This window comes from Cryptomeria japonica, chromosome 1 (genome assembly GCF_030272615.1).
Source record: "Cryptomeria japonica chromosome 1, Sugi_1.0, whole genome shotgun sequence".
In the NCBI taxonomy this organism is placed as follows: Eukaryota; Viridiplantae; Streptophyta; class Pinopsida; order Cupressales; family Cupressaceae; genus Cryptomeria; species Cryptomeria japonica.
Genome location: NC_081405.1, coordinates 155882097 through 155954185, shown reverse-complemented (window position 1 = coordinate 155954185; position 72089 = coordinate 155882097). Strand labels below are relative to the sequence as shown.

General features: G+C 36.7%; 2 protein-coding genes across 6 annotated transcripts in view; both read right to left on the bottom strand.

Moving 5' to 3' along the window:
- LOC131048259 (allene oxide synthase 1, chloroplastic) overlaps positions 1 to 1528 on the bottom strand; it is a 1810-nt gene extending 282 nt beyond the window's left edge. The window contains exon 1 of the mRNA XM_057982150.2: positions 1 to 1528. This exon is cut by the window's left edge and continues 282 nt beyond it. Coding sequence (XP_057838133.2) covers positions 1 to 1376 — 1376 coding nt within the window. The 5' untranslated portion in view covers positions 1377 to 1528.
- Positions 1529 to 15142: 13614 nt separating this feature from the next.
- LOC131051802 (NAD-dependent protein deacylase SRT2) lies at positions 15143 to 68910 on the bottom strand. Of its 5 annotated transcripts, none has more exons than XM_059216467.1 (11): positions 68762 to 68910; positions 65541 to 65601; positions 65016 to 65274; positions 64707 to 64772; positions 46515 to 46560; positions 35378 to 35538; positions 35117 to 35246; positions 28784 to 28948; positions 18287 to 18414; positions 15470 to 15569; positions 15143 to 15339 (listed from the first exon to the last, which is right to left on the bottom strand). In XM_059216467.1, exons 2-11 carry the CDS (start codon positions 65572 to 65574, stop codon positions 15286 to 15288), a joined length of 1143 nt encoding a protein of 380 aa, XP_059072450.1. In that variant the 5' UTR covers positions 65575 to 65601; positions 68762 to 68910; the 3' UTR covers positions 15143 to 15285. The 5 variants fall into 5 exon arrangements, with proteins under 5 accessions (XP_059072450.1, XP_057842393.1, XP_057842394.1 ...); XM_057986410.2 differs by having other exon boundaries at positions 68473 to 68881; XM_057986411.2 differs by lacking the exon at positions 68762 to 68910 and adding an exon at positions 68517 to 68735.
- Between the last annotated feature and the right edge of the window lie 3179 nt (positions 68911 to 72089).

Below are 72089 nucleotides of genomic sequence, written 5' to 3'. Positions count from 1 at the left end.
GACGTGTCGATCTCAAAGGAGTCGTAATGAGCGAACAGATGCGCCACCAGTAGCCGTGATATCATCACCACGAAGTTCTTCCCCGCACACTGCTTGTTATGCACCGTCGTCTCCTCAGTCTCCGGCCCATTCGACCACAGCACATATCTTAACAATTTCTCCCCTTCTTCTCCCATGAAACGTCGAGGAACAAAATCCTCAGGATTGTCAAACACCTTGGGATCTCTGGTGGCAAAGGGCTGATACCCACCAAGCATCTCTCCCTTCTTCACCGCATATCTCCCATCGTGCGACTCCACCACCATGTCCTCTTTCGCATGTCCGTACTGGAACGGCACGGGCGGCTCGATCCTCAGCGCTTCATACACCGTCGACCGGACCAACGCCATGCTCTCCAGCGCTCTCATGTTCAATCCTCCATTCTCTTTAATGGCAGCTCTTACTTCTTCTGCCAGATCTGCGTGCAGCTGCTTGCCCGCAGCCGCAATGTGTTGTACGAGGCTGGGAAAGAAAATGAACATTCCTCCGAAGGTATTGAAGCATATGTTGAACACCAAATTATGACACGCCTCCTCTCGTTTTAGACCGAACTGCTCCTCCGCAGCATCAAGCGCCTGCTTGCCATACGTCCAGAAGAAATCATACACTTTATCGTAATCTCCACGCACAAGGAGGAACGGCAGAGGGACCGCGTGGATGGTGAACTCCTCCAAGATCTTGGGTAGTATGCCAGTGCTTGCAATGGGAGCGAGCTGAAGCCCAATCCACGTTTGAACGTAAGTAGGCCCATGCGTTCCCAGACTGGCAGGCCCTGAATCTGCAGGATCTCTGTTCAGCACCGACCTGCACAGAAAATTAAAACACATTTGCAAATTCTCACTGGTAAATTCGGCCTTGCCGGACTCGGCAAATTGTTTGTCAAGCTTAGCCCACATCTCTCCCGTGGCCCGCTCGAACTCTGGGAACCATCTGTTTGCATTGATCTTGAGTACATGGAAGCAGAAATTCTTGAGCTTGGTATGATTTTCTTCGGAAGGGTCCAAATACGAGAGCACACGGTAGCCCCCGGTAAAGTCTGTGCTGGGCATGTAGACGCCCGTGAAGACGTTCTTCTTTTCCACTTTACTCACATCGAAGAGTATGGGAAAGCTCTTGGCGTCCAGCAGGATTATGACGCGAGGATCAGGAAACAAAGGCGGCCCAGGTGGCATGTTCACTCTGAATACGGTGCTCTTATATTTTTCTATGCGCGTTTTGAAGAAAGCATCTACCCCTTCCTTTACGAAATAGTCGAAGCGATCCGCAATGGCTCCGATGACGGGCAAGCCATAGCTTCCAGGGACCTCTTCTACTCCTTCATCGCTCGAATAAGCCATGCCCCTCGACCTCCTCTCAACTCGAAAATCAAACAATAACTTCGCAGCAATCTGAATGCGAGAATTCAAAACTGGCTCGAGTGGATTGTAACTTCCACGCAGCTATTTTTATAGCTTTACTGTCACTTCACGCTCTTTGAAAAAGTTGTTTCAGTTGAAAAACATTCTCAAGGTGTAAATGACCATTTCTTGTCCTACATTCATTGTTTTAATTTCCCATCAGTACCTTGCTAACCTTCCCGGTATTCCTGTATATCCTGCGGCCCAGCTGTTCTGAAATAGACTGCCGCCATTTGAAACACGAGTTGGAAAATTGAATAGTACATAATAATATTATTCTATATTGTATGGTGAGTGCGAGGAGAATTTAGTCATCGCAATTAACGGACGACTAGGACAGCATTGACAAGGTAGAGATGAGGAGAAAGCACATGTTAGAGCATTGAGAATAGAGGGAGTGAATCCATAAAAAACGTTTCTTGTAAGCAATCCCGTCGAAGCACGCCGTCTATGTTTTAAAAGACATGCGGAGCAAGAAAGATCTGTCAATCTCAACTAGGGGAAAGCACCCATTACATAAATGTGTTCTAATAGCTATTCGTTGTAAACGGTAGTAAAACATTAATATATTATTTGTAAAATAAAGTATTAGTAATGGTTGTGTTTGTGTCTAATAAATGGGTAACAAAACAAGTTATATCAAATAAAGAATCAAATATATATTGATAAATAAAATAATTGGCAATAGACGTTTTGAAGTATATGTTTCAATATCAATTTTTAAAATATTGGAAAGTTGATTTAATCCTCAATTTATATATTAATCTTTAGTAAGAAAGAATTTGAAGTAAGACATTTTATTGAATAACATCTTTATTTAAGTGTTTCCACTCCATTTAAAATGGGGATGTGAAGGAGTTTAAAATCAAAGAAGTATCATAGAAAGCATATTTTATAGATGTTATCAATTACTCTACCACAATGGTAGGCATGGTCTCTATTTTGCTTGGGTGGAACATGTTTTTTTATATAAGTGATCATAGGACTTATAAAGATAATATTATTGGTTACCAATAGGATCTTTAAGTGGCTATATTAAATTTTCTTGCCTCATAATTAATTGTTAAATCAATAAACTAAAGCCTAATTAGATGGTCTCATTGTTAGTGACTCACAATTCTTCATCACCTTCACGTGGAAGTCTAAACTAGGAGTGCTTGGTATATTTTTTTAGTGAAGATTTCACACCCAAGGGAATTCTTGAAGAAGTACAAAATTGTAACACAAATAAATTGTTCTATTGATTCAAGAGATAAGAGCTTCTTGATCAAATGATCAAAGATCATATTAATTGATGATGAATGAAGTACAATTGCCTAATTATATAAAGGTCTTAAATACATCCAAATCTTGCATTATTAGACATAAAGCAAAAAACTAAAATATATTTTTTTGCATAGCCATGTTAAATAAAGCTAACAACTAAAAGCATTAAATTATGCAAGTGGGAGGAATAACTACATATTTTAACAATCTCCTAGTTAATTTCAACCACTAATAGCTTTAACACAAAAAATAATTATATATCTGATCTTGAGATCTTCTCTCAATGACAATGCCTTATCTTCAACTAATTTCACTTCTTCTTTCAATTCATTAGGTTTCTCTCCCACCACAATGCATTATGCAACGATCTCTACTGGGATTTGGCGTCAAAATCCTTAAGTCTTTTTGAAGACATGGATTTGGCTTCCTCGCACAACTTATATCAGTGACTTTGACTAATTTTGTGACTTTTACAAGATTCGTGATCTTCTTCATACAAATCAAGTTTTTTTTCGATTTGTGATAGCTTTGCCTTTTCTCCTTCAACAACCTTATAGATGAAGGGTTTCACCTTTTTCAAAGGTGGATTGAAACTCAGTAATTTATGCCAAATTTATTTGAATTTGGTCTCTTCTTTTGAGTGTTGCCTTCACCTTCTTGAGGAGGTGGTTTTTGCATTGAAAGCAGGCTTGACATTTTTGGCTTTGAAAATACTTCGCCCTTTCGAGAAAAATATCATGGATTGCTTCTTCTTTGAGTAGTGAATTAATTTTGGCTTCAGCTTACTTAAAGGGGCTACAAACCTTCTTTTTGTGGCTTGCTTTCTATCATCATGACTTGTTAGAGCTTTAGCTTGCAAATTATTTTTCAACAATCTCTTTGTCTTTAGCTACGATTAGATTTTCAATAATCCCTTGATTGTCCCGATCTTGTAGCAAATGAAAGAAATACAAATAATTTTTTATTGATTCAAGAGATTACAAAAGCTTCTTGATTAAATGATTAAGGATCAAATTAACTGATGATGAATGAACTACAATTGCCTCACTATATAGAGGTCTTAAATACATCCAAATCTTGCATTATTACAAATAAAGAAAGAAACTAAATAGTTTTTATTGCATAGTCAATCTAAATAAAGCTAAAAAATTAAAAGCATAAAACTATGCAAGTGGGAGGAATTACTAAATATTCCAATGGTTCTCATTGAAATCACTCCCCATTTCTAATGTACCAAAAAAATCCTAGCACTTCATTTTTTGCAACTCCTAGTATATATTCCATGCCCAAGGGAGTCCTCATTTAAATCACTTGCCCTTTCTAATGTAAGAAAAACACTTCTATCATTTCATTTTTGCAACTACTAAATCTACCCTATGCTACTATTTCAACAAATCTCTTTCTTTGTTGATGATTCCTCTCACTCTCTAAGATAAGAGAAATAATGTCACTCAACCTTTAAATGTTTAAACATAATTTTTTTGTTCTCTAGCTCTAACACATAAGGGTAAAAGACTAAATGTTATCATTAATCCTTCTTACCTAAGCCTTCCTACCTTGATTATTTTGGCTAAAAATGGATTCTATAGAAGAAATTCAAGGATTGAGGCTTATAGAAGGTTTCCTATAACATAAGATATACAATTCTTATAAATATGTAAATATATTTAATAAAATAAACATATATAAGCATTAAATTATTATGTGTGAGAAAAAACTTATTTCTAGCTTTTATAATTTCTGCCCAAATCTCTAATATTGTATATGTTGGTTTTTTTTTCTTGCAACCCCCAATCATAAGAAAAAATACAATGCCTAAGTATCAAAAGGTTTAGACAAGGATCTTGCACTATAACCAAACAAGGGACAAGAAAGGCCAACAAAGAAGGATATAGCAAACCTTCTAGACTTCAAACTCCACAAAACTCAGGTGGTTGTCCCTATTTGTAGGACTGGAACTGTATATTAGAAGGTGATGGAGAGTTACTTGCATAATTGATAAAATTAAAGTTAGCAAGAAAATTTTAAGGAAGCATGTACGATGGAGGAAGCCAAGAAAGGATCAAGTTGGATTTTGACAAATATAGTAAAAGAAACCCTAGTGTGGCCACAGCTGCTAGAATCATAAGATATTCAAAGGGAAAATTAATAGAAGGATATGTCAAATATATTGGGACAAAAACCAACAATGAAGTTGAAGTCATTGTCGTTTGGTGGGTCCTCAAAAGAATTCTAACTTATGGCTTTAGTAATGTCGTAATTGAAGGGGATTCAAAATTTGTTATGAATATTATTAATTCAAAGTTCACCCAAAGATGGAAAGTAAACAAATCCTTGGGCGCAACCAAAAAGGGAGGCTAAACATGCCTTTTCGGGAGGAAATAAAGATGTTGATGCCTTGGCTAATGAAGGGCTCAAATTTAACAAGTGCAAATACTTGACTAGTGAGGCAGAGATCCCTTGCCAAATCAAAATATTTTATGTAATGATAGATATGAAGGGATTGTTAACTATGCACAGTAAGAAAATGTTTAATTTAGTGATTATTTTTAATCTTGTGTGGACTGCCTTTGGTTCTTTAGAGCTGAGGTGTAGAAGGAAGGATCATGTTCCCTGGTTGAGCTATGATTATTTCAAACTCCATGTCATAAGTCAAGATGATGATAGTCGATGTGACATATATTTCTTTCTCCTAGAGTTTGTTTCGGCGGATTTTTATACTGAAACGAGGAAAGAGTACTAGTAGACCTAGAGAAGGACTTATTGCAATCATTACCATTTATGGTGCATCAAGGAAGCTACAGATTGTGAGAATAGAATTAATAATATGTTAATTCTCTCACGTGGTAGTAGGAAAAAACAAAAAAATGATAGATCTTAGCCTTTTTAACAATCATTCTCTAGGAAGATCCATCAAAAGATTGCATTTCCTTGTTTGGGGTCCTAGTTGCATTTTCTCTATTTCTTTTGGAGTGGACGAATTACAATCATGGGAGGCCAAAGACTACAAGTTGAGCCCACCTCCTTTACCTCTCTTAAGAAAAACACACAAGTCTGGGACATTTTTGACAAGGAAGGAATAACCTCTTTTTTCAAAATTATAAAGGAACCAACAAAGACCTATCATCGTAGTTTATGAAGAATGGCAGAGTTTTGGTAGGGTGTAAAAATGGAGGTGTCAAAGGAACTTATAGCACAAGTTACTAAGCTCAAATGTAAAGGAGAAAAAGTTCTCCAGTTCAGCCAAAAATAAGCCTATGGAGATTACATCTCACTTTTCTTGGAGGAAGGTGAAAGACTGAAGAGGCACCAAAATGGGTAAAATAGGGGAAATTTTCTGCTACCATGGGGAGCTGTCAACTACTATCTAATCAAATATTTCAATTTGCAAGGGAGAAATGGAATGGTTCATGGCTATCACTTCCCACTCTTGGTTCATGCCTACCACGTCCTCTTCAACATCAACAATTTCAATACTTTTTCCTTTATCCTACTCTGAATCAAGCTTGCCTTCTCAGCAAGTCACTCTATTGCATTTTCTTCTTTCACCTCAGCAACAATAGGTTGAATATCCTTCCTAGCTATTTGCCTTGGAATCAAAGAATCTACATGCCCCAACTACCTTTGAATCCTCATGAATGGATTCTTCTCCTAAAGAAAGAATCTAGGAAAGTCTGGATTGTCATTTCTCATCTCTTCAGCCCGCATGGTTGTATTCCATCTTCTTCTTTTCTCACACATTTCCTCAATAGTAGCACATCTTTTTACTACATTTTCAAATATCATCCTATGCACCATAGGAAGCCTATCTTTCAGAACTCTGATGTATGATCTAAAGCCCTCTAGATCGATTTCTCTAGCACATTCGTATCTTATCTTGTATGATTGTAGCATTGAGTATAGTCTTTCAAATCCATCCTTATTTGCAATAGTGAAATTTGCAAACTTTATTGAGATAAGAAAAAGAGAACCTTTCTTTTGACCTCTGAAATGTATTTTATCTTCATTTAATTGCCATATTACCTCACGAAAAGCAATTCTCCTCAAAACATATCATGGTAGCACATAAGATCCATAGGCTATGATCACAATTGTATTGGTGTACAGATACAAGTCTCCCCATAATGTGAAATCCCAAGATCGGGATTCTTATCAAAAGGTCTAAGGAAGTCCAAAGCTTCCTTGGGGATCCTCACTTCAGGTTGACCAAAGTTTCTCATGATCTTCTCAACAAAATGCTCCTCAAAAGTCAAATTTTCAAAATTATTATCTCATATGTATGTCCAACATGGGACAAGGAGCATGTCACCTTTACCGTCTCTCATTCTGACTTGGATTTTATCATCCCATTACCCTTTTCCTCTAAACAAAAACATATGGCAAAGCAATGAATATCATTTGAATTCAAACTTTTTTGGATGTGCTTTAGCTAAAACTAACTTCTCATGCATTCTCTTGACAAGGAAAGTTACAAAATCAAACATTGTGTTGGCCAGGGTTTTGAATGTTAGGAGCCATATATATTAAGGGAATGGACATTTTTGTGTTAGCACCATGGCTTGAAATTTGACACAACGTATAATAGTTTTTCACACAATAATCTTCGAATGTGTCAACTCCAAAGGCCTCCTCATATTAAGAAATTGGAAGCTCAATTCTTCTACGACTCTTCACTCTAAACTTTGGAATGGTAACAGTTCTAAACACATAATTATGTACCTCATACTCATTCTTTGAGTGGTAAAAGATCACAAGCTTACATTTATAAAATTCCAACTTTAGACAAATTAACCATCTTGACACTAGTCATTGACAATATACTTCTCAATTTCACATCATCTTTGAGCAACTACTTTAAAAAATCTGCATTCAAGAGAATGTTTGGCACAACAAGGTTCCCCATATCTAGATACCATATATTTCTAAGAGGAAACTTAGAACATATCTTTTTATAAAAGTACTCAAATAGGCTCAACCCTATCTCAAGCAAGTACACGCATCTCACACTTCAACCAACTCATCCAAAAGCTTATCATTAGGGCCCTCAAGACCACTAAGTTGCAAAGGTTTTCTCTCTGCATTCAACTATCTAAGAATGTCTTTATCCAGTTTCCTTGATGCTTGAGAGATAGCTACTTTCTTACTCATGTTGACTGTAACTAATACTAGGGTTTTCAACTCCACAACTAGGGTCTATTTTTTCAACGAGTAGAGACCTTAATTTTCAACTTAGTTATACTATGCTTGTAATTCTAACTTAAAAATATGAAGAACATGAAAATTGGCCAACCCATTGTTCAGAATGAGTGCACATTGGTCTTTGAAATGCGAAACCCTACTTTTCACTGCAACTTCTTTCAAAGCTCAAATTAGCAAGCAAAAGTGGATGGAATCGATTGTGGTTGATGAGACAGTCTGGGTTGAGTATTTATTTCTATCAAATGGCTCAAAATCCAACCTAAACCAATCATTTTGACATTATTGTAGTGTGTTGGAGTACAAACCAATGACTAGTCATTCTCCAAATTCAAATGTTGTCCATCGATTTCAAAGGATTGCAACAAGATGAACAGTCGAGATTAAGAGATTTGATTTTGAGATTACCTTATGCACATTATAGAAGATTTCAGTAAATCAAAATAACATGTCGAAGTCAACTTTACACCATGAAGCTACGTGTCACCATCATATGCCCCCGCAAAAGAAAATGGGTCCCATACAACTGGTATTGTAGGGTTGTGCAAAGACTTTCCCATTATCTGACTAGCAATGGGGACCGACCATGTGTTATCATTGTGTGACAACATGAGGTTGATAAGCCATTGACAATTCTAACACTATAGGGAAAGGAAAAGAAAGGAAAGGAAAGGAAAGGATCTTTTATAGTCCACAATACCAACAATCTGTATATGGGCATACAAATTGGTTAGAGCAATATGGGACTACCTCGTACTCCTTGCGAGAGGTACCTAACTGCACTACAAACGAGGCGTACATACCTTACCCCCTTGTGGGATTTTAACTTGTGACCTCTCTTTCAAGAACACAAGTTCTCCACCACTAGGCCAACTCAAGCAATACAAGGTAGGTAAGGTAACTCAAGGATGCGCTCCAATCAAGAAATAGTTAAGTGCTTGCATCACTCAAACAACAATCACATCCCAATGAAGATCAAGCAATTAGCATGGCCTTGCAGCTATGACAAATCTGATAGATCTAGAGCTTGCAAGCTCATGCAAACCATTGATTTGACTTGCAATATCCATTATATACCAACATAGACTTCTACATAAATAAAACATGCGAGTAAGGATTATGGAAAGTGTTCAACCCAACCAATAATTAGTATGAGGATCGGTAAGGAAACAACTTTTTACCCTTCAAGTCAACTGAAAATATAAATGCCAAGGTTTAAGGTTTAAGTATGAAGATTTAGAAAGAGTTAGGACCTAGGACTTGGTCACTTAGAGCTTGACCTAAGGGATTAAAGAGACTGGAAAGCCAAGATTTTTCAATGTTCCACCACATAGTGCACCATATCTTCATTAAGATCTTAAATAAATGTCATTATTTCATTATTTATTTTTTGATCATTTAATTAACATGTATTAATGCCAACTCCTTAAATCTAAAACATTTATTACTGCTAGTGTTTATTATTTTGTTAGGAATTAATCTTTGCTTGGTAAAGGTTGTTTATTTTACTTAGTTACTTGTAGGAATATTCCAAAGGAATCCCTACGAGTCTTTTGTCTTATTTGAGCATTCTCACGCCTATAAGATTGACTCTCTTTAATTATTCCTATTTAGTGGAATACTATAGGATTAGGTATAGCCTCTTCCTTATGCTTGGATCTGGACACCTTGCACGCACATAGGCTGAAAGATGGCACGAATTGACTTGGGAGTTACTTATGCAACTTCTTTCTCTACTATTTATTTGAGGTACTTAAATAGAGGTACCCCTCTCTCTCCCTCTCCATCTCCCTTACAAAATCTCATCTCTCCTCTTGGATATTTGGTGTGCATACTCTTAGATCTCTTGATATTCAGTGATCCCCTTCAAACAATTGCTCTTGGAATAATACTTTCCTTTATAGCATTTATTATTCTTTTCGTATTTATTCACCTTAAATTTGAAAAAGTTGTTTATATTTTTTTTCAGCAACACAAAAGAGACAAACTTACTTTTTAAAAGAATTTCTTAGAAGAAACTACCTTCCGAGGGAAGTGATTATAGAATGTAGCTTTAATTCCTGAAAAAGAAAAAAAATAAATCATAATTGTTGTTTGTAACTAGGTAAAAATGGGTTCGGATTGCCTTAAGGCAACATCTGAACCCATATAGGACTGGGTCCTATCCTAAAGGGCTAACGTGCCCCCAAGTTGACCCCAGCTCTATACCTCCACGCCACAATATATAAATTGGCGCCAAAAGAGGGAGGCCGACTTGGATTTAATAAAGGCTAAGGACTCATATAAATAAAGGTTAAATTACAAATGCAAATACAATTCAGTTATCCATGAAATCAACGAATTAGCTCTGCAAACAAGAGGTGTGAAATCACCAAAGAAGGTTGTGTGAATTTGTCCAAGGATTGGGCGAACTTATTCAAGAGGATATAGGGCATTTTGGTCCAATCTTGAAGCATGCAAAAAGGGTAGATCTGATATATAAAGATCAGATTCAGAAAAGCAAGCTAAGTATCGTATTTGTGCAATAAGAGTGAATACATAATCTGACATGTGGGTCTTTAATGCTGGGTTTTTCCTCCTTGGAGGTTTTCCCAGGCTATTTGTGTTTGTCTCTTGGTTCCTTGTTTCATTCTTGAATTTACTTGATTATAGTTTACTAAATTACGAATCTGATTAATAAACTAGGTCATGATTAAATGTTACAAATCTGATCACTGATCTAGGGAACGAATTTAACATGGTATCAGAGCTAAGGTTATACTAACCCTCAGATTTCAGCAAGCTCTTACCTTCAAGTTGTTGTTCGTCTTTTATTAAGATAATGACAGGGGTGAAGTTAGAGGGCATCATCGGGTCCTCATCAAGGAGTCATTCTTTAATTCATTAAAGATTGTGGAGATTTGAGTGAAGAATCAAAGAAGGAAGTAACTGATATTTCTCCTTTCAGATTTTCAGATCTCTGGAATGCAAAGTGTATACTGTGGAGTTATTACCTTATTCAGACCTTTAGAGTTGTTGATTTTCAGAATTGATCTAAACCCTAGATTGGTATATATTTCATGATTCTTAACCCTTGATGTGATCCGATCCAATTTTAATAATGATTGAATCTTTGATGGTATTGTAGATTTATTTTGCTACTAGACATGCAACTACTATTTTGTATTGCTAACAAAATCAGTTGTATTCCCGCCAATCTTCAAACACTAGCTAACTGTGCTAAGGCACATCAAGAGGAGATTGCGAATTATGGCCTTTTGAAGATAGACTGCAAAGATAGTTTCTTCTGGGGAAGCTTTCGGTTGCAATGTGAGTGATATCTAAACATCAACAGGTGTATTTTTCTTAATTCTTTATTAACTTTGTGATGAGAGACTTTATGATAATTGAAGGTTAAGTATTCCTGTTGAATAACTTTGTCAATTTATTTATATGGGGTTTCTTTGTCAAGTTGTAATAATAAGGGTTTCATTATCAATATTTGCTTGTTATGGGTTTGTGCTTACTTAGTTTTGTAAAAACCCCTGTTGGGTTGTGTGAAAGGAAAATGATAATCTCTTTGAATTAACCCGTGTTGGGCCAATCATGTTTTGAGGTTCCCTGTGTCAGGTGTTTATCCTTGTAGGTCTACAAGCAAGTTTGTGCCTATGTTATCCCAAGTTACCATCCTTATATCATCCCTATTGCATTCAAGCTCATGTCATTAGATGTTGTGACAAATGTAGTTTTATTATGTGTCAGTTATCTGTTAAAATAACTGCATGACAGGTTGCTTTCAGTTAATTGGTTATGATGATGCTCTTTCCTACATAGTAGAAGTTAGAATGTATTGTTGTTAATAGCATATGTAGGAAGAGTGAAAGATGATCAAGTCAGTGGTCTCCTTGTGTGATTAGCATTGAGATCTCTTCAAGTTGAGGTAAGCATTTTACTCATTAACTTCTTCTACTTCCACCAAAGCTGAATATAATTAGGATCTTGTTCAGCAAAATATGAAGATTTTGTTCTACTTGATATTTATCAATCATATGTATGTAGTCATACTATATCTCGTGATTGGGCTTCTAAGAAATCTCAATTTCAGTTGTTCAGTTTGAAAGATAATTTGGCTTATGTATTTTGCTTGCTTGAATAAGTATATAAGGATCCTTTCAGGCATGGTTATTTGGATGGGAACTAGGTTGTATCTCAGCCTCTCGAGGTTAAAGATGAAGGTTTTCTGAAAATTCACCTTGCAGAAGGTGAAAGTAAGAGAAAAGCAAGTAGCATCTTCAGTGTTATATTATTTCTGGTTCCTTTATTGATTCTTATTTGATTAAGGATTAAGAGGGAGTCATGTCTTCAATAAAGACTTAGTATTTAAAGAATTGACAATCATTTGTTAAGTCTAGGGTTTTGTACAGTTCTAACTTCCTTTCTTAAAGTATTTTGGTTTTTGATGTGATGATTTAACTCTATTCTCATCATTGGAATATAAGGAATAATTAGCGCAAGGATCTAATTTTATCGTCTTCTAGGATTAGAAATTATGTCAAGGATCTAACCAAATTATTCCGAGTCAAGTATACTTTTGATATTTAGAATAATGGATTGTAAACCTTTATGAAAAATAACATAAAGATTGAGGATGTCTGTAGCAAAGTCTGATTTTGCAGATTCGTCTGAAGACAAGCAACTGATTGGTGGATGCCTCAGCTAATTCATGATCAAAGTTGAAGCATGTTGTTGCTGCCAAGCATATCTTGTTGCATTTTGAAAATCTCAAATGATTGTGAGCAGAAGACTATAATCACCTCAGAATGCTAACTCAGATTCTGAAGTGTCTCAGATAAGGGAAGTCACTTCAATCTCTTGTTGTAACTTGGATACCCTATGATCTCTTAGGACTAGAACAAAACAATCCTCAGTAACACTGAGTACTACTAAAGCTGAATTCATTGGGGCATGAACTGTATCAAGGAAATTGTGTGGTTTTTCAAATTCTTGTTGAATGCTTTCTTATAATTATTTATTATCAGAGTCGTATAGAGATACCTGAAAATTCAGTGTCTTATGGTAGGATAATCTTGTGTTGCAAATGTTCTCACCAAGTCTTTTAAAGCTTGAGTTTTTCAGAAGATAGACTTGGAGCTGTGAAGAACACCGCCTTGATTGAAAAGGAGTCTCAACCTCAATGATGCATTGTGTTTCATCAACTACCCTCTACGACTAATGTAAGGTGGTAGTGTAATCTTTTCAGGGAGAAGAGTAATTGTTACCATCCTCTGCGAGCAATGTAAGATGGTAGAAAAGATGGATTTTCATCCTATGCTTCTGTGTTGGATGGAAAGTGTACTAGATAGAAGATTACGTTTATTCATTCTTTGCTTGTGTGCAAAATGGAGGACTATGGCTTATGTAAATTCATTCTATGCTTGTGAGCAAGATGAAAGATTATGATTTTCTGATGTTACATTTTTCTTTGGGAGAAGATTGAGGTAAAGGTAATGCATTCTTCTCTAGGAGAAGATTAAGGAGAAAACTCGTGTGCAAATAAAGTTGGTGCTGCAATCTTCTCTGAGAGAAGATTGAAATGGAAGCTCTTCATCATTCTTAGCAGGCAATGAATGGTGTATATGCGTGATAGATATCATGAAAAGAGTCCATGATGAGCATATATATACTTGTGTTTGTATTCATGTCTTGCAGGTGTACATGATAAAGTTCATGATTCATCCTCTACAGGCAAGGCAAGATGAATATTATAAAAGGATCCATGATGAGTTACCATTATGTGATTTGGTTACTTATTACTTATGGTTACTGGATACTTGTTGTGATCCTCTCTGAGGAGTGCTGGTTGAGTTCGGATTACAGATTGCACAATGAATGTATCAAAAAAAGTACTTCGAATATCTGCTTCAACTTGGGCTCTGTAGTGATCTCTTGGGCATGTAGAAAGCAATCTTCCGTAGCATTGAACACTACAGAAGCTAAGTACATTGCAACATTTGTTGCATCCAGAGAAGCAGTGTGGCTTCGCAAACTCCTCGTTGGATTATTTGGTCAAGCTAGTGGTCCTACCACCATTCATTGTGATAATAAAAAATGTATAAAGATGTCAGTAAATCTTGTGTTCCATGACCAGTCCAAACATGTGGAAACACACTATCACTTCATTCGGGATATGGTGCAAAGAGGCACCATTCAACTAAAGTGCATTCGCATGGATGAACGGGTTGTGGACATCCTTACCAAACCCTTATCCAGAGTGAAGTTCGAATACTTCAGAGACAGACTTGGTATTGTGGAAAACGAAACTCTGATTGAGAGGGACCTCCAATCTCAGTGACTCTATTTGCAACACTTTTGATCATTATTTGCTTGTGTGCAAGAATGAATTGTGTCCAATCTATGCTTGCGTGCTAGATGGAAAATTGTAATTATGTAAAGACCCACTTGTGTATTACACTTTCTATGCTTGTGTGCTAGAACCATCCTATGCTTGTGTGCTAGGTGGAAGATGTAATTATATGCTTGTGTGCTAGATGGAACTCTAAAGGTTCAGATTATGTATTCTCTTCTTCCCTAGTTAAGAGGGAGTGTTGTTTGTAACTAGGTAAAAATGGGTTCGGATTGCCTTAAGGCAACATCCGAACCCATATAGGACTAGGTCCTATCCTAAAAGGGTAGCGTGCCCCCAAGTTGAGCCCAGCCCTATACCTCCACGCCACAATAAATAAATTGGCGCCAAAAGAGGGAGGTTGACTTGGATTTTATGAAGGCTATGGACTCATAAATAAAGGTTAAATTGCAAATGCAAATACAATTCACTTATCCATGAAATCAGCGAATTAGCTCTGCAAACAAGAGGTGCGAAATCACCAAAGAAGGTTGTGCGAATTTGTCCAAGGATTGGGCAAACTTATTCAATAGGCTATAGGGCATTTTGGTGCAGTCTTGAAGCATGCAAAAAGGGCAGATCAGATATATAAAGATCAGATTCAGAAAAGCAAGCTAAATATTGTATTTGTGCAATAAGAGTGAATACATAATCTAACCTGTGGGTCTTTAATGATGGGTTTTTCCTCCTTGGAGGTTTTCCCAGGGTATTTGTGTTTGTCTCTTGGTTCCTTGTTTCATTCTTGAATTTACTTGATTATAGTTTACTAAATTACGAATCTGATTAATAAACTAGGGCATGATTAAATGTTACAAATCTGATTACTGATCTAGGGCACGAATTTAACAATAATAAGCTATAATTATTGCTATAATTTTAAGATATAGCTTTATAATTAGCCCAAATCTATGCTTGGCACAATCGAGTTTGGTTTCCAAATTTAATAGATGTTAAAAGTATAGTAGTATTCAACTACCATTCCACAATAAACCTTGAATTTTTATCTTATGGAACTAAAGGTACACGAATTGAACCCATTGCCAACAACCTAGATAGTACCTGCAAACATTGTCAACAATGTCCCATGAGTTTCTACTAAATAAAACTGATATAAACTGGATAACAATTACTTAGGCGACTGAAAAAGAAAAATAGAATCTCCATGAATGAGTGGTCTAATACAACATACTTCACCACAACGGGCCTCTATCTTTAACGTTGCTAAGTTGTCAGCGCGTGTAGGACCAATGTTTATTAGTCCAACGGGTGATCCCACCTCATATGCAGCCCTACATATAGAAAAGTTTTAATGTTAGTGTGGAATGTTGAAAAGAATGCTTTTATAAAATATTAAGAAAAAAGAGTTGCGTCCAAAGATAAATTTATTAAAATTTTATGTTGGAAACCAGAACTTATAAGAAGAAAATTGACACAAATTTAGCTGTAATGTCCACTTTAGCATATATTAACCAATATAATTACCCATCATTGCCAGAAAACCATCAAAACGCTCAACACTACCACTGACCAAATGTCAAAAACTAAATACACCTCCTCCAAACGAACTTGACTTTGTGTTTGCAATATGCTTATCCCCTTATCCAATAAAGAATGCCATAATTTTTAATTTTCCTACAAACCTAATCAATTTTCAGAGCAACCTTTCAGCATCTCTTCTAATTCATAGTTTGGCCAGAACCACGGTACTTCCTAAGTAAAATCTTTTAAGGCATAAATCATTCAGAATGATATAATAATTGCAAATTGTAGGAGCTTAATCATTGGTGCGTCGTTGGATCCTCTTTCTCACATCATAAATGCAATCACAATAATAAATCATAATGGCATTGCTTCCTTTGCTGGGAGTAAAAGTTCAAAGCGCTGCAATCTGAGTCTATGGTGGGAGCATGACAGATGTGGCGTGAGTTTGGAGCTTATCGATTGTTATTTGTGGAGATAAATATGCAATGGGTGAGCACAGACCTGTGAGTATTGGACACGACTTATTTAAAAGCTTACTTCACTGCAGTGTAAGCATCTAGTTTGGATGCAGCTATCCATCTTCTATGCGTGAATTTACTTTGCTATATAGTATATTCGCTTAGACGTGAAGTCCTTCCTTGGATGGGGTTCTTATTACTTGTATTCATGAATGTTCTAAGTGAAAGGTTAATGCTAGCACTTTGATAATGCTAGGCATTAATGCTTGGGTGTATCGATTGTATTTTTGGGGACTTCAAAAGAAAATCTGTGCAATATTGCTTTGCTGTAAAGGATTTGATCTTGTACTCTTTTCCTACAAGTGTCTAGTGACCTAGAGGACGTATCGACCATTCCTATTCCGCTGCTGTTCATTATTGCTGTGCATGGGGTATCATATTGGTGCATCAATCCTTCTGACTATTCTAAACCCACGCTCCAATATAAGCACAATCATGGTTTGCTCAACTAGATCAACCTTAATGTTTCAACGAATATGCAATACTATGTATGACATATCTACACTAATGCCCAACAATGCTAATCTCACTTCGCTCAAAATATTGGTGCTAGCAACCCCTGTCAACTTGTACATTCAGCAACTACTGATCAAAGACCAACGCAGTCTCTTCCCTGCTAGTAGGCAAGAGGTGAGAGGTCCTTCCAATGAAAAAAAATCCAAACAACTACGACTGCTCCTCATCAAATCTCAATAATGAAATGTATTCCCTCAATTCAATTATAATGAAATAGGTTCCCTCAATTCAATTATAATGAAATATGTTTCTAAAGAATACTTTTATAAATTTGTGTTTTTTAATTTTCGCAAAAGTTTGTGAGTTATTGTCAAATTTTTCCCCAAGTTCCAAGTTCTTATAGCTTTTGGGTCAGCTGAGTTGTTGCCTGACTGAGTTTTTCAACTATGATCTAAAAGGTTGCTCTCTTCTACACAATAGTACACATATTAGTCTAACACGCAAACCAAGTTAGTAAACTTAAGAGGCTCCAATGGACAATGACTTTCCATATTCCTTCAACACGTTCCCTCACGTTCTACCAAAGTGCATCTGTTTTTTCTTCCATTGGAGTACTTAGTCAGAAACTGGACAAAAGGACATGTATCATCTACTATATTAATAAAATTTAGTTTAAGTATAAGTCAATTATATAGTGATTGGCAAACAATTTCTAGCAGTTATTTATACAATTAATTAATTCAGATATTCTATTTTCTGGTTATAAAATAATTAATGTATTTGGGCTTGAATAATCCCCTTTAGCTCTAACCAGAACACTATTTTCTAGCTTTTGTTTCTAGAGGAATTCAAAATCACCAGCATGGACAAGCATGGCAAGGAGAATGTAGTAGTGGATCATCTGCCACATTCCTAATCTTTCCAACGTTGATAGGTTAGATGACAGCCCTGTTGATGAAAACTTTTTCTAGTGCTTCTCTCCCTTAACGAAAGTATTTTTATCACTCCTCTTAAAATTCCTTGGTTTTCCACATTGTTAAATGTTTTGTTACATGTACCAGCACATTTATCGCTGCAGGTGAGAAAACATGTACACAGAAGCACAAGCTTTTGCTGATTGGATGTTTAATTTTCAAGAATCATCTGCATGTTAATATTGAGTCAACCTTTGTGAACTTGTCATTCATTAGTAGGGTTCACTAGAACCCATCTCTTAGCAACATGAATGGTTCACTTAGCACTCGCTCCATCTTGGTGATGCTCACAAGGATAAACTATTGAAATGGCTCTTCATTAACTAGAATAGCAGGGAACAGTTCTTTATTTCATAAAAACGTATGCCTTCATGTAAATCTTTCAACTCTTGCTGCCCTGCTTATGCGAGTAAATATTTTCATTACCAGCTATATCAAGATAGAGTTTAAAAATGCAGAAACCAACTCAACATCAAACAATTAAAAATAATTAACAAATAAAAATAGTTATCAATTTCATAAGTTCTTTGCTCACAACAATTAGCATTTACTTTGGTAAATTAAAAAAGTCATTACCTCACAAGACGATAAGCTGACATTGTCATCAAGGATGATCCAAGAACAAGTAGGGCATCACCTCCCTTTATTGTTTCCATAGCTTGATCCGCTCTCTCTTTGGGGACATTATCGCCAAAAAAGACAACCTTCAAATTTTACAAAACTAGTGAAAAACACAGTAGCATTTTGTTGATGGCTTTATTTGCCCCCTCTTTGGAAACATTATCTCCAAAAAAAGACAACCTTCAAATTTTATAAAACTAGGGAAAAACATGATCTCCTTTAACTGTTTGTAACAAGAGTAATTCAATTTATTATTACAGTTTTAGTTTAAAGTCAAAACACTACCTATACAATTCCGATCAATCTCTTAAAGCTAAGCAGAAAACATGACTGAACAAACACAAACGCTTATATAATTAATGTTAATATCAAAGAAAATATTAGGAAGTAGGAACAGTTGTTAAAAAAATTATAAGATAGAGTAATTACTAATTTCCTTGGACCCTCAGTAGACATTTTAATTTTTTGAAATTGAACAATAAAACCTAGGATCATAATACACAAATTGAAATCAAAGAGGAAGACTCAAATAATATTAATGAAAACAAAGCAAAAAGGCATCCAAATTAGCCATTGTAAGGCATATTAGAGGGCAATCCACATTGAGAATTTGAAGGGCTATAAAAACTTACTCCAAGATCAATGTTATGCACACAGATATACTGAGAGGTGGGGGGGAGGGGGAAGGCGATGAATCAGTATATCCAAGTTTCAACCTCAAACATAGAGCAATATTAAAACTATTACCACATCCCACATTATCAGCAAATTAACAATGCAAAGATAGCTACATTCACATATCAACACAAGAGAACAACAAATATATGTGGAAACCCAAAAGGGAAAAGCCATAGTGAGAATAGTTGCTTGGATCTACTATCCAAATCCAGCCTTACAAAAATAATAATGAACTTACAATGATTTTGCAAGCACCAATCCATAGGAATTTCAACCTAAAAAGGTGACACCAATCTCCAATCTGATTTGCAAGAACCAACCTATAGGAGACACCAATCCCCTAATCCAAGGAACTGAGCACCAACCTCAAATACAAATAAAACGTAGGAAATACAAAAGATATGCCATGCGGCCCTTTCAAACTTAATATTCATCATCTATCTAATTTGATCTACTTTAGAACACTCTCACGGTGTGTATAAGATATGCATTCTAGCTCGCACATTTCACAACATATAATCACCGCATTCTCTTCATAGTATTCAATCCTTATTCAACCACTCACCCTTACATCTCCACATTGGAATAAAAATTGATAGGCATTATATATGCATTCCAATGTTATATACATCATGTTGGCCTAGATCCAAATACAATGTCCATAAGTCGGCCATGAATGAATTCCTTAAATCAAACAATGTGAAATGTGTAGTCGGTTCGATTCTAACAACCAACACATTATCCCTAGAGTAAGAACAAGCTATGTGTTTCCCAACACGAACTCAATTGGTCCCATCTACCTTCACACACATTCTCCAGCTAGTGCACATTACCCTTCTCAGGAACATCCAACAAAACCCTCTGCACGGTCAATGAACTAGCACTACGAACACTCTGTCATCTCTAACTTTTTGTATATTAGAGCAAAACCTCTGAAACTTAGGAAATTTCTTCTTCGTGTGTAGCCATACTTATCTTTCAAACCACAAGCCAGAATGCTCTGCTACAGTAGAATGCGGTAGCAAAAACAACAGTGTGATTCAATACACATACAGCCTCTGAACAACGAATCATAGAAACTAAATGCAGACACTTCTAGGCCACTAAAAATACAATAGACATACAGAAACTACTGATACCGGTACGTAATGATAACATTAAGAGAGCTATACAATCATTACTATACTCTATCCTTTGTTGTTCTCAAATACTTTGACATGAATAAATCACCTTGACACCATGACATCAATGAATAACACTATATTCAATAGATAAGAAACACTACCTAATATTGCACCAAGGAATCTCAAATGTTGTCAACACCACGTACATAATTTAATACGCTAGTGGGTTGTTTAGGTTAGGTTCTCCAAAGAATGAACAAATACAAAGACCCAATGCAAGGATAATCACATAAACTCCATTCAACAAATGATCTTAGAACAAAATTTAAAAAAGAAGAGAGTTATAAATGAGAGAACACACAAATACTCATGAGATGGAAAAATAAGTGGGAATTATACTCATGGAAGATGTCATCTACCCTCATATTAACCTACTCCTAACGACCTTAGCAAGCTAAACAAACATGTAGAAAAAATACAATTAACCTAAAAAAGGAAAACCTACGCCAACACCCCCCTTAAGTTCAACTTGGGTGGTGTTGACGTGTATTTTGTACACCATCATACACAGAATAAAATACCTAAAGGCATCTTATCCTCTCTTGAATAAAGTCTCTAACTGCTGAAGATTCGCATGAAGGATCAGTTAGGATGACTCCAATGTTCTGGTTAGTAGGGTCTCTACGTGTGGATAAACTCCAGTGGTATGATGTGATTTGCTGGAATCACAAGGAGACTTACATCTGATGATTGAACTTCCGATCTGCTTTGCTGGAACACAGGCTCTTACTGGCTTAGATTTGAAAAAATGGAAAAAGGATGAGGGCGAAGAGAAGATCTAATCCTAATACTAAGAATGTAGGAGCAATGATTTGATTTTTGATGAAACTCTAACTAGGTCTTGTTTTGACATCAATGGACCATCTCCACAAGGCTAGTGCGATCTTCTAAGGGAAGCTTTATGATGTTCAAATCATCACCGCAGGCATAGACACCATCAAGTTGATGCATATCAATGAAGAAGCGACAAATTGAAATTGAGCTTAAGCTGAATGATTCCAGTTGACTACACAAGGCAAGTCTGCAATCAACAAACTGCTAGTAGTATGGATATACGAATTCCACCATTAATCAATCGCATTTCCTCCATTCATCTAATCATCTACCATCTAGGATTGAAGAATCAACAAGAAACCATGCAAATTGCAAGAAACGACACACTTCACCATTACTTCAATGAAAATGGAGTTTGTTTACAATCAATGGCAACAATTTCTTGCCTTGTCCTCCTATTCTACTCTAATTACTATTCTATCAATTTCTAACTACTCTCTATCTACTAACTGCTTTCTATTATTTACAACTCTCTCTAATTCACTTTACAAAATGAAATGTCAGGGCTTATATAGTGCCCACAATTCAATTCGATGGCTTAGATCAATTCAAGATCAATGGCCAAGATTCAACAATGAAAACCCTAATTAGGGTTTGTTACAACCATTACATAACATTTAATGCTTGACCAATGATAAAATTGTATTGCTTGAACACATGTCCCCTCTAGAAAAATCGACCAATGGATAGCCGGGGTAGGTACATCGGAGTTTGTGCCACCTTCCATGAGTTAAGTACATTGAATCTGGACATGCTGAGGTGGACCTCACTGATTGGAGACGTGATGACTAGGATGCCACCTCGTCTGACACTTGGTTGATACTCAATTTGGTAGCGTTGAGAAGTTATCTTTGATTAACTCTTCTAAAATTATTTGCTTCTTCAACGAGCCCTTGTCCTAACTCCATGTGTCCTTGATGTGTAGGATGATGATGTACCTCGCCTTGGAACGCTGGATTGAAAGAGGTCGCCCCTGTCCTGGCTTGATCGTCCCGGCGAAGACCGTCCTTGATCCGGCTTGATTTTCCTTGATGAGATCTCCATTTGATGCCTACACAACATTTCAAAATTAGCAACATGATTTTGCAATGAATAACTAGATTAGAGATTAAATTTAGGAAACTTCATAATAAGTCCTTGAGTTATCATTTCCTAAACGACGATTGAGCTATTAGAATTCAAAATTTCAAAATTTAAGGCTATGACAATCAAAATTCGAAATTAAAACAAGGGATCTTGTCATACCTTACTTGAGAGTTTAACTCTAAAATGCAAAACAAAGGAATTCGCCTAGGCACAAATCAAAATTTGATGGCTTCAACGTGATCTCTCTCCAAATGAACGTCCACTTTAGCAATTCGCCACCTTGGGGGAGGAGTCTTCAATGTCTTGAAGATAACAAATTCACCTTACTTGAAACAAACACGCACTCCTCTTTGATGATAATTTCGCACCTTGTCTTCTCCAAAATCGCATATGAAAGAGGATAAAATGATGATTTGAAAATGAAATAAACACCTCCCTTTATAGGCGCTCACCTTCACATTGACCCTAGGCCGACTTTGGTGAGTAAGGCAAATTTAAAATAAACTTAAAGGCCGACCTTTGTAAAATGAAACAAATTTTAAATCAAGCGCCCCATTTTATTTATAATTAATTAATTTAATGCCTATAATTTTAAATAAACTCGATTTTTAAAAGGCAAAAATTAATTAATAAAGACCCATGCGCTAATGTTAAATGCTAACTTTAATTGGATTTCAAATTTATCGATTTTTTCCTAGCATTTAATAAAATCTAAAGAATGTTTTAGCGCCAAATTTGGAAGAGGTAAGGACACAAACCTATCGCTCTGGTCCCTGACTAAGGGACAGGAGCGAATTTGATGTTTAGTCTTGATTCTCTTGCCTTTTATGTTCAAAACCTCCATCCTCACATTGAGACTGGCATGTTTGCCAAAAAACTCGAGCTTGATCGTCTTGATTTGGTGGATGAATGCCCTCTAAGGTGGATATCGCCCTAGTCCCTTGGTGAGGGACAGGAGAGAACTTCATGCTCTGGCCAACATTTGCTATCTCTCAAGCTTTACTCCTTGTTCATCACCTTGCAAATGATATCCTTGATCTTGCGAACCTTGACTTTGACGTGATCTTGAAGGAAAACGAATGATTTAATGAAAATCGCCCTGGTCCCTTGATGAGGGACAGGAGCGATATAGCTTCCTTGTTCAAATTGATAGTCTTTTGACGTTTGAAACCTTTGCATATCATCATCTTAAGATGTCTTAGACCCTGTGCAACCATGTACAATCTTGACTTGGCATGAATTTTGAATGAATTGGCAAATATGGTGGATATCGCCCTGGTCCCTGACTGAGGAATAGGAGCGAACTTCAATGTCCTGGGCTCATGCTTGCTTTCATCAACTTGCCATTGCTTTCATCGTGTAAAATGAAGTCCCTTGGTCCCCTTTGGACACTTGAAACGTGATCAACATTCAAAATCTAAGCTTTCATGAAGATTTCGCTCTGGTCCCTGCCTGAGGGACAGGAGCGAATTTGTACTTTCAAGCTCAACTACACTTTGCCAACTTCCAAATTTATCTTCAACAGTCTAGTTTCACCCTCCTTTCTTGCCTTCAAACTTAAAACTTGCTTGCTTTTGCCTAAATTTTACCTTATGAAGAATTTCGCTCTGGTCCCTGGGAGAGGGACGGGAGCTACAATGGATTTCGCCCTGGTCCCTGACTAAGGGACAGGAGCGATTTTGCATTTTGGTCTATTTTTCCTCATGTTTGTGCCTTCAAATTATATTCAACTGGTAAAAAGCACTTCCTTGGTTCTCCTCAAGTCGTCAAATCGTTCAAATCTTTCAAGGAGAAGGAAATTTTGGATTTCAAGCTCCGGTCCTTCAGTGAGGGACAGGAGCGAAATTTGACTTTTCGAACTCTCTATCAAGATAATTTTTATGGAATATAACATTTAAGTATAAGACTTATACTTTAAGTTATACTCCATATATACTTTCAGGATGTTTGAGAGTGGTTTCAGACCTCCAGGAGTTATATTGCAAAATCTAGTTTTTTGAGGTTTTTCAGTTTCCAGACTTAGTCAAATTTCAGGATCAGGACATTCCAGACTTAGCCAAATTTCAGGATCAGGACCTCACTCAAGCCGGACTTGCTACCCTATTGATCTCCCCGACAGCACTCAAAATGCAAAGGCTAACTAACAAAACCCTAAAAAAAACCCAAAGAACAAACCCTAAAAAGCAAAAAAAGCAAGGGTCCCCATTTGCAATGGGGCGATGTGTGAAAACGTCACAACAGGTGGGTGAAAACATGGGTCTTATCAAATGAAACCTAATGAGGTACCCATGTATGTAGAAATCCACACCAAAGTAGAGAGAAAAAAGAGAGAAGACCTAGAGGACATTACTCAACCTTAAAAATAATGACTAGGAGAGGAAGGAAGTAGATCCTCATCATCACTCTTGTCGACCAAAGTAAAGGAAGAAATATCCTCATCGTTAAGAATGTAACTAGGTGGATCTAAATCCTCACAAGTACTATCATCAATCCCAAGTGAATTCAACATGAATTTGGACAGTGGAGAAGTGTCAAAAGTAGAACTTGAATGGCCCTCAAAGAAAACAATCCTCTCAATGAACAACTCATGCGCAATAGTGTAGAGAGGACAATAGCCCTTATCACAATCTAGATAGCCTACAAAGATGCAAGGCTTCATCTATAGATCCATAACCTTAAATTTCTCTACTAGAATTTGGGCCCATGTTAGAGAACTAAAATCTTGAAATATTTCACTATGGGCTTCCAACCACTCCAAGCTCCAAATGAGCAATTCCCTTCAAGGCTTTGTGAGGAATGTGATTTTGCATATAACTTGCATAGTTAATGGCCTTTGCCCAATACTACGGCGGAATAGATCAAGAGTGAATGGTATCATTACTCATTTCCTTCAAGGATCTATTATTATGTTTTGCCAACCCATTTTGTTGAGGATTGTATGGAATTGTACACTACTAATCAATCCCCTTTTAAGTATGAGACTACTCAAAATGATGGTTAACATATTCTCCAGCATTATTAATGTATATAGCCCTAATGGCATTTCCTTTCTATTTCTCCGCAAGTGATTTAAAGTCCTAAAAAATCTCAAAGACCTCGCACTTCTACTAAAGAAATACACCCATATAGACCTAGAAAAATCATCAATGAAGGTCAAATTGTATATAGCCCTAAAAAATCTCAAAGACCTCACACTTTTACTAAAGAAATACACCCATATAGACCTAGAAAAATCATCAATGAAGGTCAAATTGTATGTAGCCCTACTAAACGAAGAATGCAAAAATAGACTAGATAAGTCATTGCAAATTAACTTCAAAATTTGAGTAGCCCTCCAAGTTTTTCCCTTGTCAAACTTCTCTTTGGGATGTTTACTAAGGATGCGGCCTTGGCAAACATAGACAAAAAAAAGGAAAGAAAAGGAACTATCTATCTAAGTTGTTGCAGGTAGTGATAGTTCAAACACCCACAAATTACTCACCTCATCAAAATGACTAAGAAGTCTAGTCAAAGGAGAATAAAAAGAAAGTGAAAAACATATAGCTGAGACTACTGACGTACTGTCCCAACTACTATTATATAACTATTTTGCATGTTCATCTCTCTAATAGTCACTATTAATAGTGAAGTCAACCCATTTACTTGAACCATTGCGAGTAATCTAGCAAATAGCCAAGGCAGTTGACAACGAGCACACAACATTTGGAAATGTCCCATCACCCACATCGACAAACCTTCCCCCACATAACTCAATTGGAGAGTCATCACCCATCAGATAGGAGCTACTGGCCATATGACCTTGGGGATATCTGCAAAGCTAAGCTCAAGAAATGAAAAATATCCACTATATTTGAACATCAACCCGACAAGGGGACAAATAAATACAAGAGCCCACTAGACGACCCTTTTCCTGAACCTCAAGCTATGCAAAAAACTTAGGTGCCAAGAAAACAAATCATAGCAGCACAAGAAGCCTCATCCGCCTCCTAGAGGTTCACAAATATTCCACAAGAACGTGCTTTTTATAAAGAGGTAAACCATTATCAAAAAAGAACAAAAGAGCATAAGCTAGCGCCTGATAGGAAGCAAGAGCTAGCAAAAACAGCTTTGAGTTAAGAAAAAACAAGTTCGGTGAAGTTCAGAAAAGAACCTTGAAGGAGAAGACAGAGTACAGCAGATGATGAAGATGCTACTTTCGGACAAATCTGAGATGACCACTCTAAAGGTGAAGATCAGCCCCCATTAGAAGAATAAGTGATGGGCCCAGAGCCATATAGTGTCCCTAAAGAAATTTATCTTGAGAAAGATAATAGAGAAAAGCAGGCCATTGAAGCTAAGATGATGTAAAAAATCGGCTCGTAGGGTGAGGTCTTAGGTGCTGAAGGAAAAAGGGTAAGTATACCTCAACTATGGAGCATCACCCTTCACCAAAGGATAAGCTTAGGTGTATTAGAGTTCCCATGCTTTAAGAGGAGAATTGTTTCTGGATAAAGTCCTAATAAAATGTAAAAAGACTCAACCTCATGACGGGCCTAGAGCCGTATGGTGTCCCTAAAGAAATTTATCCTGAGAAAGATAATAGAGAAAAGCAGGCCATTGAAGCTAAGATGATGTCAAAAATGGGCTGGTAGGGTGAGGTCTTAGGTGCTGAAGGAAAAAGGGTAAGTATGCCTCAACTGTGGAGCATCACCCTTCACCAAAAGATAAGATAGCTTAGGTGTATCAGAGTTCCCATGCTTTAAGAGGAGAATTGTTTCTGGAAAGCACCATGATGGTCCTTCACAAGAGGCATTGGTGCCTAAAGTCATAATAAAATGTAAAAAGACTCAACCTCGTGATGCTAAAGAAGAAGGGTACCTTAGCAAAAGGGACAAAAGTTGTCAGACAAGAGTCATCAAAGCAAGAGAACACAAAAAAATAGACTAGACACCACCTAACCAAACAAATGAGAAGCATCAAGGGAAGGTGGTGGTAATGTAGAAGACCCTGAAGGCAAAAGGACAAAATCAAAAATATATAGGTCACCACACATCAATCAAGCCTCAAATCAAGAGGCTGAAATGGAAAACATAAAAGCAAGCTATGCTTCAGCAATGGCTTAGGTATCGACCCAACCAGAGGATCCCATTCTTTAAGAGGTGAATTGTAAAAAGGGCTTAACCTTACGATGCTAAAGAAGGGGAGGCTAACTTAGCAAAAGAGGCAAATGCTGTCAGACAAGAGTCACAAAGCAAGAGACAACAGCCGAAACAGACCAGACACCACCAAACCTAACAAATGAGACAGCATCGGGTGAAGGTGGTGGTGATGGAGAAGACCATGAACACAAAAAAGACAAAGGAAAAAGATATAGGGCACCACACTTCAATCAAGGCTCAAATCAAGAGGCTAGAAAGGAAAACATCAAAGCAAGATGTGCTTGAGCAAGAGCAAGGTAACCCATCTGCTTCTCCCCAGTATCCACCTTACTCTTCTTCACTTCCCACATCTTCACTAGATGTTCAAAGTTCAAATTATTCCCACATAGGTCTCCACTCCCCTTCCTACTCTGACATCCATTTTCCAGCTTCCCTTTATCGCTTCTTTTCAACATGCCACTTATATCCTAAAAAGTTCTTCCAGACAATACTCTTCACTCAGTGTCAACTATGGTTCCCCCATCTTACATCACTTCCCTGTCATTCAACCCATATAGTATCATCTAACCATCCCAATTCCAATTTCATGTCCTAATTTCTCCTCCATTGTTTATGCTTTTCTACCCATTGGTACAAAAAGTCTTTGGGAACAGCAATAACAACTACAACTAGCTCAAACCTTTATTCTGGCTAAAACATTTTTGTGTAGCTTAGAAGCAGGCCAAACAATTTATCAAAGACAGAAGAGTGAGGAAAGCAGCCACATTTGCTACAAACAAATTGGTTTCAGATTACTGGGCCAGTTTGACCCTAATGAGCAAAGCTTGCATTTGAGGTCTTTAATCACACTAAAAGCTAAAGTAAGGCAAAATGACCCCTATAGATTATGCCTCGGCAACTGTATCAGTTGATTTCAAGCAAGCTTAACTCAGGAAGAGATTATCTAAAGGCAAGAGAGACCTAAAAATGCTCTAACTGTGCTAGGAATGGTCAGGGAAACTTTAGCAACTTACAAGTTAAAGTTGTAGTGATAGAAAAGCAGAGAGAGAAGCAGAGACAGAAAATAGAAACAATGAGATGGCAATGTAAAAGAAAGTACTCCGAATGCATCTGCTATCAGGAAATCCAATAACTGTCAACTAAGAATAAGTCCTTGAAAGACAAGAGTAACTGAGCTTGAGGGCAAGCTGAGGTCTGAGGGAAATAAGGAAAATTGATTACTTTACAAACTTTATATACATTTTTACAGACATGGGAACCAGCACCACTAAACTAGAGGGAAGCACCCGCCTACAGTTGCCAAGGAATACTATTGATGAGAAAACAAGGTTAGAGATCCACAAAGAAATAAATGGTATGTATAAGAAAATTTGTATTTAAGGAAAAAATATATCTGAATTATCTACCAGTAACAAAAAACACTAGCTCCGACAAATTATCTTCTGTCCTACTATCAAGGTGCAGTTGCATTTAAATTTGAGTTGTCTACATGAAATTGCAATCTATGCTCTTTACAAAAAATGGGAGCTTACACTAGGCTTTAGAACACCACCACATTGCTCACAGGTTGGAATCTGAAAATTGTTTTCCCAAAATCTTTCATCTATTTCAATATCTCCATCAGGTCGCTGCTGCATACCAAAACTTGAATCTATATCAAGCTCTCCTTTCTCCACACTTTCAATTGCTAGAGCCCACTGCAAAGAAACTAAAACATTCCCCATTAATTTTTGGATTCAACTTATGCTGGTAGTTGAAACTTGAAAGACACCACACACAAGAAAATTGCCAAAAATTTGCTTGATATTTTATCTGATGAATATAAAAAGTTGAAAAAAAAGGTTCTTCCTCTTCCACACAATCATAGAGATTAATCAGACCCTAACAAAGTTTACATCAAAAAGGATCAATATACCATACATCAATAAGAAAAGAAATAAAACATACAACTCACCCTCAATCATTGAATTTTAAACAATAACATATTTATAGAATAGGCTTAGTAGTAAGTTTGGTAAAATCCTGAACCAGATGTCAGTGGATAACACGCTATTTATTTTCTTTCATCAAAAGAAAACATAGTAGTATATCACATAAGATACAATATGGTACATACAAAATGAGAGTTCCGATATAACTGCACTCTTGAAACACTAGCAAAATTTACATCAAGAAGACTGGATATACCAATTAATGGGCATCTATAAGAAAAACAATAAAATATAGGAATTGTGTACATTATCATTGAACTGTAGACATTAAAATTTAGAGAAGAGCCTTGATAATTGGATTTGATCAAATCTTCTGAAAGCCTGCTCATGGATAACATGATATTTCACTGAGTATTATATTTACCCAATAAAACAACATAGTAAATACAAAATGTGAGTCCCAATTCAGTTGCATTCCCTATTCAGCATCTTTTATCGGGCTCCGAGATCAAAAGCTCTAGTAGTTTCTGAGAAGATGGAGCTAATCACAAATCTAGGTTTCTAACTCATTTAGGAAAAAGTGCACAATGATTTAAAAAAATAAAACCACATGCCTTTTTCTTAGACATCGTATTTTGCTAAATTAACAACTCTCTGGCAAATCAAACAGTCAATATGCAACCAGCATACAGTCCCACAGCATATGCCACATGTAAAGTTAAATATTCAGGCAATAACTAGGATAGCTTTGGGAGGAAATATAGGTTAAAAGTTGGTGGCATTGCAGAATTCCAGCAAATGACTTTAATTGAACTATCGGTTCCAAATTCCACTAGACAGCTGTAACAGCTGAAGGCTATGACACTGTCTTGTTGAATGAGATAAGAAAGAACAGTTAGCTGGACAAACTCATAATTTATCACAGAACAAAAATACTTTTGGTCAATAGACCGTAAGGCCGAGTAATGGTCACTAGGACCATCATGTGATAATTAATCAATAAAAGCATTATAGAGGCATAAACGCCTTATACTAATTGTCCTTTCTTTTTAACAAGAATATTGGTGAATTAACTAAAGGAAAAAGGGATTATATGCACGAATGTGTTTCTATAATGTGTGCAGTGGTGACAAACTGGTAACTGGTAGCTAAACAAAGATCACTCATACCTTAATATCATGGCTTAGGAAATTAGCCTTAATCACAATAGCACCTACATGTCATAAAACAGAACAAATGAAACTAAACTTCAAAGTGAGACATTAATATTATCTCACAAGCATCTTGGTTGCATAAGATGAACTTCAAACTATTGCACTGTGTATCAGAAAGGCTTTAGATCAATGTCTCATGATCCTATATATTCGTTAGAGATAACTTAATAAACATGATGTGACCACACAACAAAATTATAAGATCTTCTAGAAATATTAAATATAAATATCAATGTATCATTTGACAAAAAAAATATTGAGTTGAGGAAGGAAAGTTTGGAGCTCTGATTTGTGCCTAGGAAGCAAGAAAACTGTTTTCCATGATGGCATCTACATACTTTGACTTAATTTTGCATGTCATCTTCTTATAGTGTTTGCATCTAGGTTGCCGGTTCAGGTTCGGGCACCGGTACGGCAAAATTTTAAAAAGGGGTTTGGGTTTGTTAGTACAAAAACATATAAATTATATATATATATATATATATGCAGCCTATAAGCATGAATTAAGATTAGCATGTCACATAGCATCATATAAACAACAAAATCAACACAAACTTGTAATAATTTAAAGTTTGATCATCAAATGGATTCTCTAATTCATCATCCTCATTCTCCTCCTCCTCATCATTAACATTGACATTAGATGAATCAATGCCAATGCCAATGCCACTTACACTTGCACTTTAAGTTTGCTCGCTATCTGAGTCATCAAATGCAACAAGCTGAGAAGTGAAAGCATCCAAATCAGTATGCTCTGGCTCTATATCCCACATCTTCATTTCGCCTTGCTTGTAGTCATGTTGCTTGTGTGAAATGAGCCAAGTTAATGTTTTAAAATTCACTTTTAGGGTTATATTTTAATTTTTTTTGTGGTGGAATTCAAAAAAATTAAATTTTGCAGAAAAAAAAAAAAAAATTGGGCTGTCAGACCCCTGGGTTCGTCCTAGGTCCTCTTGGGTTCGACCTGGGTCCTCTTGGGTTCAACCTGGTCCGAACCAGGCCTGTGAATCACGGATCCTGTCCGAACCACAGGCGAAATGGACCAAAACCCCGGACCAGTACCAGGGGTCTAGGGGGCTGAACCCGGTAACCTAGGTTTGCATTGGTATTTTCTTTTCATTTAGTACCTTCTTCACGTTGCTTGTGTTTATAACTTTACATGGTCTTCTTTTGTGTTTACTTATTACTAGTTTTTTGAAAATGCATGCTCACCAATTTTGCTTTTGTTTAGGTTGGTGTTGGATTTTTCATTTCTTTTATGGACATGGTTTTAGTTCCCTAATATTCCATAAAAGGTTAATTAAGGAGAAAACATTTGCATATGTTAAGAACAACTTAGGTTATATGATATCTTAAGTGAATGGAAGATGAATGTATTGATGCTCAAGAGCATCTTTGTTGGTATCACCATGCTCTTCAATTTGTCTCAACACCAAGCCTCCTCCAAGAGCATCTATGCAAGGACTTCCAACGTCTATATCAGCTCAGTCCTCATTAAATGTCTCAATCTGCTCTAGTGGCTCAACCTAAGGCATAGTACCATCATTCTTGCCTATGGGAGTGAGATGAATTATTGGGTTGCCTTGAAAACTTTGGAATAGTTTATTCATAGCCGGGCAACTTGCATCAGGGAATTTTTTTGAAAACTTTTACAGCTGCAATAATTTATTCAAGTGACTTTATCCTTGCTAGAAGCCGTACAATGCATTAGATGGAGACCATGGTGTGAGGGTACTCAAGCAGTTGGCTGAAGGTTTTAGCGCTCATTTCCCTTCCTTTGATGGCACCTAGGCTTGGTTAACACCTGCAGGTCATTATCTCAGTGAATAAAGGCTTAAATTGTTAGTTTTAAATTTTCTAAAGTTTGTCACCACTGTTTCCAGCTACCTACAGCAGTGGCAATATGACTTGGGTATTGCTGAGGATGATTTCAGACCTGCGTTGACTCTCTTTTCTGCCATTTTCAGAGGTTGCCAAGCAAGTTGGGTGCATATTAACCTATTGCTACAGCTGGGAAGTTTCATCACTGATGGAATGACTCATTTGTAGTTGTTGATGGTCTGCCACACCCTTCATTCTGCTACAGAAGACCTGCAACAGTTAGTTAATGCTCTGTTCCATGTGCTAGATGAAAGGAAATGCCCCAATAAACTTTTCTTGAATCTACAAAGTGTTTCCCACTACAAACTACAGACCCTTCTTGCAGCTATAAAAGTTTGCAGTGCCACATGAACAGTAAGACTGAGACACGCTTCTAGTTCTTGACATAAAATCCTTCATAGCCATCCCCATAATTTTGATAAAGTCTGGATAGTAATCTATGCAAAATTATCAAGAGATATGCATTCCCATAATATACAGCCAAGTTGATATACTTTATCACCGTTTCTTACTCTTACATGGTGGACTTTAGTAGCCTACCAACTCCTGCAGACATAATCAGAAGAGTTACATTCCCTCTCCACTCATAAGTATCCAGTAAAATTTCATTAGAGACAATTCTATTAGTATGCATTCTATTTAGTTGATAGGAATTAAATGATTCCTCTACCTAGCATCAGAATTCATTTCCTTGAATGCTAGATCATCTAAAACAAAGAATTTCAACTGCTCAGTAGGACAATCTACATCTTTTGTCAGATAGCAAAATTGTGCTCCCAAACATAAATCCCAAATGTTATAGGATTGTACAAAACAACTAAGAGTAGTACCATACATGCTCGCCAATAATTGTCCTTATATACAAATGTGGGAGTGATTGTTGCAGAATGCCTGGTAAGTTGAATGTAGGTAGCTTAATTATAGCTAAATGAAGCTGATTTATTTTAACATGCAAACTACCCCTGAACAAAGTTTCGAACATAACTGCTCTCCAAACAAGGCTTTGAACGATGGATGGAGCAACTCCCATGGTAAGAGGGTAATCACGAAGAATCACCCGTGCCAGATTAGCATAAATGTCTACTAAGACATCTACAATAATAACATCTACAATAATAACATCTGAAATAAATACTCTTATATTTACTCTTTGATGAAGACCCATAACCTATTGCTAATCTCCATTTGTGCACCATTTCAACAAATCCATTTGTGCATGTCCTCAAACCCTCACAACCATATGATATTGGCAAATCAAAGGCTTTTGGAACCAATGAAAAAGTTCAATTGAATTCATTTTATCCTTTTAGAAGTAATTAAAACCAATGAAAATGCCGACAGTGTGCATTTCAGCTATTTAGAAGTTCTACAAACCACAAAAACACCAACAGCATTACAAATATTAGCATTTCAGCATTTCAATAATTTAGCTAACCCTCTAACTTGTTGAAAAGAGAATTTTGGCGATTTGGAGAGTTTTCAAACTTTGAAAATGGTTGTCAAAGAGTATCTTGGGCATTTAAGGAGCACTCCCAACTATCAAAAGTGTCGACACCATCATTTGTGACTTATATCTTTTTCTAAAACACCTTTGAATCTCCACAAACAACTTTTATAACCCTTTCTCATTCATAAAAATGCCCCATATTAAAATATGCAGAAATAATGAACTTTCACCACTTAAAATTTCTGCAAACTAAATGATTTAATAAATGGCACTATTTTAATATTTTCAAATGGAGTCATTTTATTGACAACCCTTGACAATGATGTGTGAATTAAACTAAACTTCCCTAGAGGCATGATTTTGAAAATTAATCTGCAAACACAAATTGAATTCCTATGAGCAACTTAGACTTGCAACTCCACCATTATACTCCAGAAAAACTTGTATTGCCTACGACAAAAGAACCTTATCGAGTGCAATGTTATTCTTGCACAAATTATGAGATGGACAAGCCATGATGACTTGGTTTGAAGAACATGCAACACTTACAGAGTACAAATTTGAAGACCGACATCTTGCGACGAAGAACACAAATAAATGACTTTAATTTGAACAGTGATATTGATTGGACACTTGAGGAGAATAGGGGAATTTGCAACCAAGACTAACGCGACAAAGAGACTTGATGCACAATTATGCATGATAATTAGATGGACACAAAAAGTTTAAAACCTAAAAAGAGACTTGATGCACAATGATGCATGCCAATTCAATGGACACAAAAAGTTTAAAACCTAATGAGATCAAAAATGAGACCAACAATATGTCAACCTTTTTCCTTTCACACATTCCCATTGTAAAGGTGAAACTTTCAGCCAAATACCACATCCCTTCACCCATGTGAACCAATAACAATTAAATCTGATTTATAGACTCAATTTCTCAAACCATCACTGCTCAACATAAACCAATATTTAACATTAGATGTCAAATGTATCCATAAAACCATCTCTAAAATCACAATTCACATAAGTATGTTTCACCAAACTACAAAAAATAATACCACCTGCAAAAAAGAAATTTTGAGGAAGCCATCATAGGGCAAAAATACCTCCATAAAAACTAAAATCATCAACAATAAAACAAAGTGTAGAGAAACAAATACTTCAAATATTATTCTTGAAAATGATGGCAATCTCAACCCAAAGGGAATCCACCCTTACCCCATGTGTTAAAAAGAATACGGTTCATATAATTCATATAAATTATCATTTCAGTAATAAAAGATGGCCTTTTCTGGTACAAACTCAAACACATGTACTAGGATTACTGCTTTAAAAGAAAATATCACATAAAATTAGCATGTGTTCTTATAGAAGCCATGTAAAGCACCTCTGGATTTAAGGACTTGACTTGATCTTGAAATAAATGTCGGCAAGTAATAGAATTGCAATCTAAGCATATAACAGAATGTGTTGTTCCATGCAATTCAAGAGGATCACTGCCTGCTCTGTTATGCAACCTGTAAACAGTAGTTCAGTGTTATTTAGATTCACTGAGAACACAATGCAGATGAATAATAGCTAAACTGAAATTTTAGGCAAAATCTTATAGCATGACCATAGTACTATGAAGCATAACTCTGTTCATTACCTATCAACATTTTGAGTAATCATTCCATGCACATAGCCCCTAGTTTCAAGAGTTGCAAGTGCCTTGTGAACAGGTCCTGGCTGGGCAGCAATGAACCTCCGCCAACCAGCATAGCTCCTAGCCCAGTACCTTCTCTGGGTCTTAGTTGAGCGAACAAACTCCTACATGCCAAAAACAAGGTTCTAAGATATTTTTGTGCACTCCATCAACACCAAAGACACTAGATAAAATGAATATAATATATTTTCAAAAAGAATCAAGCATTATCATTGGTGAAAATGTCAGAAGGCAACTAGAAATACTGGGCTGTGTGTAGAGACCACAGAATTCTTCACCATTAACCCATATTAATTATGAACTTCTAATATAAAACTCTTCCTTATAGGCTGGTATTTAAATTAAGAATCTCATCTAACATTTCAACACATAAAACCTCCTATGAATCCAAAGACGTGAATACAATATCATAATTTCAATCAGTAACTCATATCCTACAATGCAATATAACATATGCTTTTATGGCCAATATTAGGAGTTGTAACTATTCAGCCAAGAACCAATCCCTTTCATTAAAGCCCTTCACAATTAAGAATACTCCATCCTTAAAGCATCATCAAGAACGGATGGTTTGTGTGGAATGTGTCATTTACTATGATCGATATTCATTCTATAAAAATTTTACTTGATGAACCATTTGCTTATCTGCTTTATTCAGATATTATTAGAACCAATCCCTAGACTTGATTCGACTTCAAGTATCATTGTCTTCATGTATTTAATATTGTTAACTTTGTTTCTCATGTACACTTAACACCTAATTTTTAAAATTTAAACATAAGATGTGAAATACTTATTTTTGTAATAATTTGTAATGTTAAGTATGAACTTTGCTACCAGCCATCCTCCAGATCAACATCAATCAGAGCTCCATTTGTGCAAAAAATAGAGAAATCATTCATATGGGGTAAAATTGATATGCCACCCATTTTTCTACAATGCCTTAGAATTGCATTATCATCCTTTCCTCAAATACAGTGTTCTTCCTAAATCCATTCAAATTTGACCAGCACTCACGTTTGTCTTCTTCCAGCTAGGTCCACACATTTGAAAGAGTATGATCCATGATTTCTCTTCACTTTTAAGTCAAATATTGATTAAGGATGAAATTTGGGAGAGTGGCATACCTTTAAAAGTGCTCAGGTTCCAAAGCACAGCCAAGCCACCGGCACTTCCATTTGCTTCAACTACCCAATCACATCTGTTCCATATACTCTTTGCTAATCCTTTAAAGGCTTGTTTACAAACCTTAGCATCTTGAAGTAATATAATGTCAGGCTTCCTTTCCTAAATTAACCATTTTAACAAATAGCATTTGTCAGAGGCTTTTAATCCCTGATATTTTGCTTGAAAAAATAATTGACTGGGCTACAAGTGGAGGTTCTTTCTTTTCATCTATTGTATTTGTTGTTAAGAGTTTTCTAATGATCGTTCACTAAGGCATCTTGAAAAAAAAAATTAAATCTAGATTGCATCAGCTTCCTTCCTCTAATTCCCTAAGCACCAGTTTCCTATTGAGTTCTTTGAGCAAGGCTGGTTATTATTTTGTATTGTTCCTCTCGATGCATTCCTTTTGGGTATCAAGAGCTCATGAAACTCTTTTGTATCTTTTTCTGCCACTACCTCTTTTGATTGCTTCTAAATATTTTATTTTCAAATGTTTTTAACATCATTCCCCTATCTTTTTCCAGACTATATTTTGATTTGCTCTACTGGAATTTAGGGCATTTCTTCACGCCCCAAACTTTTTTTACTTTAATGATATTCTCTTCACGATTTACCTCCAGAGTAAATCTTCTCTTGATTTGGGGATTATTGAGTTATCTTCTTCTTTATTACACTATTTCTTATAAGTTCTTCCTTTACCATTCCCCAATTGATGTTTCTTCTTCCTCTGAGATATTTTATCCCTTACTACTTTCTATACTTTTGAGCACTACTGTTGTTTTAGCGAAAAACATTATCATGATTATTCCATTTGAAATTTGAATGTTTTTACTGAGCCTCTGTAGTTTCTCAAGGTATCCAGCATAAGACATCTTTTTTGGTAATTGTCCATTTCTCTATTAGCTGATCTCTTCTATCCTTTCATTCGTTGGCTAGATAGGAAATCCTTCTACATTTATAGCAACTAAAATGGAATAATCTGTAGTCAATGTCTTGCCTTAAAACCCTTGAGTAGAGCATAATCTCATTGCTTACTGAGTTGTTTTGTCAAACTAACTTCACTATAAATTCTTATGTATGTTGGCAGCTCTTTGTTTTTTGTGCTAGAGCAATACAAATTAGTTCCCTAATTCTTCCACTATCTGCTTCTGGATATCCTCATCTAGGAACTCTTAAGGCAATTTGTAAAATCTTACCCAAAGGGGCACTTCAGTTAACAATTCCTCTTCAGGATTAGAAAGAAGGTCCACAATATCATGTCTAAACCTGCATTTGCTAATTAACTGGGCCTACAACAAAAGCATCCCAGAGTACAGGAGAATAAGGAGTGGATGAATTCATTCAGAAACAGATTGGAGTTTTGATCATATCTGGAAGGGGTGGATGTCATCAAACATGTATTACAATTATCATCTGACAAAGGCCTTCTCCATTTAGGCCCCATGATCAAGTTGTGCCAACTTCTGTCCAATACAATTATATGTCACATGAAATATAATTAAGCAAATTGTGAAAGTTCTTGTTAACTTAGGATATGTTTCTTCCCTTCAATCATTTGCTAATCATGTCTCAGTTCAGTTTTGAAACTGTCTCATATATAGCATGTAATAGTCCTTCTATAAGAATAGATTGACCCTATTGTTGTCTAAATCTTAAGGTTCCCATTGATGTAATCTCCTATCAAGGTAATGGATGAGATATTCCTTTTCGAATTGGGCATCGACTCCAGAATATAATTATTTTTTAACTTCCAACAGGCTGATTTTGCTTTCTTATTTTTTACAATAAATAAATAAACAATATGTTGCTTGCATTTTATTACAGATAAATTAAAATAAGAATTGAGAATAAGTTATTCACGAAATATCATTGCAGATATTTTTTAAATAATATAGGTTAAGCTCAAATAACATAGAATAAAAACCTGATTTAGATTTCCAATGGATCGCTTGATTTGGACCCATTTGGCTGTATTGATAGGTTGGATGCCTCAATATGAAGCTGTACACATACCACCTCAGCACCAAATAGCTGCACCAATTTTGTCTTATTCTGAAATCGTTTTCTAATGGCTGCGCTGGGTAAATTGGACCCTAAAAAAACAAAAACAAAAGAATTCTCTGAACCTCCGATTCTCCTTATTGGTCTAGGCTGAGCTAACTTTAGTTTTATATGCTGCTGGCATAACCAAATATGGGCGTCAGGTTGTATGGGTTACACCATGTCCACCTCACTCCCAAACAGCTCATTTATTCCTTATTTTATCCTCCCTCAAGGCTGGCGATTAGCAAGAAGGTAATGGACAAAAGCCAAAAGACATTCAAAAATCTCTTATAAAAAAACTGTGATTACCTCCCTTTCATTTTCCATCTAGAATCCTCCATGATGACTTGTAGACTCTTTAATTTTGTCTCTTTCCCATGTTATTCCAGCAATCATCACTTGTTGACTTTTCCAAACAATCAGAGGGTGGCAGCTAGTGCCACGTCCTCATAAAAGCCCCTTCCTGATTGCTGCAACTACGATTAAGTCCACACTTTCTATAAATCTTGAAGTTGATGCTTCTTATTTTAGATACCAGCCCAAAAATGGAGCTGCATGATTTATTGTAGATGGTGATACCTGCCAAATGGTGTTGATGGAATTATTTGAGATTTAAATACCTATAAAATGGTGAAATTCTTGTAAGCCCAATTCTGAAGGATTTTTGTCCTCTAATTCCCGAGATCTGAGAGGGTTTCCATCCTCACAAAAATATTGAACCAAAGCTCTGCACAAGGGGTTTTAAAAATTGACAAATGATATTATTAAAAAATTTCCCAATATTTTCCTTTTGTGCTTTTTTATCTAGACACCCTAAAAAAAAATTTATTATGAATATTCATTTCCTTTTTCTTTTAATTATTAATTACCTTTAGGTAGTTAATATTCCTTTTATTCGAATATCCAATATTCACTCCATAATTTTTATTCACCTTTTTCTACCCTAAGTAATAACAATAAATTAAGTGAACCCAAAGGAGTGGTGTAGTTGATTAAAGGCTTTTGATCTAGGTTTGTGAGGTCCCAAGTTCCACTCCCACTTCAAATCACCTGATGGCGGTGGCTTATAGGTGGCTTTCGGCATCCCCAAGGATTAGTCTCACACCAACTAGCCCCAAAGGGATGCTGGGTTAGGTCACAAGGACACCCCAAGTAATCAAAATAATAGTAATAATAATAAATTGTTCTTTCTAATATTAAATTAGATGCTTTTGAATACAATAAATTATGATTATATTATTTCCTTGTAAAACCTCCCTTCAGCATACAAGAAACACAGATAGGTTGTGGGTCCTGTTGATTCAACTTAGTTCGAGAGAGGGGACATTTGAGTTTTCCCTTTCCAAAATTGCTTTCCCTTAGGCAATTGCAACCTGGGGTGCTCCAAGATCTCTGCACCCTCCCAAGTGGCATCCTCAATAGCAAGAACCTTCCTTCACACCAAATGATTTGTGATTGTCCTATTCATCCTGCTCCTTAACCTATTCTCTCTAATAACTAAAACAATCTCAAGTACCAATATCAATTTGCCTTCATCATGCAAAGGCTGCAACTTTGTAGAAGGTCTAACATGTCCCAATGCCCTCTTGAGGCATGATAAGTGTAACACATTGTGTATCCTTTGGTGCTTTGATAACTCAGAGCATTCACCACCTCATAATCCTCTATGATCTTGTATGGCCCATAGAAATGGAGCTTGAGCTTCTCAGCTCCACTCTTCTTGATAAAAGACACCTCAAGAAAACCATATCACCTATTTCAAAACTATTCTCTTTATGGTGTTGGTCCACACACAATTTTTGTTGGTCTTGGGCCCCTACCACTCTATTGTCAACAACAACCAAGTCCATAAAAGTAAGAGTGACATGTCAATGGAGTGATGGACATATAATGTGTGGTGTTGTAGCAATACTCACCTATGTAAAGCCACTTTAAGTTGTTTGCTGCCTTACTACATAGTTCCTCAAGTACCCTATGATCCATTTGTTAACAATTTCTATATATTCATCTATCTGTGGATGATAGCTGGTACTAGGAGTCAATTTTGTGCTTGTCAAATGAAAGAGCTCCTGCCACAACCAATTGAGGAATCATTTGTCCATGTCACTCACGATGTTCCTAGGCAAATCATATAGAATGAAAACCTCCCTGAAGAACAAATCAGCAACCTACAAAGCCTTATGCTTAGAGGGAATGGTGAAAAAGTAAGCATATTTTGTGGGTTTGTCCACCACAACATATATATACAACTCTACCCTTGAACCCTGAAAAGTCCTATAATGAAATTAATGCTAATACTCTCCCACATGTGTCTTGGTATGCGAAAAAGCTGCAATAAACCAGCGAGAAAAATATGCTCCATCATCTTTAGTTGACATGTCATGTACTCCCTAATGTATCGGAGGACTTCTCCCTTTGAATCCCCTCCAAAAGAATTTGTTCGTAACCTACTTGTAGGTCTTGTACTGCCCTTGATGACCAGCCAAGGATGTATCATCAACAGATCTCAAGACCTTACTCTTAAATTTTGATTCAAGGACTAAGTAAATCTCGTCCTTCTAGAGAATGAGATCATCTACTACCTTATATCTATCACACTATATTCTGCTCTGAAGGATCTCATTCGTGAAGTTATTCTTTGCATACTTGGCTATTATCAATGCCTTCCAATCAGCAGTAATCTCAATTATATTACATAGATAAGGCTTCCTATATAAAGCATCAGCTAGCACATTATTCTTGCCTTTCACATACTCTATATCAAAGTCATAAGCTTGAAGTTTGCTCACCCATTTTTGTTGTGTGTTGTTTAAGTCCTTCTGGTTGAGGAAAAACCTAAAACTAATGTGATCTATCTTGACCACAAATATGCCACCAACTAAGTATTGTTAAGATTTGGCTAATGCGTGCATGATAACCAACATCTCCTTGTCAAATAGAAAACCTGCATTCTAAATCCCTTAACTTTCGACTCTCAAATGCAATGGGATGCCCTTTCTGTATCAAAACAGCCCCTATTCCTTCTCCTAATGCATCGCACTAAAAAACAAACAGGATAGAGAAATATAGGACAGTGAGTACTAGGCAAAGAACTCATCACTTCCTTGAGTCTTTGAAATGTGGCTTAAAGCTATTTTAGACCATCTGAATGAACCTTCTTAGTCAATTATGTCAATGAAGTAGCAAGATGTGAAAATCCCTTCAAAAACCTCCTATAATACCAACAAAGCTGCAAGAAACCCCTCAACTATGTCAACGAAGTGGGTGGTGGCCAAACTCTGACAGCTTGAATCTTCTCCTGAACCACCTATACTCCCTATGCACTGATAATGTGTCCCTAGTATAGAGTTTCAGTCATCCCAAACTCAAACTTGGAATCGTTTCAAAATAAGGTCTACTGCTTAAATCTCTTTAAGATTACTGTTGGTATACCTCGAAGTACAACCTCCTTGCCATTATGATGTTATTTCAGCTCCATGGTTTTGAAATTTTAGGATATCTCACCAAGGGAATGGAGCCACGGTACCCCTAACACTGGGCTTGTTTCTCCTATACCAGTCAGAAAGAAATCGCCAGACATGTTGTATGATCCTAGTGTGATATCTAATCCTTTGACCCTCCTAGTGCATGGTATGGTATTACCATCTACCATCGTGACATCAAACCCTTGAAGTTCCTTTGCATGTACCCCCCTTTGTCTGACCAAACTCTCATTGATAAAGTTATGGGTTGCCCCACTATAAATCAACAATATTACCTTTTGCCCCTTTAGCACTACACGAACTCGGAATGGGTGGTGTTGGAGTGCACCTAATAATGCAGCTAAAGTGCTACTAGTAGTCTTCTCTTCTCCAAGAAATTCTACCTCTGCCTCTAACTCTTCCTCCTGTGGTCCTACCTCAAGCTCCTCCATGTCATCCTTGTCTTCAAAGATGACCTCTATGTAATGACCTTGTCCCTTCGGGAGACATCTATGGCATGGTTCTCAATGCTCTTTGCATGAAAAGCAAAGCTTCTTACTCCAAAGTTCGTTCTTGGATTCCACTTCCTTAGTGGTTTTAAGCTACTCTTTGTTCTGCTGACTCGTTTGGGGAGGTTTCTTTTGCTGCCCAAATGTGGAAGTCCTTGGCTGTCCATAAGGTGTTGATGTCGATTGCTCAAGAGGTGCTGATCTCTACTATCCTGTAGGCTGGAATCTGCCCCTGTTAGCTAAAGTTTCAAGATCCAAGAACTTCTTTGTGGCCTCCTATAAAGATGTAGGATTGAAAGCTCTAACCCTCTAGGGGGTTTAATTAAGCCCGCAATAAGTAATAACACTAGCTTCCTATCTGCGACATTGACCACCATAACTGGCAGTCCCTAAAAATCAGCCACATAGGAATCAACTCTATGTGACTAGCTAAGCTGAGCTAGCTCTCAAAAGTGGATCTCTTTATCAATTCTATCAAATCTCTTGATTAACTTGTCACTGAACTCCACATATGAGTGAATGTGACAATGCCTCAAAGTGATCAACTCGTGGTACCACCACTCCTATGCACTCAAGATGAAAAGTGGCGATTTTTATGGCCTCGTCCTTTGTCATGGAATTTCAATGATAAAAATGTGCCCAATTTTTTAGTCCAAGAGCATGCAGTACAATTGTTTGATCCATCAAGTGAGGAGGGTCAACTTTCCCAATGCATGTTTGGGATCTCGTGGGTTTGATTGGTGCCTTGTCTCTACTCTCTATCCACCCTTGTTTAACTTCAATCTCATATAATACGTGTTTCATGGCCTCCTTAATTTCAGATGGAGGGAGTCTACACTACTCGTAACTGCATCAGCAATGGAAGTCTGGACTTCTGGCTCACTACTACCTCTTCCCTGCTAAAGAAACTAGGCTGAAAAACCTCAAAGTAGAACCTATAATTGGCCTCTAGTGTCTTGGTGAGCATTCACTCCTAACAAGCTGACTTCACCATTGTGTGCCCTCAACATATTGTTATTTTGCATGGTTGAGACCAATTGTGTCATCATATCTACCAACTATTCCTGTCCATGGCCAAGCCTCTTAAATCAGACATCATTTGGATCCCTGTTATGCTGACCCATCACTTCCTTATCTTTTCGGGGTACCTCTGTGCCCTGCTGACTTGCAATGATTTCCAGCTGATTCAGATCTTTCCCCCTTTCCCTCTGATAGTATTTCAACTCCTTGTCACCTTCGAGCATGAAATCAGATCAGAAAAATTTTCACAAGATATTTTTCCCCACAGCTGTCAGGAAAATGCTCTGATAACACAAAAATATTCCATTTTCTGAATTCGACATCAATTCCCAACAATTAATTTTGTTTTTAGCTTCCAACAGCCTGATTTTGCTTCTGCTTTTTTTAACCATAAATAAATAAACAATCTATTGCTTGCACTTTTATTACAATAAAATAAACTAAGGATTGCAAATAAATTATTCACAAAATATCATTGCAAATATTTTTTTAATAATATATGTCAAGCTCAAATAACATTAAATAAAAACCTGATTTAGATTTCCAATGGATCGCTAGATTTGGACCTTTTTGGCTGTATTTACAGGTTGGAGGCTTCAAAATGAGGTTGTATGCATACCACGTCAACACCAAATAGCTGCACCAATTTTGTCTTTTTTGAAAGCATTTTTCGGATGGCTGTGTTGGGAATAACTTGGGCCCCAAAAAATACTCAAACAAAAGAATTCTATGAACCTCCAATTCTCCTTATTGATCTAGGCTACATTGGCTTTTGTTTTATTTGTTGCTAACATAATTAAATATGGGCAGTAGGTTGATGCTTCTTATTTTGGCTGCCAGCCTTAAAATGGTGCGGCCTGATTTATTGAAGATAATAATACCTGTCAAATGGTGTGTATGAATTTATTTGAGAATAAAATACCTGTGAAATAGTGAAATTTTTGTAAGCCCACTTTGACTTCTAAATGAAGCCAACCACAAAACCGAAAGGTTCTTGTCCTCCAATTTCTGAGATTTGAAAGGGTTTCTGTCCTCACAGAAAATGCTGAACCAAAGCTCTGCACAAGGGTTTCTGAAAATTGCCAAATGATAGAATGAATCTTTTTTTACCAGTATTTTCCTTTTGTTCTTTTTTTTCAGCAACCCTAGAAATTACTTTTTTATTTTATTCTGAATGCTCATTTCCTTTTCCTTTTAATTATTAGTTACCTTTAGGTTTTCTAATTTGAATATTCAATATTTTCACTTTATGATTTTTATTCGCCATTTATCGCTTAAAGTAATAATAGTAAACTAAGTGTGTTAAATTTTAATGATCAGATTAGGTAGACAGTAAGTCAAACACAAATGCACAGAATTTACCCTGGGAAAACCTTCCTCTTGAAGGTGAAAAACCCAGCAAAGAAGTTCTTTTATATATATTGATAGACAAGATGTTGTTACAATGAATCTGCTCCGCTCTTTGAAGCTATATGATGATATAGATTCTCCTAGACTGCTGTATACAATTCACAGTGCAGTATCAATGCTGAGAGATGATCTATCTAGATCAATCTGATTTCAATATCAATTTATATGTCTTGAAGATGATAGCACGCTGCTGCACAAGGAGTCGATCTGAAGAAGAAGAACACGAACTGCTGAAGAATGATATCGAAACTGCTGAAGGATGATAATCCGATCTGTTGAAATTAGCTATATTCGAAATTATCTATATTTGAAATTACTTTGGAAGTGAGAAGTGAACTGAACCTTATACCCGTATTAAATGTGCATCCAAACAGCGCGATTATTCCAATAGTCGGCTTCTTATAAACCATCATGTCTCCTTATCTATATTGTAAATTGGTTATAATATAATGGATACATCTTCCAAGGTGGCAGAATATATATTAGTTATCTTTTATTTAACAAACCGTTTCATTCTAAATAAGAAAGTCGGTAATGTATAAAAGTTGAACAATTAAATGTGTAAGGCCAAAAGGCCCTTCACACATTTGATGGCAAAGTCGGGTTTTGTAGGATCCGACCGAAGCTATCCATCAACAAAGTGTCCCTGTTTAATATTAGACACTTTTGAACACTTAGTAAATTATTATTATATTATTCCCCTGCAAAACCTCCCTTTAGCCTACAGGAAACACAGATAGGATGCAGGTCTCACCAATTCGACTCAGATCAAAAGAGGGGGCATTACAATGGAATCTTGTATATATAAGCTATGGCAACAATTGCTAAAACAAATACATATTTTACTTTAATTTTCTTCACCATGCACACACTCATAGGTTGGATGTCTACAAAGATGCAACAAAATAGAGGGTGATGGACAAGTACAGATAGGAACAAAATATAAACTTAGAGAAAGATCATGAATGCCAATTTTACAAATGGACAAGAACATTGGTCATGTTTGTAGATATAGGTGAAACAAAAAGATATAAATTTTTGTTTCCCAACTATTCAAATTGGACAGCATTCCTATTGTGGAAAGGAAGTGGCGTTCATATTGCCAGAATGTGATTCTAATACCACTTACTATGCATTCAAGACAAAGAATGCTATTTCACAATCAATTAGTATTTTGAAATTTTCATATGCATCCCTGTCTTCTCTGAGGATTCTCCATTCTATAGAGAGCAGCCATGCCCCTAAATTATATGTTATTCATTGGGTAACCTGTATCATATCCAGGTTAACGTAAAAGTTAGAAATGAAAAAACTCATAGATTAGGACAATAAAATTAGCCAAGATCATGAAAAATGAAAGGAACAAATTTGGTAAACGCATCTGAGAATTATTTCAAAACAATCAAAACAAAATATTTGTTGATAAGCTAATTTCCAAGAAATAGGCTATCTTGTGTGCATCATACTTACTTGATGAGTAATAGGCTTGAATCCAGAACTATAAGCTCCATGAGGACTGTAACCATGAAATTCAGAATTCAGTAACCACAAGTACAAATAAGAGTGCAAAAAAACCTTGTATGCGCACACCAGATAGAAATTGAAAGAACGTGAAACAATGCCAACACAACTGCAAGAACATAATTATCAGGTCAAATGCCATTTGAACAAGTTTGAAAAGAAGCCAGAGCTCCAAAGTGAGAATTAAAGAATGAGGAAAGATAAAACAAAAGGATATTCATGAGTCAAACTAAGAAGAAAACACAACCCTTTTTTATTACATAATTAATTTAAGCAAATGGTATTAGTCCGCAGTTCCACAAACTATACATTTACAAAAGCACCAAGCAGATACCAAAACATGTGAAAACATTCGCCAGTAAGATTGAAGAAAATTGGCTAAGCAGAGACTTGAATTCTAACAGGGAAAACCTCTAGGTCTCATTTTACCAGTTGGCTAATTTTTAACATATTATGAAAAAATAAATCTAAATATTCAATACATGCTATCCAAAACATTAACAATTCTTATTTCTATACATTTATCAAATATTATTTAGTAGAAACATTTAGAAATTTGCCTAAATTGAATATATTTATCAAATTTTGTATAAATAAAATATAATTTATATATCAAATTAAGCGCTGATCTACCATTTGATCCTGGTGGTGTGGGAGTTCAAATCAATCAAATGTTGTTTCTGTAGATAATAAGATATTTCATCTTTGACAACTATTTTCACCATTTGAATACATTTTCCTGCTTGCAAGCTTTTCAAGAATTTTTTTCATCATAATGTCCACCTCATTGATGTTTTTATCATTATCTATTATCATCACCATTGCTTCATTTCGACTTGCTCTCTGTTCCAGAACCATCTAACAACATTAACCATCTCTTTAAGGTATATATTTGCTTTCCAAGCATTTGGAGTGTCGTAACAGATTCAATATGTCTCCATTCCCATTTCACATATACTAGAAACATACCAAATTATCATTATACCTCAAAATAAGAGCTTGGGCATATGCATTATTTGTGTTGCTTCTTCATACATTATTTTCAAATTTCAAGTTCTTTTACATCTTGTCCCTCATTAGTGAATTGTCTTAGATATTAACTTTTAGAATCTTTGTATAATTTTACAATTGATTGGGCTTGGCCTTCAAATTTGAGTTTCTTACTTGGAGGTTCATCATATACATGAGGATCATTTTCTTGTTAAACAGCTTATTTTTGCTTTAAATATCTCCTCCATATTAGGATTGGTATTTATAATAACATTTTCACTTAATAGTCTTTTTGTGTCAAGAATAAACAAAAGTAGTCAAAAACTTTTGTGCAGTTGTTGGTACATAAGACAGCATAAATCTCATTTTATGTTGTAAGCCAACTTAAGAATTTAAAAATTCCCTTTCCCTGGCATCAAAATAGATGAGCATTATCATCTCTTGTATCTTGAACAAATATATCACGCATTTCAATTCCTATATGCAACTGCAAACTGCCATCTGAATGCCTAACAAAGAGGGCATTTCTTTCACAAGAGACGGTAACATTCCAACTTTGGTTATACCTACATCACTACACATTATCCTTCAGTCTAATTCATTTCTTGGCCCCAAATTCAATTTTTGTGAATATTTTCTGTACAATTTTGTAGGAACATTCCAACTTTGGTTATACCTACATCACTGCACATCATCCTTCAGTCTAATTCATTGCATAGCCCCAAATTCAATTTTTGTGAATATTTTCTGTACAATTGTAGGATCAAATGGCTTTGTCTCAACCAACATGATGTTTTCCAATTGCATGATGTTCATCTTGTTTAGGTGCCTTGGTGGTGGGTATGATGTAGTCATCAAATCAAAGGGAGAACGTACTAGCTTGGATCTGAAATATACCACCCATGATGGATGATTTCTTGGTTTATACTAATCTCAGTGCAACCTTTCTAGATTACAACCGTTGGGTAGAGATATTTTTACTTGACATTTGAATCACAATAGTTGCAAGAAGCAAAGCACTACTTACCTTGTTGAACACCAAGGCCTTCAGCCAATATACGGCAAATGGTCCTCCAATTCAACTTTTATAGAGATATTTCCTCATCTAACGTACAATTTGGCACCGGTTTCCTATCAATGGGGAGCAAATGATGAGAACCACACTGTTATTATTTCTTCTCTTGTAATTAACTTTTATTGTGACTATCAGTATGTATAATTGAGCCAGTTTACTAGAGCCTCTAATTCAAGTGAATTTCACCAGTTGAGATGGATTTCAGTTCCTTAGAGCCTCATTGACTGCAAGCAAGTTCTGCTAAGGTGTATTTTTGCAATACCCAATTCTGGAGATGTTTGCACGTGCCTGGCCTTACCCAGCCAGCACACATCATCATCTTTGTAAATCTACTGAATCTATGCTAATGAAGAGTGTAGTGTCAAGTTTTAGAGGCAGTTTCCTTATCTCTCTTGCAGTTTTGAATTTTCATATGTTTTTTTCAGTGTTCCACGGAAACACGTTTCCTCCCTCCAAGCCCAAGTCCCCCCGTCCCCGAAACCCGTCCCCAAAACTTTTTCCCTTTGTCCCCCCGTCCCCAAAGACCGTCCCTGCGTCCCCCTTTGTCCCCGTCCCCAATGGCCGTGGAACACTGGTTTTTTTATTCTTTTTCATTGCAGTGTTCTATCATTCATAACATAGAAATATACAAATGGAAAGTGTAAGAAAACAAGAAGCATCAATGTGCCTATCATAGCCTGATTTAGGTCCCAAATTGCAGTCTATATCTATATGTCTCTTTGGAAACTAAACAGAAAAATATATCTACATCATATGCATAACTAACAGCATTTACTGCACCTTGCTGATAAAACTCAGTCATTCTCAAGCAATCACCTTGCTGATTAAACACAGTCATTCTCAACCAATGACAGTTGAAACACCATCATTCAGTACTAAAGGAGGGATGGCTAACTGAAATCCTTTGTTTAGAAAATTAGTATGAATAATAAAAGACAAATAAGAATCTGCTTATATCTATGACTATAATATCAGGAAATCGTTTAGTGCCCCAATTCTTCCTCTCCTCCATCCCCTATTTCCCCATTTCCAATAATTAAGGACTGCCAGGAAATGTTTCCTAGCCATCACTTAATAAATTTTGATTTTCTAATGTTTAAACATTGGATGTTCATACTCTTAGGCTCTTAGCTCAATAGAATATAGGGTTTTTTCATTATAAAATATCTATGCTAAAATATGTGTGTACAAACAATATGTTTTCCCTGGATTTAGGAAATAGGGATGGCAAATATGTGTGTTTTGTGTGTGTACACATATATACACACACACATGTGCATATACACACACATGCACACATGAACATGTACATATGCATAGATATGTATATATAGATATATTTGTATGTGTGTGTAGACATACATATATAAACACATATGTGCTTGTATACATGTATATAGGTATATGTGCATAAAACATATATTATTTGAGGTAAGTGCTACCAGAGGAGGTGGCTCCCTATATTAAACTGAAAAACCAAATTACATGGAGTTCATTACAGATATTTGTGCAAGAAAAATCTAATCCTTGCATTGACTACATAAATCCTAGCTATTGGCAAAGAATAAAACAAATCCACATTAGCTTCAAGGAAAGCCTGAAACTCCTCCATAATGTTCAAATTAAACCCTTTCTTGAACAAACCCCACATCTTCTTCATCTTACCCTTCTTCCCTTTAGCCTCCAAATAGAAAAAACTAACCAACATGCTAGACAGTGGCATCAAGCTGATATGATAAATAACATCCGAGATGGGAAGATATTTCCCTAGAGCGATCCAAAATCAGCCGAATCTAATACCCCCAAAATTGTTCCCGAATGCCTATGCAATTGCACCGAAAATCACTTCATACACCTGGCCGTCATGGATGTGGCCATTCTCCCACAAACGTCCTTGAAATCTGTCGTTCCTCTTTGATCTACGGCTCTCCAAATGCCATGCCACCAAGCTCTCATATCCCCAAAGAGACTTGACATCTCGATCCTGCCTTGTGAGTGAAGCACAATCCCAAAAAAGATGAGGCTGGACTCACACAATCTCAACTCCCAAAGGTACGCCCATTGTCAGTGGAAGTAACTAGAGGCAGCAGCATGTGAAGCTTAGTCAAAAAAAACTATCCTATCATTAGTTTGAGCTATCATTCTATCTAACCAACATTCGTCTATGAGTCAAAAATGAGTCCACCCAATTAACCTATTCCCTTGTCCTCGTTAATGATTTTGCCTAGGCCTTTCCAAGTCCCAAGTCTCAAGAAGAGCATCAACAACCTCCTGAGCCCCAGTCTCTGCCCCCATGTTTGTTGATAAGTCCGCAGCCTTATTAGCCTCCCAATAGATGTGGCGAATAGAAAAATTCATATTTTCCAAAACGTCCCATGCCTTGTCATCTTTTCTCATTAGCTTTCAATTTGGAGGAGCACTTACAAACTACATTTACATAGATCATTGAGTCACCTTCTGTGTCTACCTCCTTGGACCCTCTTTTTCTACATTCCTCCAACCCCGAATCAAGGCCTTCAACTCTGTTTCATTATTTCTAGCCGTCCCTAAATGACCAAAGATAGCCATACCAAATTTCCTTTTTCATCTCAAGCAATACATCCATACCTAATCCTACCAAGCCCTTAGAAGCCCCATCGAAGGTGAGATTGATTCTTCTGCATGGAATTATGGCTTTTTTCCTCCCAAGAAACAACCCCCATAGGAACTTTCAAATCCATCCAGATTTTCTTCACTTCATCATCCCATACTATATGTTGCAAGCCCTCCTTAATCATGATTTTGGAATTGAGCACCTCTATGATTCCCTTTTCCATCCTCCTTACAACATCCTCCCAAGTTATTGAGTTAAATATTCTATTGTTTCGCTCCTGCCACGGATGCCATAGAATCATCGAAGGTAACACCTCACAAATTCCACCCCATATGCCTTTCCATGTCAATCATGGCCAACTCACAATGAAGTCAACAATATTTTCTCTTAAATCCCTTCCAATTCAATCTTCCCAAAAACCAATTTCAGCACTATTCTGCAAATGGACATCTTAGCATCAAATGATTCACCATCTCTTTGGCTTGTTTACAAAGAAAACACCAACTTGGCCCAATGATATCGATCTTCTGAAGTTGTTCCCCTATTACGATGCCTCTACGAAGGATTGTCCATATAAATGCACCCGCCTTAGGCAAGACCATCCTACTCCAACATAACTCCTTTGGCCATCTCACCACCTCCTGAGTGGATGTAACGGCCTTCGAGATCATATAACCCAGATGCACAATGTATTGCCAAGTTTTAGCACGGCATCATATTATTTCATCTCTTCTTGACCTAATCACAGTTCGCCTCTTTCCCAGCTCCTCCCTAAACTTTTCCTTTATCCTCTCGACTATTGAGATATTGCTAACATTGATCCAATTCACCTTCTTTGACCATTTACAATTTGAAGATAAATGATCTACTTTAGGTCCTTGGTTCTAGGCCAAGACTTCTTTCAACTCTAAGAAGTCAGGGTCTCAATCCAATGGCGGAAACCCATTCCACAAATCTGACTAGAAGTCAATTTGTTTCCATCGTTGATGCACCACATAAGATGATTCATGATAATTGGGCGACACTCCCATATGAACCTCCAAATGGCCAATCCACCACTACTAAATGCTAAGGTAAGAAATCTACTAGGATCCGAGTTATCCAAACATTTACTTTGCATTATTTGGCACCACAGCTTGTCAAGGTGTTTAAACATTTTTCATATTAGTTTGGCACTAAGTGCTATACTGCAACCTTAAATCCTTCATCCCCACCCCCCCATGCTCAACTAGCCTTGTCACTTTCTTCCCAGTAGAGCAATGGGATTCTCTTCTTGTCATAGGAATTTCTCCCATGCCCCTTCCAATGTAGATACCACTTTCCTCGTAAGCGAGAGACATGACAAGACAAAGATGGGTACAACCCCGAAGATAGCCTTTAACATGTAATTCAGCCACCAAATGTCAACCACCTACCCTTCCATGCCTCAGCCTTGCCCCGATTATGTTCAATGACGTTGTTCCATAGTTTAGTTCTAACAAACCCGTTGAACATGGGTGCTCCCAAATAATTGGCGAGAATGGTCTCCACCATACACCCAAGAACTTGTCCAATGCATTGTTGCCACCTTTTGTTAGTGTTAAAAAAAGTATACCTTCGATTTCTCCTTATTAATTATTTGCCCAAAACACTCACTGTACATGTCAATTGTGTTCCTAATGGTTCTACTTCCCAAATACTTCCCCAAATAAAATTCTCATATGTGAACCATGCATGGTTGATTGGATCCACCCCCCTGGCAACCAAAACACCTACCCATCTACATCTCCTTTGTTGTTGCTTGATAAGACCACCTAGGGCTTCCACCATGAGATCAAATAGGAAAGAGGACAGGGGATCCCCCGACCAGAGGCCTTGGGAAGAGCAAGATAATCCACCAATGGAACCATTAACTACTATTGAGATGCAAACTATTGATATACAGTGGTAAACGCAATCCAACCATCCTCTACAAAATCCAAATTTTTCCATAACTTTCAAGAGAAACCTTCATTTCACCCTATCATAAGCCTTGTTGATATTTAATTTGATCATCATACTACTGCACTTTGTTTCCATTATTGAGTGTATGGTCTCGTTAACTAGGATTATGCTGTCCACAATATCTTTTCGAGGGGTAAACCCATTCTAATTCTCCAACACAATATGACCCAAAATCTTTTTTAATCTATTTGCAATGGCCTTTGAGATAATTTTATATATTGTATCGCATAGAGATATTGGTTTATAATTTTTCATCGATTTGCATTCTATTTTTTTGAGGATCAAAGTAAGCATTGTGTTGTTAATGTCTTTCACAAAACTATTCTTTTTCCTAAAATCCTCCGCTAGGGACCAGACATCATGGCCCACAATATGCCAACATTTCTAATAAAAGAGGGCTAATAAAACTGTCTAGTTCCGGTGCCTTATCGAGATGCGATTGGAGTGCAATTTCTCTGATCTCCTCTTCATCAAATGGGACACGTGTGTTCAATGTCCTCATCCCTTACTAACGGTTCTACGCCATTTAAGATGTCATGATAATCCATCCTATCCCAATCCTCGGCAGGAGCTAGGAGGTTCTAAATAAATTTGAACTCTTCCCTCTCGATCTCATTCCCATCTTGTAAGGTACACCCCTAAGCATTAGAGATTTCATTGATTCTATTCATCATCCTCCTTATTTTGATGGAATTGTGGAAAAAATTTGTGTTCAAGTTGTCGACTTCCAAACAACTTTCCCTAGCCTTCAATTTCCATAATTCTTCCTCCCTTGCCAGCAGCTCCTCATGCTTTGCAAATAATGCTTTCTCTTCTAGATAATCTTCTCACATCATGCCTTGCATTATCACTCGTTCATTTAAGATTGCAAGTTCCGCATCTACTTGATCTTTCTCCTTAAAATATTTTTGAAGGATCGTACGTTCCACTCCTTTAGCTTCTTTATATATCCAAGTCTTTTGTAGAAAATAAAACTAATGGTGCCACCAGATGGTGGAATCTCTCCCCACCATTTCTCTATTAGGCCAATGATCTCAGGATTGCGCAACCACATCTTTCGAATTTGAAGTAGTTCAGGGTTGGGCAACCAAAGGATTTAACCTCCAATAACATAGGAATTGATTAGACATTGAGATGGGTAAGATGATTGGCTAGAGGCTAATCTACTCATCAAACCATTCCACGGTGCATAAAAACCAATCTAGTCTTTTTGCAATGCTTGTGAAACCAACCCTTCTATTGATCCGCGTATACAACCCATTCTTTGGGGGGGTGATCACAAATATTGTTCTTATCCACAAATTCCCTAAAATCAATCAATGTAACACTTTCCGATCTAAGACCACCACTTTTCTCTAATAACTTTATAATGGCATTGAAATTGTCCCCCAAATTTGTTTTGAAAATGTTGTGACCATTTCACACATCGCCCCATGCAAATGGGGACCCCCTCTTTTCGCTCGTTTTTCGCTCGCTTTTCGTTTCGCTTTTAGGATTTTGTTAGATTGTCAATTGTCTGGATTTAGGGTCAAGCCTTAGGGTTTTAATTAACGTCTTTTCAAGCCAAAATCCAGTCATTTTGAGAGCTTTTGAGCTTCTTTTCTAGGATGCAATTTTGAATGCAATGAATTCGCCAGAATGGTCTATTTTCAATTGAAATTTTTAATGCAGAGCTCAAATTTGTCTAAGTATTGAAGATGAAATGTGAATTTTTGTCCAATTGAATATTTTTGACCAAATTTTGACTTTTTTGATTTTTGACCTTGGGCATTGGAAATGATTTGTTTTCGCCTTGTGAAGTGATAAAACTTATAAAATCATGTTATTTTGGCCTGTAGGAGCAAAATCGCTCCTGTCCCTCAGTGAAGGACCGGAGCTCGTTTTCAAATATCTTACTATTCCTGCAGGACCAAGATGAATTTCGAGTTGGAAGTGATGAAGAAAGGCGAGATCTTTCCATTGAATATAAATTGAAGATTTTCACGAACATAGAAATACCTCCAGGAGAAAAATCGCTCCTGTCCCTCAGTGAAGGACCGGAGCTACAAATCAAATATTGCTTTGTCCTTGCAGGATTCCAACGACTTAACAATTTGAAGAGGTCCAAAGGGAGATGTTTCGTCAAATGAATATAACTTGAAGAGCAAACATGAAGAAAAATGGTCTAGAATGCCAAAATCGCTCCTGTCCCTCAGTCAGGGACCAGGGCGAAGTACATTGTAGCTCCCGTCCCTCTCCAAGGGACCAGAGCGATATTCTTCATAGGGCAAAATTCAGACAAAGATCAAGTCAAGTTTATGTTTGATGGCAAGGAAGGAGGTGAAATGAAACTATTGAAGACAAATTGAAGATTTTGAAACGTCAGCAAGGACCCTAAATGCTTAAGTTCGCTCCTGTCCCTCGGGAAGGGACCAGAGCGATTTTTGTTATAGATGATTTTTCTTGCCAAGTTACAATCGATCTCAAGGCATAGATGAATGGAATGGAACATGACGAATCCATCGAATATAAATTTTGAAGATGACGAAGTGAAATAAGGCCTACAGAGCTAGAATCGCTCCTGTCCCTCTCCAAGGGACCAGGGCGATATGATGGTTATATTGCTTCTTATTCAAGTTCAAGACATTCCAAGACGAGGAACAAGGTGGCAAAGGCGTTTCAATCAAGCACGAAGTTACAAAGGTCGTCACGTTGAAGGAATTTGCACTCAAATCTCAAGTTCGCTCCTGTCCCTCAGGAAGGGACCAGAGCGAAATTTGTATAAGGGCATGAAATTTGAATGTTGATCACGTCCCAAGTATCCAAGTGAATCGAAAAGACTTCATTCTACACGATGAAGACAATTGCAAGTTGAACAAGGTAAAGACAAGCTCAAAATGTTGAACTTCGCTCCTGTCCCTCAGGAAGGGACCAGAGCGATGTTGAAGGTATTGACCAATTCATGCAATAATCACGTTAAGTCAAGACTTCACAAGGTTGTAAAAGGTTCAAGGCGTCTTTTGAAGGTGATATACCAAAGTTTTGAACGTCAAAGTGTTATCAATCAAGCTGAGGAACTCATATCGCTCCTGTCCTTTGGACAAGGACCAAAGCGATTTCATTTAAAACACTCATGCTCCTTCAAAATCAAGACAATGCAAGGATTGGCGAAGTTAAGGACGACATTTGGAAGACAATGAACGAAGAACGAAGATCAAATGTTTACAAATTTGAGCTAGGACATGAAGATCGCTCCTGTCCCTCTCCAAGGGACCAGGGCGATATTTGCCAGAACACATGTTATCACATAAAGATCACGTTAATGTAAGGTTGCACAAGGTTTGGAACATCATTTGGAAGGCAACACAAAGGATGAACGTTAAAATGTTACTAATTCAAGTTCGAGATGGAGAAAACATGAAGATCGCTCCTGTCCCTCTCCAAGGGACCAGGGCGATATCAAATCAAAGGGTACTTGTTCGCACAAGCAAATCGATCTAGCTCGAAGGACCCGACAAAAATGATGATTTGAACGTGGAAATGCAGAGGTTGAACGTCAAAAATGCAAAAATCGAGACCAACATGATGGATCACTCCTGTCCCTCAGGAAGGGACCAGGGCGATGAGGTACGTATACTTCATTTTCAAAATATTTTGGCGCTCAAATAAACATTTTTGAATTTATTTAAATGCTAGCAAAATCGATATTTTAATTAAAAATGGCATTTAAATGTTGCGCTTGGTATTAATTAATTATTTTTTGCCTTGTAAAAAATTCGAAGTTTATTAATTAAAAACGATGGCATTTAATAATTGATTATTAAATTAATTAAAAAATTAAAAAGAGCGCTTGGTTTGGAGAGTCGGCCTTGTTATTTATGTTAAAAATCGTTTAAAATTGCCTTATCTTTACCAAGTCGGCCTTAGGGTGAATGGTGAGAAGCGCTATAAAGGGAGAGTGAAATCTTCATTTTCACATCATCATTTTACCTTTCCACATGCGATTTGAGGAAGACAAAGGAAAGTGCGAACTATCAATCCAAGGTGGCGCTAGTAACTTCCAAGGTGGTGCGAATCTATATTGAGCGAATTTGCCAAGGCTTGAAGATCACGTTAAAGGGGAATTTGAAGATCACGTCAAAGGCAACTCAAAAGGTGGCGAATTGCTATTTTGCTAAGGCGATTACATTGAAGGCTATTTTCGATCTTTTTGCCTAGGCGATTTTGTCCTTTTTGCATTCTAGAGTTAGCTCTCTCTTGAGGTATGGCGATTCGATTTTATTGTTTTATCTTTTCATTGTCATATTTTAAATTTTGAATTTTGAATTTTGAATTCCTAGCTCAATCGTTATTTTTTAGGAAATGATAACTCTAAAGACTTATCATGATGTTTCCTAAAATTTATCTCTCTAATCTATGTTATGTATTGCTAAATCATATTACTAATAACGAAATGTTGTGTAGGTATGGCGACCCCGAAGGCGGGAGCATCCACCAGTCGCTCAGCTCTCATGAAAGAAGATCAGAAGACTGAAGAAGTGGAGACCAAGATCGTGTCGAAGTGGAGCCACATTGGAGATACAAACTTGGGTAACTTTAGCACGAAGAAGTTTCGAGAGGTCCCTTACATTGGCAAGCCATCACCTGTCGCCCGGAGAATAATCGAAAGTGGCATCATTAAGGCGGCCGGCTTTCCTCCAGCTGTTCAGTGCCATGAGTTGATGATCGAGTGTGCTCGTCACTATGATCCACAGTCCAGGACGATCGTGTCCAAAGAGGGAAACACTTTGGCGTACCTTTCAGAGGAAGCTATAAGTGAAGCTTTCCATCTTCCAGAGCACAGGGACATGATATACAAGAGCATAGAAGGAGCCAGATCAATGTACGAAGATGATCCAGATGCTTGTTTAAGCATTATCAACAAGAACTGGCTACTCAAAAGCCGTCCCCGTCTGAGCAAGGTCCCGAACACACCGCACAGGATTGATTTCCAGGAGGAGTACAGAGATTTAATTACCATGCTCAACCGAGTTACAGGAGCCCCTCATGCCTTCTATTTTGAGAAGTGGATGTTTTACTTCATCCAGGTGATTGTTCAAGGGAAAGGTACGATACATTGGGCTAGGATGATTAGCCATTGCTTGGACGTACAGTTGAGGAGACTCAAAGCTACTAAGTCCTTCCACATGAGTTCATATGTCATCTATGCCTTGATCAGGAGTATTGAATACGCAGGACTACCTCACAGAGGAGTGATTGGAAGAGGACCCGGCGAGGTCAGAGTTTGTGATTCCTATGCCTACTTGCATCATCCGCCAGGGAGTAACTATAAGTTAGTTAATGATACTTTCACGATGAACATCACAAGGACGTTGCAAGGTGGAATTCACAACAGGTTATCTCAGGATGCCCAGGAATTCATAAAGAGGTACGGTGCTTGGTTCATTCAATTTCCCAAGTTCACTTATATTAGAGTGCATGGATGTCCTTTACCTCCATACATGTTGCCGAGATATCCTACAGACAGAATTGTGTTACTTGAAGTAACAAGACAGTTGGCAGCATATGTGAAGGCATTCAGACACAGACATCAGAATGGAGTTCCAGTACCTATCATTTTGGGTAACTCAGTTGAGGTATGTCCTAATGCTTTAGTTATGGATGACGCAGAGAAGGAGTTAGCCTTGTATTCTTTTTCATCTTTTGCTTTGAGAGAAAGCTTTGATCCACATGGACATTTAGAGGAGACAGTCGGCAGGAAGTTTAGACATGAGTATCAGATTGAGGATTTTATGATGAATCTCTTAGATGATCTTGAAGTGAAACGAAAAATGCACTCTAGATTGCCTTTGGATTTCATCAGGAAATGCAGGATATACAGAGTGGCCGACCAAGCTCAGGACAGTGGCAGACATATCCAGTCTTCCTATGATCGAGAAAGCAAAACAATAAGGTTAGATTGGAATGAGCCCGAGGTCGTGGATTTAGATACTTTGATGGCACCAGTCTTGTCTTGTACTCGCAGATGGGTTGACATACAACATCAGAAATTGAGAGAACAAAGCATAGCCATGACTTTCACTTTGGAAGAGAAACCTGCTGAAGGTGGAGCTAGTGTGAGTGAAGGCAATCCTAATCCTAGAAATTCAGGTGAAGGAAACCTTCGATGTGCCAGTGAGGGCAATCTCCATCCAAGAGGTTCGAAGAGGAAAGAGAGACCTGGAAAGAGAGAATCTTCCAAGAAGAAACAAGAGGCTAACAGAGATCGATCATCCGGTACTTCTTCTAGACCTGAGAAAAGAACAATTCAAGTGGAAGAATCCATGGAGTCTATGGTACAGAACGACAGGCAGGAGGAAGGACAGGCACAGCAAGGGTCACCAGATGGATCTCTCCAAGACTATGAGTTAGATGAAGACAAAGAAGACAATGAAATATCATCTCCTCCCAGACAGGAAAAAATAATGCATAAAGAGATTCAAGTTCAAGAAACAAGATCAATTATCCCAGATTGGTTGAAGGAAAGATTAACCAAGGTGATCGTAGTAGAGGACGAGGACAATGCCATTGATTTAGAGAGCCTTGTTGGACGTTCACACGAAGTAACAGAGAAGAGAAAGGCTACCAAGATGTCCAAAATGATTCGAGATGAGACTGGATCCAGGAAATTGCAGATAGCTACACCGGCAGCAGACAAATATGAAGGTGAGATCCTAGCAGAAGAATATGATATACAGACTTTTGAGTTAGGACCATCTACTGCAGAACAGACTTTAGATGATGCTACCGATTCATTTGAAGCATTGAAAGACAAGCTTAGAGAAGAAATGGAGAAGAACAGAAAGCTTGAGAGAGAGAGAGGTGCATGGAGGACATATTTCAGTCACATCAATGAACCTTTGGGACGTCAGGATCCAGTTAAATCACCAGTACAAGCATTGCCGCTTCAATCAATCAATGAAGCAGAAAGATTCAGGAACATGGTCCAACGTACAAGTAATTGGATGGATAGATCTCATACAGTGGCTATAGAGTTTGTAACAAGGATGATGAAGATTATTCATCAAGCTATCCAGGTTCTTGAGATGATCCACAATTTGATGATAACAGTAGCTGCATTTGCCCATACCAAGGACGTTATCATTCCTGTCTTGAAAGTTATTAGACATACTTCAAGGAAGATTTTAGCACAGGAGAAGATCTTGGAGGGAGAATCTCACAGTTTGTTCCATTGGTCAACCTTACTCCATATGAAGAGTGTTTTCTTTGAAGACATCAGTACTAGATGTGGCCAAGTTGAGGAGGTGATCAATCCGATCCAGGACAGAGTATTTGAGGTACTTCGTACCATTCTTGGCAGAAGGATCGAGGTCGAGACAGATGTGGATATGCAGGAACTAGAAGATAGAATCAAGGTCATCTTTTGCAAGGACGCAAATGTTACAGATGAGCAATATGATCAGATGTTTGCCACCATGCTCCTGATTGAAAGAACAAAGGAACTTGAATCTACTTGGGACGCAGCTCTTCTAGATGCATTCGATCAGGTCATCCACTTAGAGGAGAGTATGAAGAATCTTCCCGAGATTCCAATTGCAGAAATCGAAGGAATCGTGACAAGATTCATTGCATATGCCAGAAAAGAACATTGGAAAGGGAATAAGATTCTAGATGAAAGGTTGTTATAGATGACATGGCATCTTATTTGTCATTGGTTTATGTCTCCTAGGTTTTTGTGCCAAATTTAATATTTGGCTATGTATTTAATATTGTTCAGTAAAAAGGAGGCCATTTGTAACAAACCCTAATTAGGGTTTAGGTGTCATGATCTTGACCGTTGATCTACTTTCGATCTGGACCTTTCATTGTAATCGGGGATGCTATTTATACCCCCATTTTTCATTTCATTTGGTAATAGTGTAATAGTCAATAGTTGATGTAATAGAGAAGAGAGATTAGAGCTAGAAGCAATTTTATTTTGTAGCAAGATTGAGTTTTGAAGAGAGAAATTCAAGCAAATTGTTGTATATGATGATTTGGAAATCAATGAAATATTGAAGTTATGGTGTTTCGTTGCAACTTTCTTAAGTTATCTTCATGGTTGTTTGATTTACTTGAATCATGCTCAATCAAAGTAGCTTGTTAATTTGAAGGACATAGTGTGAGACTTGATCTTTGATAGGATTCGTAATCCAAACCACTAGCTTCTTGCTGATTGTAGGAACGCCTTGCGTGGTCGACTGGAGAATACTTTGAGTCCCTTAATCTTCAATCATTATTGTATCTTGGATATGTACCTTCGTGGTAGTGTCCATGATCTTTGATGCATTGGATATCAGTTTATTACCTTAGAAGATTGCACTAATTTCAATTGAGTTGTTATCTTATAGCAAAATTGAAGTTAGTTGAATCTTGCCAAGTCTTGTCCATACTAAGTCATTCATAGGGTTAGATTAGATTAGACTTCTTTCAAACCCTACTCTTTTGTTATTTTTGAAAGCTTCTTAGTTTAGCAAATCTTGAGCTTTCGGAATACGTAAGGCCCCTTGGAGGAAACAGCAAATCACATCATACCGCTGGAAGCTTGTCCACACGTAGAGATCCTACTAAAAGAACCTTGGAGTCTACCTAACTGATCCTTTACGCGAATCTTCAGCAGTTAGAGACTATTTTCTCAAGAGAGGATAAGATGCCTATTGGTATTTTATTCTGTGTATGATTGTGTATAAAATACACGTCAACAGAAACTATCAAGCATCATCAATCTACCAGAGATCTCCCCCCATACCAGATACTTTTCCTTCGTCTTGGTGGGCCCATAAACATTGAAAATATAAAACACCATATCAGATACTAAAATGTGTACCTTACCAATGATCCAATTTTGATGAATCTCAATGTTGGAGATCCTCGCCCTAGAGTTATGCCACTATAACCCCAAACCACCCACGGACCCAATGGGGTCACTGAAACCCCCTGCTAGAAAAACTTATTTGACTCAAATTTGCTCAATTTTGTTTTCTATAGCAAAACTATGTCAACCAATAGCTTGTTCAAATGGCATTTGGGCACATGCCTCTTGTAAGGGGCATTTAAACCACTAACATTCCATGTAGCGATCTTCATTGCCCTCCACGGGAGGCATTAGCTCCCTTAGATCTCAACATGTACTCCTTAATGCTGGTCAACCCTTTCTCCAGAGCAATTTCCTCTCTTTTTTGCTTCTCTAGTTTCCTCCCCCATTTTTTGCCCACCTTCTTTCCTTGGTTGAATGCCTTAGTTGCCGATTGACTGATGCAGCAGTGATCTACAATCCCCGACTCATTGTGTTCATCTTCTTTTTCGACCATTCTAGATCCTCCAATCCTTCCTTTTTGAACTCACTACGACATACCACCTTGTCCCTAGTAGAAGCAACACCCCTCTTAGAAGAATGAACCTCTATGTCCTTGTTTCCATTATCAATTGCTTCCATTGTCCTTTCTTCTTTGTCACTAGTTTCCTTGGCTTGGTCAGATACCCTTTCCTTTGGGGATACCATCTCGCATTCTTCCCCTTGTTTCTCTAACACTTTGTTTACCCTATTTTGAATTACAGCTTCACCAACCCTTACACCCCTCGGCAGCTCAAAATTTTGCAACGTGTGTTCATTTTCATGTGTACAGGAGGAGGAGGCCACCCCTTCCACTCAGAAATAGTATTGCCAAGATTCTCCTTCAGCACCCATTTTTTTATCGGAGGTCTAGCCCATCTGGCTTCAATATGACTTTTACTCCCACAACGCATATAATAGAACCGTTTTTCCTCGATCTAAATTGTTTATGCCCATGTCTTGACCAAAATTTTCAGGTTTACCACCCTAGGTATTGGTCAAATTGATATTAATTTTACCCTTACATATAGTGCTGAATCATCTTCACCCATGTCGATCCTTAAGACCTGACCTAGGCACGACCCGATCTTCTCGATACACTCACCATTCCAATATTCAAATGGCAAATAATATAATCTGATCCAATATGTTCGCTCGCCATCAACCGCGGGTTGAAGTTTTTTGTCTACCTCTCTATGTACACCAGGGATCTACCATTCCACTAAGGAGCCTTGTCTAAGAATGCCCCTCTCTATTTCATCTTCAAAATCTAGCAGAAAGAATTGTCTAGGTAAAAAGTATATCGTAGCTCTAATTTGGTTAGCATCTATCCATCTATGAATTTCCTCTCTGCTCACTGATCTTTCAATTATTTTCCCAATAAGAGTTGTCGTTTCAAAGGTATTTGCTAGCTTATCTACAATTCTCGATACATCTACTACGCAAGGTGGAACCTTGATCTCAATATTTCCAAAGATATCCCTACAAGACTCTTACACGGAAAAGTGCCAATTTTTTGTTTTGAGAAGCAAGCCATCCATTGATTTGCTTCGAGTTGTGCCTGCATTTCGTTGTCCTCTACTCTACTCCTCACCAACCTTGCACCTTTTTCTATGATTTTGTGAATCAACGTACATATGTGTGTGTGTGTGTGATACATCTACTACGCAAGGTGGAACCTTGATCTCAATATTTCCAAAGATATCCCTACAAGACTCTCACATGGAAAAGTGCCAATTTTTTGTTTTGAGAAGGAAGCCATCCATTGATTTGCTTCAAGTTGTGCCTGCCTTTCGTGATCCTCTACTCTGCTCCTCACCAACCTTGCACCTTTTCCTATGATTTTGTGAATCAATGTACATATGTGTGTGTGTGTGTCTATGTACACACATATATAGGTATGTGTATATAAAAACATATATAATAATATACATATGGCTATATATCCTTCACTTTAGTTATGGGTTCCAATGATATTTGTTATGTAGCAATGTCATAGATATATGTTAAACAGAGTTTTGAGTAAGGTGATGACAAATACTGTAGTATAGGTTTCTGGTAGCACAAAAAGTTTCCCCATATTTAGGAAATGAGGAAAACCTTTTGCGGTACCAAAAATGCATCCCACCAGCATGTGCCATCACCTTCCCCAAAACTCTATTTAACATAGACCTATGGCAATGCTACATCACAAATATCGTTATGACTCATAGCTGAATTGAAGGATGTGTGTTTGTACATATACACATACATATGTACATATACTGATATACACATATATATACACATACACACACACGTACATGCCATCCCCATTTCCTAAATCCAGGGGAAAAAGAAATTGTCATATTAGAAACCCATCTACCATCACCTTCACCAAAACTCCATTAACATAGATTTATGACAATGCTACATAATAAATATCATTAGGAATTCAGGACCCATGCTAAAGTAAAGGCCATAGTTAGCTGTGTTCAATGCTAACTGTACAACAAAATACAGATCATTATAATGGTATGCTCTTCATCCACATAACCTGAATATGAAGAAAAAGTTCATATCATCATCTGGATTCCTATCTAACATCGATCAATTTATTGACGCCTAACAGTTAGGAGGGAAGAAAGCAAATAAGGCTATAGATACAACCTTCTATAATCAGGTATTCCACATTCCGTGCTAATGCCTGCTCCAGTCAAAACCACAAGCTTTTGACTGCACCCTTAATGAGCCAAAAAGAATAACGTTAATTATGAAATATTTTCCAACATAGAAGTAAAAGAAATTTCTGATTTGGATACACACTAATTTCAACTTCCCATTACACAAAAATTTCACAAATGAGATGGAATTCTGCTATACGTCACTCAGTATAAGATCACCAAAAAGCACAGTGATAACCAAATCCCAGTAAAAACATCAAAAACATGAAGAGAGTTTCTCGTAAACAAAAAAGACCTGTCTTCAATAAAATTATAGAGGTGATGAAGATGTTCGTTGCTTGGAGGAGCAGATTCTGGTACTAATCTTTTGTCCTTCAGGATTTTGCAAACCTTTTCTCTTTGATCTTCTTTTGTGATGTTATTGACAGAACTCATGTACTTTCTTATTAAATGAGCTCCAGCATACATACCAGAAATGCCTCTACTGCATGGTCCTGGATGAATAAACTTGTTTTTTTGCAAAAAGCTAAAACATGTCTTATATAGACATTGACCTATAAAACCCGGAAACAAAACATCAACTATGACCACCTTGAAAATAGAACACCAATTATTATTAGGGATAAAGAGAAAAAACCATTAAATACTGATATGCAAAAAGTTAAAACATAATTTCTTGTCATCTGGTAAGCTAGAAGCTCCTAGAAGATTGTTATCCAAAATACTGTAAATGCTTGGTCATCATCCTATTGACCTTTTTCTCTGCAGATTTTGGAATCCTATAACAGCCCAAAAATAATTTCAAAGCAAAAAATTTCACCTCCTAAAATTCTGTTGTGTTTAAATCCTGCCATGTATATGTACTTTTGCCTTCTTAGTCACTGCATATAGGTGAAAACCACAGTTAAGAAAATAACCTAAAATCAACATTGCCAACCAATTAAAATAACTGGGTAGTGTGATAAATGTAGACTTGCATGTGCACAAAGTGAATAACGTGCTTCTTGAAAGAAAAAACATGTGCTGCAAGAACAAATCTTTCTTTTTAGTGTTTAAAAAATACAAAGGGGCAATATAGTAAAAATTGTTACTGAAAACAACAAAAATGTAAGAACACCCCTTAAATCTTTTTTTTGAGATTATATAATAGCTGTTAATAGATGTGAAAATGAGAGGATAGGACAAATTGCTATATTAATGAAAACGAGAGAAAAGGACAAATTGCACTGCTATGGATCCATCCTTGCTCTTTAGTTTCTACACAGTTAGAAACTTACCAAATTTGAGCTATGATTGAGAACTAGCAGAGTCTATTAGAAAACTTTTTCAAGTTGTTTCTTCTCTACTTGATTTTGAGTAGGAGATTGGGGCCTCTCCTAATACCGGGAAGACAATATGCAGTATTCAAATCACAACTGTGTATAGTGGTTGGGCTTGAGATGTCCATGGAGGTGACAATAAAATCTCACCGTCAGACCCTAAAAAAGCCTTCTGGATGGTATGTCATTTGACTCTTCTAAGAGCCTGGATAAAGATAAAGATGGATATTGAGCTACTTTGGTTGACTTGATGGCCTTATAGCAGGTTTTCAAATTTACCATCTCAAGGTTCTGATGAGATTATTCTCTATCAGTAACTAACATTTTAATTCACTTTTTTGTGGGACTAAGGTCCCTAACTTTAGGTATCTTTAGCCAAATTAAAAAGAAAAAGAAAATAAAGAAACACACCCTTACATTTTCCGCATATACATTGAAATAAATATAGTTTTGTACTATAATTACTTGATTCCATTGATCTCACAACCTAACTTTCTAAAATCACTTATAAATGCAGTAGATTATTAAAAATTTGGAATTTGGATTATTCCATATAAAGAAAATTATAAGTTTCAGAATCTGAAAGTCTTATAAAAAATTAATTCACAATATAACTAATGCTCAAAATAATTGGAAATGTTAGTAAATGTTTTCGTTTTGAAAGAGTACTTCCAATATGTCCTCATGTTATAATCCAATCTAAATATCAACTTAACAATAGGAACATGAATTACATTGTCAAGCAAATCGAGATAGGCCTCAATATAGATATAACAAAGGATATCCAAGAGAAAACAAAAAGGAACACAAAATGGCATCGTTCATGCAATCATTTGTAACATGGCAATTGACCCGAGTCCCACCATATTATTTTTCATGAAATCAGCATCTAAAACCCAGTCAAACTAAGTTGGAAACTTCTTAATTTCATCTTAGCCAATCTGCTTAAGTTGTCTTACGGTTACCTACCTACTTAATTTGCTGGCTTACCTGCTTGACTTGCCCTTCTGCATTATCTTAATTAATTCAGCACTAACCACTCGGCCACCGTGGCATCAGTCTTTTTCTTTTTCAATCAAATATGTATGTCAACTGGAGACCAAGTTACCTCATCATTTGAGCAATTTCACATCTTCAAGTTCCCAATATAAATCCCCAAGAAGAACAGAAGAAGCAAGCTAAAGCTATTGTCAATCCTATGGTTAACCAGATGCCTCGCAACATTTAATATTGTAGAAGTGATGAATTTTAGGTGTTTTGACTGCCATAATTGCTTCCTTTTAAGTGCCTTGATCAAGTACAAATAAAAATCTGTCATGTTTTGAACTGCTGCTATGATTTTTCCCTTTTGTGGTGTTTACTTTCTGCTTCAATACGTATATTGTAGAACAGTTTCAAATTTCATCTTTGAAATGATGGAATTTGACTGTTTTCATTATGTATGAAAACCCTGTTGAATTTGTTCAACTGAGTAGATTTTTTTAACATGAATGTAATGAATACTGTGCATACAGGGTTGCTTTGGCCAAAATTTTACTGCTAATACACTTGAACCAACCAATCCCAGAATGGATTGTCGATGATGCCCACATTCAAAAGCAAAACTTATTAGTTTACCAGGTCCTAGTTACAGTGACTGACCACCCCCACACTCAGTAGATGAATTATATGTCAATTCAATCTTGCTTAGCATTGTAAACAATGCTCAGACTTGGTAGATGCCTTATTAACCAATCAAGTCCACATGCTAAGTGCTTTTGATGAAGCTCACATTCAGTAGATAACTCAGTGACCAACCAAACCCTAAGAAGGGTGGTTGACGATGCTCATGTTCAGTAGATGAATCACATACTATGATGTTTGATCATTGATAATGCCCCTGTCCAAGGATGAGCTATAAGCTAGCCAAATTCCTTTATGGTGGGTGACAATCACCATAATCACTGAATGATTAGCGAGCCAGCCATTTCTGAGAGGGATGGTTGAAGAGCTGACCATAATGTAAGGGACTGCGGCAACCTGAGGGCAATGGATTCAATGAATTGTACATTATTAAGTTATTCAAATACTATTTATGATATCTTGTTATGGTTGGATGACAAAGACAGAGTTGGCATGGGTCCAAAATTACTAATGACATATGGAAATGAAATTAAAGAGATGCCCATTCATAGGACACAGTAAGGAAGATCAGTTCTGTTTTGATAACTAAATTGTGTGAAGTGTGTCCAGCAACCTAGTTTTGGGCCTTATCAAAGTTTACTGCACAGACGCCCATGGCAAACATCAACCAATTTGGTTGGGAAAATACATCCACAAAATTCTTTCAAGCATTAGCAAATCAATCGGAAAAAGCCACACATTGATTCAAACAAAGATTTAAAAGATATAACGAAAATGTAAATGCGAATGAGTGAGAAGAAACAAAGATACCCAAAATGCCTACTCCGGCCACAAGCCCAGTAAGAATAATATACCAAACTTGTGATCTCAATTGTATCAATTCAATTGCAATCCAATTCATCGTTGCCCATTTTTATTAAAATTCTCCTCTAGAGTGTCTCAGTGTCTCCGGCAAACGTCTATGACATTAGTTTTTCTCGGATGCAAATACAAAATGAATGGAAAGCCAGGGCACAAATTTCCCTCTCCTTGGTTCCAGGTACAAAATTCTTGGACAGAAAAACAAGTAGAACTTTTTTTTAAATATGATAATTCTTACAGAGTTCGCCTTGGACGTGGCGATCTATCACACGTTTATTTTGATGGACTAGCAAGTGACGTGTCCCGCTCCATAACACACGCCCTGGCACTTGCACTTTCTGGGCCTCCTCCCTCCACATGTAAATACCTTTGGGGCAAACTTAAAATCTATTTCTACTTGTGAACGATCTTTTTATTTTTAAATTGATCCTCATTACCCCGATAGCCGTTCCACGACTGTCTACGCCATCTCAAAGTTGAAATCCAAGGTCAAAAAAACAAGTCACATCCAACGGTTCTCAATTCCTATTTTTATTCTCTTATTTCTTCGTTGTCATATTCTTCTGATTTTAAACAAGTAATCTATTTATTATTTTTGCTATCCTCCCCTCTTCAAACAATGGTCTTGAAATAATAATTATGTTGTAAGTGTTGTTTGGTAGACAATGATGACTTATGTGATTTTTCGAGTACAAGAATACCATCAGAATAATATAATTATTAACATATAAATTAGGAATAATATCTAATAAGAATTTTAGCATTTGTAAAACATTTGTTACAAAATAGCAAGCTTTAGTTGTTTATGCACTTGTGACAACCATTGAATCAATTCAAATCATTAAAGTGAAATTCAAAAATAGTGACAATCATGTGAGATGGACAAAACATGTTTTCGTTACCTATAGAAAAGATCTATATAGTGTGATTATACATAGTCAGTGCCTTGAGCAAAGTGAAGCTTGTAATGTAAGCTAGATTAGTTGTTATTTTCTCCAACATTTTGGAGATGAGAACATCATTATTAAGGAGCACCTGGAAGTAGAGATTATCTATTACAATAGATAATATGTCATGGTCTAAAGTATGTATGGCATTCATTATTATTTTCAATTTAAAAGAGTTTCTTATGTTTGATTAGCTTATATTTGTGTTGTTATGGGTGATAGAGAGAATAAGCACATCAAATCTATTGGTGAAGGAGGTAAAATGACTATCATTGTGGCTTTTTTTTGTCAATAAGTGTGCCTCACTGGAAAGATTTCATAGCACAATGAAGTGGTCATTGTCTATGGATTCACTCACAAACATGGTGGGCATTAAAACATGTGTGTGTGCTCTAGCCACTCACATCAACTTGTTTCATTGCTACCTTCATGAAATTTCATCAAGCATTTTTCATGTAGCAATGGAAACTTTGACTCCCTAAGCTACAACAACACAAAGACCCTTTTTTTTAACATGAGGATTGAAGCATGATAGTATAAAAAAATAGAAAAGAATCAAAAACTTGTAAAGATTTTAAATAGACTAATATTTTTGTATTATGTATATTCAAACTATTCCCCAAGTGTTGGTGTGAAGAGGGATATTTTCTATCTAGTTTTCCCCTTTGTAGTGTGAATAGGGCACATTAGAGGAGAGGGGCCAGTAGTCGTTAGGGCTAACTTCGTCAACATGTAGCCGTCACATGGAATATCATAAGACCTTTGTTTTTTTTTAGAAATGTAAATGGACACTTAACTATCTACAACTAAGGTTTGAAGGTGTGAGTCATCATGCAACTCGTCAAAATAACACGTCTACTGCGAAGTGTCCAAAAAATGACTTTTTAAAGATTCGACCAAAACTTAACCTAAAAATGTCTAGTAATTGAAAATATATATATGATTTCTTGTTAGTAAAATATCATATTTTTATTTAGAGTATAACTTATATGCAACATAAATGGACCAAATACATATTAGTAACCATAAATAATTGTTATATCTAACTTGTAAATCCAACATAAATGAATTAATAGTTGAACAAAAAATAATTATTTGTTGTTATAGAAAAAACACATTATTATATAAAATACAACTTATATCCAACACAAATGGACCAATAGTTTAACACTAAAACTTGTTGAACATCCTTCTCATTTCATGGAAAAATACAAGGTATTTTTTGTGCTCACCTTTTATATTTGTGATAAGACAAATTATTAATATGAAATACTCCAATGAATATACATTGCTACCCCAATAGTTGTACACATAGGAATGCTATTTCTTCACTATGACAACAATACTTGCTTAAGAAAGTATCTTATTTTATTAAATGAGCATCTTATTTTTTACATGACACACTTATAGTGGATAGTTATGATTTTTTTTTCAAACAAAAAACTATTTATTTTGCTTGTTAATGAATGTTTATTTGTACTTTTTATATAACATTTATAGGTTCTTGTGTGTTCAAGTATAGGTCTATTTTGACCAACATTTGGTTATTTTTTTATTTACATGTGGACTATTTATTTATAATATATAGTATAAATTTGTGGTAAGATTGGATATTATGTGCAGAATTGCTATAACGACTATTGGACCTTGTTCAACTATTGGTCCCTCTCCCCTACCATCATTTGCAAAAATCTAGCATACTTGCAAAATATTTGCCTCCTATGAAATTATTGTATCACTCTATTTTTTCTACGTACATTTGTTACGTAGCTTTTTTATCAAGCTAATTTTATCTCTAACTATGGGTATGAATGATAGTTTAAATTTTAAATTAAATATTTTTAACCATCGACTTTGTCAAAATCTTTTAACGCCTTGCTATCTACGTTAGGGTCATATTGCAAAACCAAGGGTAGAGCATTGGGGAGTGGCATGTAGAGCTGCCATCACCTAGGAGGCTATATTTTTTAAGTTTTTTTGCACTGATGCCATATGGTATGACCATGATTTAGCCCAAAAGTGCTCCATTTTTTGCCCTCTTTGCCTCCAAATAGGCTATTGTTTTCAAACCATAACTTATCACTAGAGTCGATTTTTTTTGCAAACAAGCTATCATAAAAAAAAATTGGTTCCACCAACTTTCCAGTGGTGTGCAAGTGATTTTTGTAGATTTTGTTGTTTGATAGCATTTATTTTAGCCTGAAGTTAGATTTTTCATTTTGGACCTCTAAGTTTCTAACTTTTTGCCACAATCTCTGATTTTCATGATTTTTTGCATTGTTGGAAAGTAAATAAAGGAGCTTTATCATTGTGTCCATGCAATTTTTCTAGATTTATCCCCAGGTGTGATTTATTTAGTGTTTTGACCATATGACATTGTGATTGATTATTTGAACATCTTGCTTCCTATAGAGGTTTTGTTCTTTTTGGAAAGGCTTCATTTGTAATATTGATCATATATGGGAGCTTCTATATTTATGTGATGGTTCTATATTTGTAATTTTGAATAATATCATAGTTTGTAATGGGGTTTTCATTTCATTCAAGTATCTGATCCTCATAAAGAGGGGGAACTATAAACAATGGAGATATGACATCATAAAACATCTTAGATGGCTT

Excerpts from the sequence above, each read along its gene's own strand:
- LOC131051802 (XM_059216467.1), bottom strand. The coding sequence starts at position 65,574 with ATGGCAGGATTTAAACACAACAGAATTTTAGGAG. Across the intron at positions 64,773-65,015 it reads TATAATTTTATTGAAGACAG|TCAAAAGCTTGTGGTTTTGA; the intron begins GTCTTTTTTGTT and ends TTAAGGGTGCAG. Across the intron at positions 35,247-35,377 it reads ATTACTCAAAATGTTGATAG|GTTGCATAACAGAGCAGGCA; the intron begins GTAATGAACAGA and ends TACTGTTTACAG.